This window comes from Monodon monoceros, unplaced genomic scaffold, assembly GCF_005190385.1.
Source record: "Monodon monoceros isolate NGI ecotype Baffin Bay Population unplaced genomic scaffold, NGI_Narwhal_1 Super_Scaffold_3, whole genome shotgun sequence".
Taxonomy (NCBI): domain Eukaryota; kingdom Metazoa; phylum Chordata; class Mammalia; order Artiodactyla; family Monodontidae; genus Monodon; species Monodon monoceros.
Window position 1 is genome coordinate 29,264,732 of NW_021703780.1, and position 72,089 is coordinate 29,336,820.

A 72,089-nucleotide genomic window follows, 5' to 3' on the forward strand; every position below is an offset into this window, starting at 1 on the left:
GACATCACTAACAAGTGTGAGAAAGGAGCTGTAATCCATGCCTTCTTAATCTGGAGTCCTCCAAATAAAAATAAAATAAATTTCATCTACAGTCCTGTCAACCTCGCCAAAAAGCCAAAAATCACTAGTTAAAAACATAAAACATTAACTCCACCCATGAATGTCAAACTACTTTCTCTGAGTCTCTAACTGAAGCTTTAAATGAATATTTTAAAATTAGAAAGTTGGATTGAGGAGAAAGCATTGGAAAATGAAGGAAGGAATTTCAGCGAAACCTCAAAGAACTGGGTTAAGCTGAGCTATCAGATGGCCCCTTTTCACACCATTTCCCCCCAAGTCATAAAAGCTCTTCCTGATTGCCCTTCACTGTATTTCCACGGAGAAATGAAACTAACTCAGTGGCAGGCCTTCCAAGCCGGAGCTGAATGACATAATTTCTAGTTCCAGTGTACTATAAAACGGAAAGCGGACTGCGCAAGGTATTGCGGATTGCAGATGGAAACAGAGTAACCGGGAATTTAGTGAAACGAGCAAGGTCGGCGCGATGGGGGGGGGGGTGAATGGAACTGGGAAAGATCTGATCGGAATCGAGTCTGAGAACAGGAACCGGGGGCGCAGCACCCGCTCTCTGTACGCGTGGGTCGGTCCCGGGGGGGAAGGGGGTTAAGTTAACCCGCGGGTCCAGATTGCAGACCGCCGGCCCTGGGAGGGTGCTGTGTGCGCCGAGCTCGCCCGCGTCCCAGCGCCTCTGCTGGTGGGAGGACGGTGGCCTCAGCTCCACCCCTTCCCTCCTCCTGCGGCGCCGGGGGAGGTCAGAGTCGGGGCGACCAGACGGCGCGGGGCAGAAGGAGCGCGAAGCCAGCGCGCAGCCCCTCGCCCGCCGCCCCGCGGCCACGGTGACCCGGTGACAGCGGGCGAAAGAGCCCGCGGTACTGGCAGCGAGCAAGCAGCAGAAGGGGTCGGCGCGCCCGGTCCCGGTTCCCGCGAGCAGCTCATCGCGGTGCCCGGGTGAGGAGGTACCCCGGGGCGGGTGGGACCCGGGGGTTGCCGCCGGCTGGGGGGCTGGGAGGTTGGGGGCTGAAAGGATGGGGACGGGAGGATGGGGGAGGATGGGGGTTGGAAGGCTGGGACCCCGCCCGCACCCACCTCCAAGCCGGAGCTGGGCTCGCCTTCCCTGCCGCCCTCCGAACAGCTCTGGGATCTTTGCGGGGAGGGTGATGGAATTCGAGCCCAGTTCTCCCAAACCTTTTCCCCGGGGAGCAACCCCAAAGAATTGGGTACTGAGAGGGAATCCTGACAGGGGAACCTGGAGCACAGGGAGTTTTCTTATCTGTTGGTCTACACACACACACACACACACACACACACACACACACACACACACACACACACGAGTGTTGCTTCTTCCGGAGCCCAGTTCTGAGAAGCTGCTGTATGATCTGAATGACAAAGCCGTCCCTCTCTGTTCCGATCACTTACTCCCCATGTCCCAGAGCTCCAGGCTGCAGCCAAGATAAGATCTCGGCTGCGCTACCCTGAGTCTGCGGGAGGCTTGTTTTTAAAAAGCCAAACAGAACCAGAAAGCAGAGAACATTCTCTTCCCCGTCATCACCTGGAGCCTCTCATAGACCTTTCTAGCTCTAAAAACGAAAAGGTCAGGCTTTCATTCAGACCTCTGGCTTCCGGGGTGGCTGCGGAAATGGGAGGAAGGAGGAGGGAGAGGTGTGTGGGCTCATAAGGGGTCTGGGAGCCCTTGAGGGACTTAGGTGTTCGGGTTCGAGAGGGATTTGTGTTAACAAATCAGTCTTGAACAAATTACCTTTGACCCCAATAAGAATGCTGAGCCAGGAGGTTGGTCTATGAGTAGGAGCCGGGAAATGCACCCCTTCAAAGTGTTGACAGTTACAAAGGCCTGGAACCTAATCTTGGGCTAACACTGAACTCAGGGATCCGAGCATTAAGTATTGGCCTGGTCCGTAGGAAGGGGAAGGGGATGGCCTTCTTTTTTTTTTAAATTTAATTTAATTAATTTATTTTTTATACAGCAGGTTCTTCTTAGTTATCTATGTTATACATATTAATGTATATATGTCAATTCCAATCTCCCAATTCATCCCACCCCCACCCCCACTTTCCCCCCTGGGTGTCCATACATTTGTTTTCTACATCTCTGTCTCTATTGCTGCCTTGCAAACCAGTTCATCTGTACCATTTTTCTAGATTCCACATATATGCGTTAATATATGATATTTGTTTTTCTCTTTCTGACTTACTTCACTCTGTATGACAGTCTCTAGGTCCATCCATGTCCCTACAAATGACCCAATTTCGGTCCTTTTTATGGCTGAGTAATATACCATTGTATATACATGTACCACATCTCCTTTGTCCATTCGTCGGTCGATGGGCATTTAGGTGGCTTCCATGTCCTGACTATTGTAAATAGTGCTGCAGTGAACATTGGGGTGCATGTGTCTTTTTGAATTATGGTTTTCTCTGTGTATATGCCCGGTAGTGGGATTGCTGGGTCATATGGTAATTCATTTTGGGTTTTTTAAGGAACCTCCATGCTGTTCTCCATAGTGACTGTATCAATTTACATTCCCACCAACAGTGCAAGAGGGTTCCCTTTTCTCCACACCCTCTCCAGCAACTGTTCTTTGTAGATTTTCTCATGATGCCCATTCTAACTGGTGTGAGGTGATACCTCATTGTAGTTTTGATTTGCATTTCTCTAATGATTAGTGATGTTGAGCAGCTTTTCATGTGCCTCTTGGCCATCTGTATGTCTTCTTTGGAGAAATGTCTATTTAGGACTTCTGCCCATTTTTTGATTGAGTTGTTTGTTTTTTTAATATTGAGCTGCATGAGCTGTTTATATATTTTGGAGATTAAGCCTTTGTCCGTTGATTCGTTTGCAGATATTTTCTCCCATCCTGAGGGTTGTCTTTTTGTCTTGTTTATAGTTTCCTTTGCTGGGCAAAAGCTTTTAAGTTTCATTAGGTCCCGTTTGTTTATTTTTGTTTTTATTTCCATTACTGTAGGAGGTGGGTCAAAAGAGATCTTGCTGTCATTTATGTCAAAGAGTGTTCTATCTATGTTTTCCTCTAAGAGATTTATAGTGTCCGGTCTTAGATTTAGGTCTTTAATCCATTCTGAGTTTATTTTTCTATGTGGTGTTAGGGAGTGTTCTAATTTCATTCTTTTGCGCGTAGCTATCCAGTTTTCCCAGCATCACTTATTGAAGAGACTGTATTTTCTCCATCGTATATGCTTGCTTCCTTTGTCATAGATTAGTTGACCCTAGGTGTGTGGGTTTATCTCTGGCTTTCCATCTTGTTCCATTGATCTATATTTCTGTTTTTGTGCCACACCATATTGCCTTGATTACTGTGACTTTGTAGTATAGTCTGAAGTCAGGGAGTCTGATTCCTCCAGTTCTGCGTTTTCCCCTCAAGACTGCTTTGGCTATTTGGGGTCTTTTGTGTCTCCATACAAATTTTAAGATTTTTTGTTCTACTTCTGTAAAAAATGCCATTGGTAATTTGATAGGGATTGCATTGAATCTGTAGATTGCTTTGGGTAGTATAGTCATTTTGACAAGACTGATTCTTCCAATCCAAGAACATGGTATATCTCTCCATCTGTTTGTGTCATCTTTGATTTCTTTCATCAGTGCCTGATAGTTTTCTGAGTACAGGTCTTTTACCTCCTTAGGTAGGTCTATTCCTAGGTATTTTATTCTTTTTGTTGCAATGGTGAATGGGATTGTTTCCTTAATTTCTCTTTCTGATCTTTCATCGTTAGTGTATAGGAATGCAAGAGATTTCTGTGCATTAATTTTGTATCCTGCTACTTTACCAAATTCATTGATTAGCTCTAGTAGTGTTCTGGTGTCATCTTTAGGATTCTGTATGTTTAGTATCATGTCGTCTGCAAACAGTGGCAGTTTTACTTGTTCTGTTCCAATTTGTATTCCTTTTATTTCTTTGTCGTCTCTGATTGCTGTGGCTAGGACTTCCAAAACTATGTTGAATAATAGTGGTTAGAGTGGACATCCTTGTCTTGTTCCTGATCTTAGAGGAAATGCTTTCAGTTTTTCACCATTGAGAATGATGTTTGCTGTGGGTTTGTCCTATATGGTCTTTATTATGTTGAGGTAGGTTCCCTCTGTGCCCACTTTCTGGAGAGTTTTTATCATAAACAGGTGTTGAATTTTGTCAAAAGCTTTTTCTGCATCTATTGAGGTGATCATATGTCTTTCATTCTTCAGTTTGTTAATATGGTGTATCACATTGATTGATTTGCCTATATTGAAGAATCCTTGCATCCCGGGGTTAATCCTACTTGATCATGGTGTATGATCCTTTTAATGTGTTGTTGGATTCCATTTGCTAGTATTTTGTTGAGGATTTTTGCATCTATATTCATCACTGATATTGGTCTGTAATTTTCTTTTTTTGTGGTATCTTTGTCTGGTTTTGGTATCAGGGTGATGGTGGCCTTGTACAACAAGTTTGAGAGCGCTCCTTCCTCTGCAATTTTTTGGAAGAGTTTGAGAACATGGCTGTTAGCTCTTCTCTAAATGTTTGATAGAATTCACCTGTGAAGCCCTCTGGTCTTGGGCTTTTGTTTGTTGGAAGGTTTTTAATCACAGTTTCAATTTCATTACTTGTGATTGGTCTGTTCATATATTCTATTTCTTCCTGGTTCAGTTTTGGAAGGTTATAGCTTTCTAAGAATTTGTCCGTTTCTTCCAGGTTGTCCATTTTATTGGCATAGAGTTGCTTGTAGTAGTCTCTCAGGATGCTTTGTATTCCTGTGGTGTCTGTTGTAACTTCTTTTTCATTTCTAATTTTATTGATTTGAACCCTCTCCCTCTTTTTCCTGATGAGTCTGACTAAAGGTTTATCAATTTTGTTTATCTTCTCAAAGAACCTTTAGGTGTAAAGTTAGATTGTTTATCTGAGATTTTTCTTGTTTCTTGAGGTAGGCTTGTATTGCTATAAACTTCCCTCTTAGAACTGCTTTTGCTGCATCCCATAGGTTTTGGATTGTTGTGTTTTTATTGTCATTTGTCTTTAGGTATTTTTTGATTTCCTCTTTGATTTCTTCCATGATCTCTTGGTTATTCAGCAACGTATTTTTTACCCTCCATGTGTTTGTCTTTTTTACGTTTTTTTCCCTGTAATTCATTTCTAATCTCATAGCAGTGTGGTCAGAAAAGATGCTTGATATGATTTCAATTTTCTCAAATTTACCGAGGCTTGATTTGTGAACCAGGATGTGATCTATCCTGGAGAATGTTCCGTGCACACTTGAGAAGAAAGTGTAATCTGCTGTTTTCGGACGGAATGCCCTATAAATATCAACTATATCTGGTCTATTGTGTCATTTAAAGCTTGTGTTTCCTTATTAATTTTCTGTCTGGATAATCTGTCCAGTGCTGTAAGTGAAGTGTTAAAGTCCCCCACTATTGTTGTGTTACTGACAATTTCCTCTTTTACAGCTATTAGCATTTGCCTTATGTATTGACGTGCTTCTATGTTGGGTGCATATATATTTATAATTGTTACATCTTCTTCTTGAATTGATCCCCTGATCATTGATCATTATGTAGTGTCCTTCCTTGTCTCATAACATTCTTTGTTCTAAAGCCTATTTTATCTGATATGAGTATTGCTACTCCAGCTTTCTTTTGATTTCCATTTGCATGGAATATCTTTTTCCATCCCCTCACTTTCAGTCTGCATGTGTCCCTAGGTCTGAAGTGGGTCTCTTGTAGACAGCATATATATAAGGGTCTTGTTTTTGTATCCATTCAGCCAGTCTGTGTCTTTTGGTTGGAGCATTTAATCCATTCACATTTAAGGTAATTATCAATATGCATGTTCCTATTCCCATTTTCTTAATTGTTTTGGGTTTGTTTTTGTAGGTCCTCTTCTTCTCTTGTGTTTCCCACTTAGAGAAGTTCCTTTAGCATTTGTTATAGAGCTGGTTTGCTGGTGCTGAATTCTTGTAGCTTTTGCTTGTCTGTAAAGCTTTTGATTTCTCTGTCAAATCTGAATGAGATCCTTGCCCAGTAGAGTAATCTTGATTGTAGGTTCTTCCCTTTCATCACTTTAAATATATCGTGCCACCCCCTTCTGGCTTGTAGAGTTTCTGCTGAGAAATCAGCTGTTAACCTTATGGGAGTTCCCTTGTATGTTATTTGTCGTTTTTCTCCTGTTGCTTTTAATATTTTTTCTTTTTCTTTAATTTTTGTCAATTTAATTACCATGTGTCTTGGCATGTTTCTCCTTGGGTTTATCCTGGGACTCTCTGCACTTCCTGGACTTGGGTGGCTATTTTCTTTCCCATGTTAGGGAAGTTTTCGACTATAATCTCTTCAAATATTTTCTTGGGTCCTTCCTCTCTCACTTCTCTTTCTGGGACCCCTATCATGCGAATGTTGGTGCATTTAATGTTGTCCCAGAGGTCTCTTAGGCTGGCTTCATTTCTTTTCATTCTTTTTTCTTTATTCTGTTCCATGGCATTGAATTCCACTATTCTGTCTTCCAGGTCACTTACCCGTTCTTCTGCCTCAGTTATTCTGCTATTATTCCTCATTATGACCGTTCGACAATCGCTTTCCCTGCTAGGGATTTTAAAGACAAAAATCACATCTATTTTTGAAATCTTTTAATCCGAAACATAGTGACTGACACATAGTCACTCTTAAAATTGAGTAAATGGATTCGTGAGCAAATGCATGAATGAGGCAGCCAGTCATTGAATTATTTGGAGAATTATTACTCTGGGAATGAGGTCAGATATCACATATATAGGGTGATGAAAAAAACTCAGCAAACAGTACTCTTACTGTTCCATTGCAGACATTTCCAAACACTGCCTCCTGGTACTGGCTATACCAGAGCCCATAGGGAGCTAACATATAGATGCCTGGACCTGCCTTCTGAAGATTCTACATCAGAAAGTCTGCGATGGGTCTCAGGAGTCAGCGTGTTCAAAGGTTCCGCAAGAGCCTTGCAGCCTGCCTGAGGTCAGGCAGGGAACTGGCGCGGGCCATTTCACCTGGCCTTAACTCTGCCGGTTCCACTATAAGGACAAAAGGTGATGGCCCTGGCACTGGTCTGGTAGGAATCATGGGGAGGGCAGAGCACCCCAGTCCTGCTTGGAGGACTCGGGGAAGCCCTGCTAGCCATTGGCTGTCTCTAATTCTTCCTGAGGTTATTGACAGGGAAGATGTGATGAATACCCAAGTTGCTACGGGCAAGTGAGCCTTCTTGGGGTTAGTGCAGGGTTCCTAAAAATCACTGTTGATTCCTTATGTGTTTCACTTTGTCTTCTCTTTTTCACCTCTTCATCCCTCGTGATCTTCCAAATGGGCTGAACGACACTCCCCTTATTCAGCCTGGGCTGTAAGCACCAGGAGTGGTAAATACTTTCTGTGGATGATGTTATTTGATGAAAATCCAAGCTGTGACATTGTAACAGAGGGGTAGCAGTGGAGGCTTGTGAGGATCCAGCCTGGCTTCAGTGCAACTTCTTCTATTGCTTATTTGGGAAACTTAGCTATGTCTCGGGATTCATACACAGTACTCTGAAGTTTCCAAGGGTCCTGGCATGTTGCTCCAATATAAATTAGGGCAAGAACAACGAGGCAGAGTCTCATGTCTTTGGAGAACAATTTCTAATTCTTTGTTAAGTCATCTCTCAATCCAGCTCCGACCAGTTTAGCATCATTAAAATAACTGTTCTGTTCATTAACTTTAGAAGATTTTGGTTTTAGAGTGAACAGAATTTGACATTATATCAAGATGCCATGTGGTGGGTAAAAGCAGGCACTCAGGCAATCTGGGCTTAAGCCCTACCTCCAGCACTTGCTAGCTGTGTGATTAGAACAAGTCAGTTAAGCTTTTCTGGCCTCAGTTTCCTCATCAGTAGAATGGGGATAATTAAACTTCCCTGACAGATTGTTTTGGTGATGATTGAGTAAGGGGCCATGTGCCAGAAACTGCAAAATGTTTGGCACTTAGTAAGTGTTCAAATGTTAGCAATATTATCATCTATTTAGTGAGCAAACTTTTTTTAGCAACTCCTAGGTGCCATTTTTAAATAAAAAGACAAATTATAGTGCTATGTACTCATATGAAAAGATATTTACAATATATTTTCAAATTAAAAATGGAAGTTCAATATATTGTATGATGTTTTATAAACAAACTTTAAAACTATATATGTATGTATATTTATATGTATGGGTGTATATGTTTGTCTGTATTGTGTATGTGTACATGTATTTACGCATGGAAATGCATCTGGAAAAACATCTGTTGGCAAGGGATTATTAGTGCAGAGACAGCTCCATTTTTTAATTTACTTTATTGTCATGGTTGAATTTTGAAGTCATGTATTAACGTTATAATAAAATTGAAAATAATAGTGAAATAAGATAAAATGAAGTCAACCAATATTATAAATGATCTAAGGAGTTAAACTGTACATGCTTTTTCTGATTCCCTCCACCCCCCTAAAAATAGATATGGAATATGGAAATGCCAGACTCACTCTACAAATAACCAAGAAGCTTAGAGCTCCAGTGACAGTTTTCCCAGCTACGTATCTGGATTTTTAGCCTGTGTGATAAGAGCTGACCTTTCTATAGCCCTGTCTCCTCTGAAATCTTTCTCTCCGAATTCCTGTTGCCCTGAGAATTTGTACCGTATCATCTAAGAATTTGGAAATGTCCCTGTCATTTGCTTTCTTCCTGTATTATAGATGTGAGTCTTGTTTCTGAATCCTTATTGTAAGCTCTTTTAGAGCAGGGATTATGTCAAATTCTCCGGTATTTACCACAGTTGTTGACATAGCAGAGGGTGTGTAGCATTTGCTTGTAAGTACCCATTGACTGAATGACTGCAGATCTGATGTTACTCAGAATCGGCCCTGTTGCACTGTCATAATGGAAAACAACTTAACCTGGAGATTTCAATGGGTTAACACAACAAAGGTTTATTTCTTGTTCATAAAAGGCCATATGAACTGGCATAGGCTCTTTTCTGCTCAGTGATGAGGGATCCAGACTTCCTTCGTCTGGAGACACACATGTGGCTTCTAAGTTTGCTGAATGAAGGAAAGGAAGGAATGGAGAGACGTACTGACTCATAAATGTCCTAGGCCACTTCCATTCAAATTCCCATTTATCGGAAATCAGTCCCGTCTAGCTACCAGGGAGGCCAGGAAATTCAGGGGAGCACATAGCTACTCAGGAACACTAATTTCTGTGCCACGGATCTACCTCTTCCTGCAGAATAACCATGCCAGCTAGTTAGTACCCCATTCGTATCAGTGGGACAAACACCCACATGGATCATTAAACATGGCTCAGTTTATGTGAGTAACCGATGTGTTAGAAACTACCAGGATTCAGAATTTATCCATGCAGCAGACATTTACTGGTGCCTACTATGTGCCGGGCACTGTTGTAGGTCCTGGGAATACAGCAGGGAAAAAAAACAACAACAAAAAAAGCCCAGTCCCAATTCCCTATGCTCACAGAACTGACTTTCTGGGAGAGGAAGGTAAACAATTAACAAGTAATCCAGAGAATCTCTATTGGTGATAATACTATGCAGAAAAATAAAGCAGTTGGGGAAACAGGGCACGTATTGGTGTATGTGTTGGGGGGTAGATTGTAATTTTAAACTGGTCAGGGAAAACCTCACTGAGAAGGTAACATGGAAGCAAAACCCTAGGAGTGAGGGAGCCGGTTATTTGGGTGTCAGGGCAAAGAGCCTTCCTGGAAGAGGAACACAGGTACAGATCCCAAGGTGGGACAAGGCGGGGCCTGAAATGTTTGCTGGATGGCAAGGAAGACGTGTAGCTGCAGTGAGTATGTGGGTGAGTGTGCGAGAGAGGCTGGGATGTCTGATCAGGGGTCTGTTGAGTACAGGCTGTAGAGCCTTGTATGTTACTTTAAGATCTATGGCTTCTGCTCTGTGTCATGTGAAGCCATTTGGGGGCTTTGAGCACGAGGAATGGCATGATCACTCTGGCTGCTATATTGGGAATTGACCATAGGGTTCGGGGAGACCAGTGACAGGTTATTGCAAAATTCAAGAATGAGATGGTGATGGCTTGGACCATTTCCATCACCCCAAAAAGAGGGGAGAAATTTTCAAGGGGAAAAGTGATTCACCAATACAAGATAGTTTTTGCTGATAAGATGTTAGCAAAGAGCCTCGCTGTAATATAATCTATTATTATCACAAGTCCAGTTGTATTCATCGGTGCTACCGACATTTATCCCACACAAGCTGCATGCCAGGACCCCTGTTAGGCACTTGGGACAGCAAGTAAGATCTGCCCCCTACCTTTGGGAGGCTCTCAGTCGTAGCAGGGTATAGAGATCCCCCCAAATATAACATCATCAGCACCAAAAACACACCCAGCTGCTGCAACACGATTATTTTACAAACATGATGGAAACGTTAGCCAAAACATATTGAGGGTTTACTATGTGCTAGACATGCCCTTGGATATTATTATGATATGATATGTGATAAAATTATTATAGTTTGATGCTCTTCTTTCTAACCAAACTAGACTGCTACAAAGTTAGGGAACTAGTGGCCAAAAACCTAATATTATAACCTAAAAGTGTTATTTCTGGGCTCTGCAATCCAGCATGACCGAGAACTCCGACACCCTAGTGCCTCCCAAAAACCCATTCTAGAAAATGCATGCGCTGTTTTTTTTCCAAATGTCTTCTCCCTTTATAACACATGGAATCATGTTACTAGTCCTTTAATCTCACTGATAGGTTAGCCTATTCAAGTCCTCGTTGTTGCATGTCTTTTCTTTCCTTTTAATCATCGCCTTGAAGGTTAAGCTGAAACGGCTGCTCAGCTTCCAAGATGTTGCCACCCAAACTGCACGCGCTTTTCTGCCTCTGCACCTGCCTCACGCTGGTTCATCCCTTTTACTGGCAAGACCTAAATCCTGTTGCCTATATTGAATCATCAGGTAAGAGGTATATTTGTTCAAGGGCTTGAGCTACTGACCTGTTGCCAGACTCGAAGTGGTCCCAGGGAAGTTGCACGTGTGGACTTCCAAGAAGATTCTGATGAAGATGAGATCCTCAGTTCTCCCGGGGGAGGGGGGAGGGCCTCACTCTTTCCTCTTCTTAATGAAACTAGAGAAGTGCCTTCTTCTTCAACATCAGGACTGCAGGACAGCCTAGGATGAGGCCTTTTCAGACAAGCTGGAACCTCAGCGCGCAGTCACCGTAGAGAAGGTCCACACCACCCCTTCTATACCTCATTGGCCTGACCCATGCCCTCTCCGTGCAGTAACACACTTGCCCTGAAGTGCCTTCAGAGGCAACCCCAAACCTGCCCCTACGAAGGTGAAGGAGAGGCAGGAGTCTTGATCAACAGGTGAAGTCCTGGTTGATGGTGGAGTGTGTGAGAAGATGGCAATTTAGAGTTTGGGATCCAGAGGGGGACAATCTTTTCTATCTAATGACAGGCAGGAGCAGGGACCAGTAGGCACTCGGAGCTCCAGATGAGAATGGATGTGCATCCCTTGCTCTTTCTTACTTTGCAGGGTGGAGGGAAGGAGAAGAGGGGGAGGCTTAGACAAGCCCAGGAGTGGTGGCCAGAATGGGACAGCCATCTCTAGACAGGGACATCTCCTGTCACCTAGAATAAACTTGATTGAAAAGCGATTCCTTCTGGAGCTTTGTGAATTCCTGCTAATCCCAGAGGGTTGGGATGCATGAACTTCTCTATCTAGTCTCCTCAGGTGAGCAGCATCAGTGGCCTCTGCAAGGTAACATACTGTCTGTACCCACAGACGCATGCACCTGGGGAGATATGGTAGCCCTGGATCTAGTTGTGTGGTCTTGATGGGTGACCCCTTACTGTGACATTTACCAAAGAGCTTTCATAACCAGTGTCTTACAAATCTGGCCCTGCTTCATAGTTGGGGAAATGATTGCAACAGCAGAAAAGGGACCAGATCTTCTATCTATGTTTGCATAGGAAATGGCATCATATCTCGCAGGTCCATTCATGCAACAATACTTATCAGAGAACTGAGGTGTACGTAATACACTGGTGACTAAGACAGAGGGTTTGTAGTCAAGCTCAAGGAGGTTAAATTAATTCTCCCATTACCTTATCTGTACATTGAAAACAGATAACATCTTACATGACGAGCAAACTCTTACCTAGGAGACGTTTACATCATGTGCTTTTTATTGGCACAGAGTGGGAATTTCAAAACATGTTCTCTATTCCCTCATGTCTGAAAATCACTGGAAAGCTGTTACTGGACAGTCAGAAACTTGAGGACACGCTTGATTCATCTTTGTCATCCCAGCCTGGAGCCCAAGGCCCCATTCATTTGAAATACTCAAAAATGAATGCATAAATATTTTTTAAATTATGCATAAATAAATTTAAAATTATTAGAAATAGTTTATTCAATAAAAGATGAAAATAATAGATGATTATTTGTATCATTCTTAATAAATGAATACATAGAAAATATGATCATGCAGCCAAAAAGTTTGTAAACATGGCTAGAGATATCCCATTTGCTAATGGAGGACATAAAGCCATATAAGAGAATGTCATTTTCCTAGCACGTGTACATTCCATCTCCAACCCCAGGAATGAACATCAGGACTATTTGATAAATGAACATCACCAAAAATGTATAATAAGATTAACAGCATACCATTGGTTCTAATGCTCCTATTAAAATAGAGTTGAAGAAAAATAGGAAGTGACACTTGTAAGTTCTGAACCACAAAACCATATCATCTACAGAGTGGCCATTCAACCTGGCAAGTCTCTTCCCTGCCTCCTCCTTCGTGATGAGTGCTAATAGTTGGTTAGAGAATGGGAAATCTAGGACCGTAACCAGATTAGCTGCGGGCTGGTGAACCTTTTCTTTCTTTCTCTTTTTCTTTCTTTCTTTCTTTCTTTCTTTCCTTCTTTCCTTCTTTCTTTCTTTCTTTCTTTTTTCTTTCTTTCTTTCTTTCTTTCCTTCTTTCTTTCTTTTTTCTTTTTCTTTCTTTCTTTCCTTCTTTCTTTCTCTTTCTTTTTTCTTTCTTTTCTTTCTTTTTTTCTTTCTTTCTTTCCTTCTTTCTTTCTTTCTTTTTTCTTTCTTTTCTTTCTTTCTTTCTTGTTTATTTTATTGAAGTATAGTTTATTTACAATGTTGTGTTTAATTTCTGCTGTACAGCAAAGTGACTCAGTTATACATATATATATATATTCTTTTTCATATTCTTTTCCATTATGGTTTATCACAGGATATTGAATATAGCTCCCTGTGCTGTACAGTAGGACCTTGTTGTTTGGTGAACCTTTTCTGCAGCCTCCCTGGCACTCACCAGCCACAGGGCCCTGGAGGCCTACACTCAAACCTGGGTCAGCTCGAAGTTTCCTGAGACCTTTTCAGGGGTCAGATGTCCTGGAATACACCTCTCACAGTCCAACAGAAGGAAAGGAGCAGGCAAGCTAAATCTAGAAAACTGAATCCACATACACTGATATATGGACTCACCATCCTGAAATTACATGAGGACTTGATTGGGGGTTAGAAAGGGGAACAGGTGAAACTGCAGGTGTGTTACAGGGTTTTGGCACCAGAGAGAGAAAATGTCTCAAGAGTGGGTGGGTAAAAGAATAGAGGCCATGGGCCTTCCCTGGTGGCGCAGTGGTTAAGAGTCCACTTGCCAATGCAGGGGACACGGGTTCGAGCCCTGGTCCGGGAAGATCCCACATGCTGCGGAGCAACTAAGCCTGTGTGCCACAACTACTGAACCCACATGCCACAACTGCTGAAGCCTGTGCACCTAAAGCCCGTGCTCTGCAATAAGAGAAGCCACTGCAATGAGAAGCCCGCGCACCGTAACAAAGAGTAGCCCCTGCTCGCCGCAACTAGAGAAAGCCCGCGTGCAGCAACAAAGACACAATGCAGCCAAAAAATTAATTAATTATTTAAAAAATATATATATATATATGCCGTCAAGCATTTAGCAGAAACAAAAGAGACCCAGTGACAGTGAAAAGCTTAGTTTAACTCATTTTCACAGATATTTTTTGAGCACCGCTTATGTGCTAGACATTGTGTTAAAGATGTGAGGATACAAAGATATGGATGCAGCTCTTACGAAATAGCCTTGGGAGACAGAGTGTGCAGACACATAATTTTAATCTAATATGATAGGAAGAAAGATAAAAATATATACAGGGAATTGATTTGATACTGAGGATGAAACGATTAAGTCCGGTGGTGGTCAGGGCAGGCTTCAGAGAAGATCAAGATATTAAAGGTCGAATAGGAGTTTGCCATGGGGATTTCAAGCACAGGGAACAGCATTTACTAAGGTGTAGACGCATGGAAGAGCCCAGTGCGTCACTCAGCAGTGCTGGAGCACAGGGAGGGAGATAACAAGGGAAAAAGCAGCAGAAGAGGAGGAGCCAGTGGACCTCCAGATCATGGAGGGTCTTTCTTACAGTGCCTGGGAACTTGGGATTTAACTTGTGTACCTGTGAACCTCTACGAGCTTCAACCCCCAAACACTGGAAAGATAAGCCACCCCACACTGGAAGCCATGTGTAGATTTAAATATAACCTACAAACTGCCTTCCAGAAAGATTCCAGTACATTCCCCCTTCAAGAAAAAATACCTGGTGATAATAGGAAAGCATTGAAGGATTTGAAGAATTGCCTGGTGAGATTCATGCTTTAAATCACTCCAGGAGTTGTGTGAAAGATGCAGTTGAAGGAGTCAGGATCCAAGGTGAACAGGACGCTTGGGAGAGATGGCGACTGTCTGGTCAAGAACCGTTAAGGTGTAACTGAGACAGTTGAGCTAATGGGGTAAGGATACATTGGAGAGAGAATCCTAAGGTAAAAAACAAATGTTAGAGATTGGAGCTTGGTTGGATGTAGGGGATAGAGGAGAAAGGGTTAGGAGAGTAGCATGACTCCCAGGTTTCTGGCTTGGGATCCCCAAGCTAGGGAATTCTGGAGTTGCATGCTGTGTGTTTGGAAGATGAAGAGGGGGAGTTGGGAGATGGTCATTTAGTTTCATTCTGGACCATAGGCTTTGCTGTTCCAATAGGAGGGCTTCCAGTGGGAAGTCATGAGCCCAAATCTGAAAGGTGGATAGAGTTCATGTTTAGGAAAAGCAGATTTGGGAAGTGGTCTCTAATATGCTCTGGATAGGAGTAGAAGGTAAGGGCAAAGCTGGAAGGATTGGGAGCTGATCCTCAACATCTTAGGAAAAGGGCTATGTCGACCGCCATCTTTTTCCCCACACAGTACTTTGCATACAGCAGGCGCTCAATAATTATTTGTGTATTTTACTAATTAGTAAAGAAATGGAGGCAGGAAACTATGGGTAGTCACTTGATTCTCTTGGAGTTTCTTTGTGTAATAAAGTCTGGGGTGTAACGGCTGACAAGTGAAATAATATTGACCTGTTTTCCAGCGTGGGTCAAAAAACTACAAGCTCTGATGGCTGCTGCAATGTTTGGCCAAACTAAAATCCCCAGAGGAAGTGGATCTTATTCCGTCGGTTGTACAGACTTGATGTTTGATTACACGAATAAGGTAGTGATTTGATTAATACCACTTATCCTTATATTCTAATATTGACTGTGGCTATGGCCCATGAGAAGGTTTTGAAACCTGACCTTGCCCTCACCTGAGAAAGACTTATTTTGCTATTTGTATGGTCTCCTGGGAAGCCTTTGGCAGTTTAATTCATTCCCCAATTCATTGCTCTCATCGGATTAACTATAAACTCTTTTTTTCTCCTTCTTTGATGGCGAAACCAGGCTGCTCATACTTTCTTTTCACTCAAAAAGCATACTGTTGTTCTATTTCTCTTCCTTTTGACTGCATTCAATCACTACGGCAACTTAAAAAGCTCTCTGGACCTCTTGCGCAATAGAAGTATTTGGCTCCCCGCTAATTAAGTATGCAAAATAGCTGTTAGAACATGTTTAAGAAGCAACTTGACTAAAAGTACATTAACTTCTTTCCTCTACAGGGCACCTTCTTGCGTTTGTATTATCCATCCCAAGATCATGATCACTGTGACACCCTTTGGATCCCAAACAAAGAATATTTTTTTGGTCTTAGTAGATTTCTTGGAACACACTGGCTTATGGGCAAAATTTTGAGCTTATTTTTTGGTAAGATTTGTGTTGCTTCTGCTTTTAGGCTCTAGAATATAAGAGAAGCTTGAAAATAGCAGGAGTTTCAGGCAGTGAAAGACCAAAGTAGATTGTCTCCAGTCCAGACATCTCCTAAGATGACAAAGTATTTCTTAAAAGGCCAGGTAACTATCAGAGAATCAAGGGTTCTCGTTTTGTCTATTCTGAATACGATGGGGTGCGTGGAGGGACTGAAGGTATCAGACTTTCAGGCTGGCTCTGACATCTCTCTATGGCTGGCCTGATTTTTGCTTCTTACATATTCTTGGAGGCAATCATGTGGTGAGACCAGCAGCTGGGCTGATGTGACTACTACCTTCTACGCTCTGCACTGAAGTGCTTTCTACAGTTGGGCAAAGAGAGAAAGAAAACAGAAGCCTCCATAACTCTCCAGATCCTAAACAAAGGAGTGAAAGCTAATTTCTTACATGTCATAAATGAGGAAACTACTCTCATTCCCATCACCGACCCCCAAGCGGCCAGCCTCTCTCACTAAGACAATCCGATGTGCATTCATCACTTAATATGTCTGTATTTCACTAATATTGAGTTGTCCTTCCTTATCTGTCTGACCAGACACTACTGTTGGGCTGATGCTAACCATGTCTTCAAATTTCCCCCTCAAAAATACCTACAACTTTTGGCATTCATTTTAAACATCTCGTTGGAGTTCTCTTAAGAATCAATTTATAAGAGAAATGATGAAAATATTATCACTACGCATCTTTACGATGCTGAATAACTTATAAGTCACTTCCATAGCAGTCATCACATGCAGTCTTCATGACCACATCTCCATCGTATTGATGAGAAAGTGAAACACAAATAATTGATGATAATGATGACAGTAACAAGTGAGAAGTGAGGGAAGAAGAGACAACATCTTCCATTTTTTTGAGCCCTTTACCATGTGACTGGATAGATGTGCTTTACATTTTCCTACTTAAATACGACTCTGACAAAACCCCCATGACATAGATATCATTTCCCTCATTTTATAGGAGTCTGAGGCTCAGAGAGTTCTCTTGACTTGCCCAAGGTCAGTAGCTAGTAAGTGGCAGAGCTTCCTCCAAAGCTACATCTAAGCGTGCAGTTGAAGGTCTCTCCACCTTCCTCTTGATTTTGATCAAGTTAGAATGAGATGATTCTCCGATCTGAAGATTCTGGATCTCAGTGTAATATTCCTGAGGTTTACTGGTAGTTTAGTTTCAGAACATTCCCTCTGAAGTTTTGCCCAAACCTGGGATTAATCATAAGGAACGGCCTTCCCGAATACACCTCTAAGTAGGAAAATGTCTCACCTCAAGTTCAGAGCTGGCAGTGAGAACCGACAGTTAATGATCCTACGGTCCTAGGAAAAACACATAGTTCAGGCCCTTGGTTGGTGGTATCTAGTAGGAGACTTTTTTAATGAATTTACTATTAATGCATAAAAACATGAATTGCATGGGTCAGAATTTTATACTAAGGAGATATGCTAAATAGCAACACTCAAGTCAGAAAAAACGCTAATTACAGTCTCCCACTGCTGTCTAGGTTCAATGACAACTCCTGCAGCCTGGAATTCCCCTCTGAGGACTGGGGAGAAATATCCACTAATTATTTTTTCTCATGGTCTTGGAGCATTCAGGTAAAGTCTCAGAGGTTGAACGACTTTAGCTTCTAGGGACAAATGACTGAATGCAGTTTTCCCCCAGAAGAGGGACAGCAGATTATGGAGTGTCAGGCTGTCCCCTGTCCTGGAGGACTTGGCGTTCCTCAGGAATTAGCTGGGATCTGTTGATCGGTCCTATAGCCCTGTTTTTTCCTACCTCCAGCCCATGGAGACCAGCTTCACAACAGAGGAGACAGGCTGTCGCATTTTGGGTTGTTGTCTTTCTATATTATAGTATTTACACTCTCAAAATCATTCATCGTATTAGTTCAGGTCCTCCGAGAAACAGCCACCATGACTAGATTAGTGGTGAAAGACATGTATTACAAAATGCCCATGGAGGATAGAAGGGAAAGAGCAGAAGCAGAAAAGATGGGGAGAGCTTTCATGATGCAGGCTGGACACCTGGGAAGGAGACGGGAGACAGAAGGACTGGATATGGAGCATCTCGAGACTGCAGCACAGTTCTAAGAAAGACTGGGCCAGGCTGATGGAGGGAGTGCTTGACCAAGAACTGCTCCTCAGGGCTTCCCTGGTGGCGCAGTGGAAGGCTAAAAAAAAAAAAAAGAACTGCTCTTCAGAGGAGCTCTGCACCTCACAGGAAAGGACCTGCGTTAAACCCACACCATGTCCAGTCGCTGGGACCGACCCACAGGAAGCCTAGCTTTCACTCGGATCCACAGGGGTAGGAGCTGGGAGAGGTCTTTAGTCAACTGTGATCTCTGTGCCATGACGAGTGGCACATTTTCATGGCCACCGCACGCCCTCCACTTTCTTCCTACATCTTCTCAACTGCCTCCCCGTCTCCCCCCTCAGAGGATTATAAGACTTTCAGAAGAGTGGCTTTTAGCTGGTAAGAAATTGTGTAGCATCTGCAATAAGAAATTATCGTAGTCCAGCTAGTTATTTGATTCCTTCTAGACCAGTGGCTGTCATCTCAGAATCTGAGGGCCAGCTCCAGCCTGCTGCCTGCTTCTGTAAATAAGGTTTTATTGCAACTCAGCCACACTCATTCATTTTCCCCATTGTCTCTGCCACTTTTGTGCTATAACAGCAGAGCTGAGTAGTTGTGACAAATAGTGTATGGCCCACAGAGCTGGAAGCAATTACTCTCTGGCTTTTTACCGAAAAGGTTTTGCTGATCCCTGTACTAGATGATTTTCCCTTCCTGAGTTGGTCCTGCATTGTCAGGAGTAGAAGACATGGTGCCTACCTCCTTTTTGTTCCTTATGGCCATTTCCTATTGAATACATGATAGGAGAGAAGATTGTGCAGAGCAAAGATGTGGAAGGGATTCTGAATGCAGTTGCTAATTACCACATGATTCTTTAAGCATCTCACCCTGTCCAGTCATTTACATAACAGCTAACGTGTGTTCGGTATTTCCCCTGGTGCAGACACGGTTATAAGCACTGAAACTGTGTAACTTACTTAATCCTTACAGTAACCCGACCAGGTACCATAATCTTATAACATCACCCTTCTACAGATAAAGCACTAAGGCAGAGAAAAGATAAGTGACTTATCCAAGGTAGAGAGCTAATAAGGGAGGGAACCAGGATACAATCACCTGCAGTGGTCAGAGTGTAGGTCCTGTCCTCTTAAGCATTACATTGTACCGCCTTCCTGCACTATGTATTATCTTATCAAAACCTTATCACTATTCTAAAGCAAAGGCTTTATTATCTGTCCCCATTCTACAGATGAGGACAGAAATGCAGTAATGTAATTACCTAAAGTCATATAGCTGGTAAGTGGCAGACGCAAGATTAAAACCCAGAACTCTCAGTTTGGGATTGACACGTACCCACTGCTCTATTTAAAACGGATAACCAACAAGGATCTACTGTATAGCACAGGGAACTCTGCTCAATATTATATAACAGCCTAAATAGGAAAAGTATTTGAAAAAGGATAGATACATGAATATGTATAACTGAACCACCTTGCTGTACACCTGAAACTCTCACAACATTGTTAATCAACTATACTCCAATATAAAATAAAAAGTTAAAAAAACCCAGAATTCTCAAAGGCAATATTTATAATCACTGCACCAGTGTTTCTCAGCCTTGGTACCACTGATGCTTTGGACTGGATAATTTCTTGTGGAATGTAGTCTTGTGCATCATAGGGTGCTTTTAGCAGCATCCCTCTATCCACTAGATGCCAGTAACACCCTCCCCCTACTCATGATAATGAAAACCCCTCCAGACATTGTCAAATATCCCCTGAGCGGTAAAATCAGCCCCCTTTGAGCACCACAGCTCTCTGCTTTACCCCAGGGCACTGCTACAGGGCATAATTACCTCCATATTCCTACGTTTATTTGTGGACCCCTTGTAATCACGACTGGTAGTTGAATGCTTCCCTCTTTTTGTTTTGAAGGACAATTTATTCTGCTATTGGTATTGACCTGGCATCTCACGGGTTTATAGTTGCTGCCATAGAACACAGGTACGTCACCTGGTATGTGGCTGAGCTCTACCTTTCATACAGGTTTATGAAAAGTGCTGATAGAATTGTCAACTATGGTTACATGATGAACAAAAAAGGAGACTGAGTTAGATTGTCAAGTATATAAAAAAATAGCTAACATTTCTAGAATGTTTATTAAGTGCCGTGTTCACAGACCATCTCATTTAATCTTCATAACAATGCTTTAAGACGGTTATCATAACCACTGTTTCAAGGAGGCAGAGAATGAAGCTGAGGAAGGGTAAGTAATTTGCCCCAAACCACACAGCTAGCAAGTGACAGCACTGGGATTTGATTCCAGGAGAGAGTTTTCAACACCGCAGCCTCCCAGAATTGTGAAGATGGAATGGGTTGTTTATAGGCAACCATGTCTTTTTTCTTAGAACTCCCTTGGGGGCTTCTTTGATTTTAAAAAAAGGTAGAGTGCAAGAAAGGGAGTCAAAAAGAGTCACGGCTGGGGATGAGGAACACAGGTGAGATGAAGGAGAGAAAGAGCAAGCGTAAGTAATTGATTCTGTTTGTATTGTAGAGATGGCTCTGCATCTGCGACTTACTATTTCAAGGACCAGTCTGCTGCAGAAATAGGAAACCAGACTTGGCTTTATCTTAGAACCCTAAAACGAGGGGAGGAGTTTCCTCTACGAAACGAGCAGGTATGTTGCAAGAAGAAGAGAGGTGGCATGGTGACCAAAAAGCATAGGCAAAATGATGACATTTGTTTGTTTAATTTTACATATGGCAGACCGTGCTCCTAGATCTCCTTACTTCCCATCCCCAAAAGATCTGTCAGAGGATTCTCTGAGTAATCAAATTCCCTTAATGAAATATCTGGATCATAGTAAAAACAAAGACCAACATAAAAATCCTAGGAGATGACAGTGAATGTTCAGAATCCCTTTGCATTAGAAGTAAAGACTACTTTTCACAGAGGTGGTATAGAATAGCATTAAGAGTCCAGGCCTTAGAATGCAACTTTCTATGTTTGAATCCTGGCACCATCACTTCGCAGTGATCTTGGACAAGTTACTTATTCTTTTTGCTTTGCTTCCATGTTTTATCTGTTACGAAATAATGAATATTAACAGTATCTTTCACATGGGGCTTTGAGGAAGATCAAGTGACATAAAGCACATTGCTTTCCACCTCATTGCCACGCTTTATAGTGGGTGCTTTTTATATATGTTATTGCATTTAATCCCACCCACATTTCACTGAGGCATTATTATACAATAACTGGAAGTTCAGAGAGGTTAAGTAAATCATCTTAGGTCACACAGTGGGTAAGCAACAGAGTCAGGATTTGGACCAAGCAATAACTACCTGTAAAGCTGGTGCCTGGGTCATCATGCTAGGTTGTGTTCTAATCACTAATCTCAAAGTCATTTCCGGTTTATAAGCAACCACGTATTTTTTCCACCTGCCCCCTCTGCACAAGCTTTAAGCGTTACAGCTTTTTACTTTGCCATTTCCTTCTTCTAATCATCATACTAGGTACTGCAACGAGCAAAGGAGTGTTCTCAAGCTCTCGATTTGATTCTGGACATTGATCGCGGGAGACCAGAGAAGAATGTATTAGATTTAGAGTTTGACGTGGAACAGATGAAGGTGAGCTTAAAAAAAAAAAGCCATTTTCCCCTGGCCTAGACTTCTTTATTGCTCACATTTTTGTCTGTCTTACTGCTGTAATACAAGATACAATATGATAAAGGGCTGCAAAAAAAAGTACCTGCACAATATTCCAACAGTGAGGAACACATCAGGCTGAACTACATACGAAGTTGCCACCAGCCAGCCTTGATCTACAAAAGTGGCAAATTTCATATGCTTCAACTTAATACAACCAGTGGAAGTATTGTAATTTCTTGGGCAGTTCCTGCATGTTTTTGAGCTTGATCTTGAAACGCTGGTGAAAAGTTTTAGACAGAATATTGGGGTGGGGTGGAAGGATATCAGAGTGGACCGCTTGAATGAAGACTCAAACGTGTGTGTAGCGGGGTGGAGTGTAGGAAAGGACAGGGCACTAAGATGATGGTATGTCCTCCAGACACAGTGAAGCGTTTGTGTCTCTCGGCTAGCCACTCTCCTGTCTCCATACCTTTGGACGTGTTGTCCCCTTGGTCTGACACCCCGTCTTCCTGACTCAGTCCTGCTTAATCGTCAACTCAAGTCGGGTATTACCTCGGCCATGAAGCTTTCTTGGGCCTCACTGCCCACCCTGGACTGGGCTAGCTGTCTATCATATGTGCTCCATGGTACGACCCTACTGCATCTGCATCGTGTATCTGCAGCTCCTTCCCTAATAGACTGGGAGCTCATGGAAAATGAACTATAATGCCTGGCACAGAGCAGGTGCTCAATCAATACTCAGGGAATGAAAAAACTAATAAACATGGAGGGGGAATGGGGAGAAATCAGCAATGATGTTGATGTTTGAAGTGTGGGTGAAGAGGAAGGCCATGAAGTTTACCTCTGAACTCTTAGAAATGTTCAACAACTATGTGCGTGTCTTTGTGTATATATAGGTAAGCATGTATGTATATGTACATATATGTGTATATGTTTAAATATGTGTATGTGGGTGTGGGGGTGCTCATGAATGTATGTATGTGTATATATATTTCTTTTCTAAGAAACCAAGGTACTTAACCATGCCTGTGAAAAAATAAGTTTATAATTCACAAAATCACTGCCTATCCTCCGAACAACCTGCAAGATACTGATGAATTTACATCATGCTTTTTCACATAGGACTCTATCGATAGGGATAAAATAGCGGTTATTGGACATTCTTTTGGTGGAGCCACAGTTATTCAGAGTCTTAGTGAAGACCAGAGATTCAGGTAAGAGAATGAGTCTTAGTTTTTGGAAGCGGGGGGAGTGATAACACATGTGAGATAGAATTTATCAAATTCTTAGTGAGGAAGAGATCCTTTGGAATTCACAAGTTTGTTCTTTTGCCTCCATAAAGTCCTCCATATGAATTTTCCTAAAACAGAAACCATCTACTTCTCTTGCTACTGAAAACTCTTCGCATCTCTCAATATTTTTCCTCATTATTCTTCATCTGCTCAAGGGCTTATTATTTTCATTTGGAAGTTTAGCTTTATATATACGTATTATCTGTGACATAATAATTGTAATAAAAATATTGTCATCTTATACTATTTTCTAGACTTCCCCAATAGGTAGGGCATTTTTTAATTATTCTTTTTCATCCTTAAGATGAAGTGTGGGCTAAAATTACATAGTTATGTGGGTGGAAGTCAGGCCCCCAGTCTTCTAACTTGAAGAAATATTTTCTTTCTTGAACCATTTTATCCCAGATTGATGAGATCATGTAGAACCAACCATGTAGAAAAAGGGTAGGATCATTTGTGAAACTTCATCTCACATTTCTTAAAATCTGTTTCAACGTAAGGGGATTCTCTTCTTTCCTCCATTTAGCACATAAAATAGAGTGTCCAAAAGGCTAAGAAACATAGGATAACTTACTTTTAAAAAGAAAATTAATTACATTTCATTTTCAAATGATATACTCCATAGGCTTTTCTTCAACACCCAGACACTCATCCAGGTGAAGTATCTCTAAATATAAAGGAATGGGTCTAACTGTTACTCTGAAAGAAGTATAATGAGTACACAACAGTGTCCAGAAGGACTAGAAACACAGGGGCAATAGTGCATGTACTGTATTTTTTCAGATACCCCCCAATTTTGAAGAATTATAGTACTTATAATATTTTAAAATTTATCTTGAAAGATAACAAAAAATGAGTAAAAAATTTTTAAATATTGTGTCTTTCTAAAGGTTGCAATTCTTAAATGCCTCCTAAAGAAAATGATTGTATAATTACAAGTTTGCTACCTTATAAAGCTAATCATATCCCTTTCCCATAGTGAAGTATAATACCTCTTCAGCTCAGTGAGATAACCCATAATGATCTGGTGTGCTGTGTGTCTCTGAATCCTTGCATTATTAGAAATTCCTGTATCTGGGCCAGTGTGTAACCAGACTTCTTTGATCAGGTGCGGTGTCGCCCTGGATGCATGGATGTTTCCAGTGGGTGATGAAGTATATTCCAGAATTCCTCAGCCCCTCTTTTTTATCAACTCGGAACGATTCCAATACCCTTCTAATATTATAAAAATGAAAAAATGCTACTTACCTGATAGAGAAAGAAAAATGATTACAATCAGGTAAGTATCAGTAAGTGACTTACTACATCATCTGAAACAGAAACTTGAAACTTGGATAAACAAGTAACAGATATCATTTGGTTGCTACTCTAGAATTATTCAATTTGTTGTTTAGACTTGGAATAAGGGAGAATATTAGATAATCTCAGTTTCCAAGTGCATTTAGACTTACTCTTTTTAAAATGCAAATTTTTGAGTAGTGTTAATATACTATTAGTGTTAAATACTATTAACTATGTTAATATACTGTACAGCACGTGCTGGTGAATAAAATTTGCATGATACATGCTACCTTTATCTAAACGTAAGAGCAAGCCTATACATTTTTAGGGCTGGGATAGGGGGAAGTATTCCATCAGTAAGCTAGGCTAAGAACTCTTTAGAAAAAAAGTAAGATCATCTGTTGAGAACTGCAGTGTGTTTATCTGTTTGGTAAGTAGATGAATTTATAAATTCTCAAAAGCTATAATAGAGTCCCTTGAAGGGTCAGCAACATGCTTATATCGTGGATGTGAAAAAGAACTCCCAATAGCGTTTTGAACTCACGATGAGATGCTACAAAGCAAAGACTGAGCTCCTTCCTCTCCTATCTGAAACCTGATTTACTTAGAAGGGCACAGAAGAGGTGGCAAGAAGGAAACACACACAGTAAAGGCAGTAAACACTCCCAGGACAGAAAATGGAGGACTCTTCCAATTAAGGTGGTCAGAAAAGGCTGCTTAGAAGAAATTGGGGTAGAATTGGGTCTTGAAGGATCAAGAGACATTATTATTATTATTATTATTAAGATTTAATTTAATTTTTATTTTTTTTTGGTTGTGCTGGGTCTTTGTTGCTGCGCGCGGGCTTTCTCTAGTTGTGGTGAGCGGGGGCTACTCTTCGTTGCGGTGCGTGCACGGGCTTCTCATTGTGGTGGCTTCTCTTGTTGTGGAGCACAGGCTCTAGGCACGCGGGCTCAGTAGTTGTGCCTCGCGGGCCCTAGAGCGCAGGCTCAGTAGTTGTGGCGCACGGGCTTAGTTGCTCCACAACATGTGGGATCTTCCTGGACCAGGGATTGAACCCGTGTCCCCTGCATTGGCAGGCGGATTCTTATCCACTGCGCCACCAGGGAAGTCCCTCAAGAGACTTTAGATAGATGGTGAGGAAGGATCTAGATATTTAAGGTAAGATGTCAACTTAGCTTATTGGTATGTGCAAGTCTATTTAATTCTAAAGCAGAAATATTACAGAACACCCAACCTTCCTTATTGGCTATCACTCTCTCTGTTTCTTCCCTTCTCTGCTAGAAAGAAGAGCTTGTACTTAATATTCCCTGTCCTTACATACATTTACTCTGACTTCTGCAGTCTGTCTTCCTGAACTGCCACCAGTGAGCTGAAAATGGCCCCACTGAGGACATACAAGTTTCAGTCGCCTATTGGCAGCCTCAGCCTTTCTCTCTGCATCCCTCCCACCTGTTGACTACCCCCATTTCTCCTCCCTTGGGTACACTAACCCCACTCTCTCCTGCTTCTCGCGTCCTGTAGATGGCTTCCTCCCTTTCTCCCCCACCGTCTCCTCCTCTTCAGGCCATCTCTCCACTGTTGGTGGCATCCGGGGTTCTGCTCTCAGCTGTGCTGCGACCCTGCCTCTATTTACCTTCTTTATACTTCTGACTCTCAAGTTTGGATTGGGATGTGGGGAAGAGTGAGCAGTGTCTGGGCCTCGGTTTTGTGTAGAGATACCTAAAAGAATGGTGGTTTGCTTATAAGCAGCAAAGTGAAGAGGAAAAGTGGCATTGGGTGGGGCTGGAAAGGTGTGGTTTAGCCTTGGGTAAAGATGTCTGGCCACAAATTAGCAAAGTATATAATTTGTATATTATTAATGAAATCTATGGAGGAGATGAGACCACAAAGTGCGAAAAGAACTGGTCTAATAGGATCTTGAGGATTTAGGGGAAGAGCCAGTGAAGAACAGAGTAGTTCGGGAAAGGAGGGAAAATGTGATGTCAAGGGAAAAAACAAATGCAAGAAAATCAAGTGTCACATGTCTCAGAGGTAGTAGAAAATGTGCAGTAAAAAATGGCCATTTTGGGGAGAAGCTTCAAGACGGTGGAGGAGTAAGACGCGGAGATCACCCTCCTCCCCACAGATACATCAGAAATACATCTACACGTGGAACAACTCCTACAGAACATCTACTGAATTCTGGCAGAAGATCTCAGACCTCCCAAAAGGCAAGAAACTCTGCACGTACCTGGGTAGGGCAAAAGAAAAAAGAATAAACAGAGACAAAAGGATAGGGACGGGACCGGCACCAGTGGGAGGGAGCTGTGAAGGAGGAAAGGTTTCCACACACTAGAAGCCCCAGAGACGGGGGTTGGAGGGGTTGGAGGGGGGGAAGCTTCGGAGCCGCGGAGGAGAGCACAGCAACAGGGGTGCGGGGGGCAAAGCAGAGAGATTCCCGCACAGAGGATCAGGGCCGACCGGCACTAACCAGCCTGAGAGGCTTGTCTGCTCACCCGCCGGGGCGGGCGGGGGCTGGGAGCTGAGGCTTGGGCTTCGGAGGCCAGATCCCAGGGAGAGGACTGGGGTTGGCGGCGTGAACACAGCCTGAAGGGGTTAGTGTGCCACAGCTAGCGGGGAGGGAGTCCGGGGAAAAGTCTGGAGCTGCTGAAGAGGCAAGAGACCATTGTTTCCGGGTGCCGGAGGAGAGAGGATTCAGAGCGCCACCTAAACGAGCCCCAGAGACGGGCGCGAGCCACGGCTAAAATCGCGGACCCCAGAGATGGGCATGAGACCCAAGGCTGCTGCTGCCGCCACCAAGAAGCCTGTGTGCGAGCACAGGTCACTATCCACAGCCCCCTTCCAGGGAGCCTGTGCAGCCCGCCACTGCCAGGGTCCCGGGATCCAGGGACAACTCCCCCGGAAGAACTCATGGCACGCCTCAGGCTGGTGCAACATTACGCTGGCCTCTTTGGCCGCAGGCTCACCCCGCACTCCACGCCCCTCCCTCCACCCCGGCCTGAGTGAGCCGGACCCACGAATCAGCGGCTCCTTTAACCCCGTCCTATCTGAGCAAAGAACAGACGCCCTCCGGCAACCTACATGCAGAGGCGGGGCCAAATCCAAAGCTGAACCCCGGGAGCTGTGTGAACAAAGAAGAGAAAGGGAAATCTCTCCCAGCAGCCTCAGAAGCAGCGGATTAAATCTCCACAATCAATTTGATGTACCCTGCATCTGTGGAATACCTGAATAGACAACGAATCATCCCAAATTGAGGAGGTGGACTTTGGGAGCAATGATATATATATATTTTTTTCCCTTTTTCTTTTTTTGTGAGTGTGTATGTGTATGCTTCTGTGTGTGATTTTTGTCTGTATAGTTTGCTTTTACCATTTGTCCTGGGGTTCTGTCTGTCCGGTTTTTTCTGTTTTGTTTTGTTTTGTTTAGCATAATTTTTAGCACTTGTTATCATTGGTGGATTTGTTTTTTGGTTTGGTTGCTCTTTCTTTCTTTTTTTTATTACTTAAAAATACTTTTTTAATAACTATTTTTTATTTTAATAACTTTATTTTATTTTATCTTCTTCTTTTTTTTTCCTCACTTTTATTCTGAGCCGTGTGGATGACAGGCTCTTGGTGCTCCAGCCAGGGGTCAGGGCTGTGCCTCTGAGGTGGGAGAGCCAACTTCAGGACACTGGTCCACAAGAGACCTCCCAGCTCCACATAATATCAAACGGTGAAAATCTCCCAGAGATCTCCATCTCAACACCAGCACCCAGCTCCACTCAATGACCAGCAAGCTACAGTGCTGGACACCCTATGCCAAACAACTAACAAGGCAGGAACACAACCCCACCCATTAGCACAGAGGCTGCCTAAAATCATAATGAGGCCACAGACACCCCAAAACACACCACCGGACGTGGACCTGCCCACCAGAAAGACAAGATCCAGCCTCATCCACCAGAAAACAGGCACTAGTCACCTCCACCAGGAAGCGTACACAACCCACTGAACCAACCTTAGCCACTGGGGGCAGACACCAAAAACAACGGGAACTACGAACCTGCAGCCTGTGAAAAGAAGACCCCAAACACAGTAAGTTAAACAAAATAAGAAGACAGAGAAACACACAGCAGATGAAGGAGCAAGGTAAAAACCCACCAGACCTAACAAATGAAGAGGAAATAGGCAGTCTACCTGAAAAAGAATTCAGAATAATGATAGTAAAGATGATCCAAAATCTTGGAAATAGAATGAAGAAAATACAAGAAACGTTTAACAAGGACCTAGAAGAACTAAAGAGCAAACAAACAGTGATGGACAACACAATAAATGAAATTAAAAATTCTCTAGAAGTGATCAACAGCAGAATAACTGAGGCAGAAAAACGGATAAGTGATGTGGAAGATGAAATACTGGAAATAACTACTGCAGAGCAGAATAAAGAAAATAAAATGAAAAGAATTGAGGACAGTCTCAGAGACCTCTGGGACAACATTAAACACACCAACATTCGAATTATAGGGGTCCCAGGAGAAGAAGAGAAAAAGAAAGGGACTGAGAAAATATTTGAAGAGATTATAGTTAAAACTTCCCTATTATGGGAAAGGAAATAGTTGATCAAGTCCAGGAAGCACAGAGAGTCCCATAAAGGATAAATCCAAGGAGAAACACACCAAGACACATATTAATCAAACTATCAAAAATTAAATACAAAGAAAAAATATTAAAAAGCAGCAAGGGAAAAACAACAAATAACATACAAGGGAACCCCCATAAGGTTAACAGCTGATCTTTCAGCAGAAACTCTCCAAGCCAGAAGGGAGTGGCAGGACATATTTAAAGTGATGAAGGGGAAAAACCTATAACCAAGATTACTCAACCCAGCAAGGATCTCATTCAGATCTGACGGAGAAATTAAATCCTTTACAGACAAGCAAAAGCTAAGAGAATTTAGCACCACCAAACGAGCTTTACAACAACTGCTACAGGAACTTCTCTAGGCAGGAAACACAAGAGTAGGAATGGTAACAGAAACATAAGTATCAATAATTACTCTAAATGTAAATGGATTAAATGCTCCAACCAAAAGACACAAGCTTACTGAATGGATACAAAAACAAGACCCACATATATGCTGTCTATAAGAGACCCACTTCAGACCTAGGGAGACATACAGACTGAAAGTGAGGGGATGGAAAAAGATATTCCATGCAAATGGAAACCAAAAGAAAGCTGGAGTAGCAATTCTCGCATCAGAAAAAATAGACTTTAAAACAAAGACTATTACAAAAGACAAAGAAGGACACTACATAATGATCAAGGGATCAATCCAAGAAGAAGATATAACAATTGTAAATATTTATGGACCCAACATAGGCGCACCTCAATACATAAGGCAAATACTAAGAGCCAAAAAAGGGGAAATGGACAGTAACATAATCATAGTAGGGGACTTTAACACCCCACTTTCACCAATGGACACATCATCCAAAATGAAAATAAATAAGGAAACACAAGCTTTAAATGACACATTAAACAAGATGGACTTAATTGATATTTATGGGAAATTCCATCCAAAAACAACAGAATACACTTTCTTCTCAAGTGCTCATGGAACATTCTCCAGGATAGATCATATCTTGGGTCACAAATCAAGCCTTGGTAAATGTAAGAAAATTTAAATTGTATCAATATCTTTTCCGACAACAACACTATGAGACTAGATATCAATTACAGGAAAAAATCTGTAAAAATTACAAACACATGGAGGCTAAACAATACACTACTTAATAACCAAGAGATCACTGAAGAAATCAAAGAGGAAATAAAAAAAATACCTAGAAACAAATGACAGTGAAAACACGATGACCCAAAACCTATGGGATGCAGCAAAAGCAGTTCTAAGAGGGAAGTTTATAGCAATACAATCCTACCTTAAGAAACAAGAAACATCTCAAATAAACAACCTAACATTACACCTAAAGCAATTAGAGAAAGAACAAAAAAACCCCCAAAGTTAGCAGAAGGAAAGAAATCATAAAGATCAGATCAGAAATAAATGAAAAAGAAACGAAGGAAACTATAGCAAAGATCAATAAAACGAAAAGCTACTTCTTTGAGAAGATAAACAAACTTGATAAACCATTAGCCAGACTCATCAAGAAAAAGAGGGAGAAGACTCAAATCAATAGAATTAGAAATGAAAAAGGAGAAGTAACAACTGACACTGCAGAAACACAAAGGATCATGAGAGATTACTACAAGCAACTATATGCCAATAAAATGACAACCTGGAAGAATTGGAGAAATTCTTAGAAATGCAAAACCTTCCAAGACTGAACCAGGAAGAAATAGAAAATATGAACAGACCAATCACAAGCACTGAAACTGAAACTGTGATTAAAAATCTTCCAACAAACAAAAGCCCAGGACCAGATGGCTTCACAGGCGAATTCTATCAAACATTTAGAGAAGAGCGAACACCGATCTTTCTCAAACTCTTCCAAAATATAGAGAGGGAGGAACACTCCCAAACTCATTCTACGAGGCCACCATCACCCTGATACCAAAACCAGACAAAGATGTCACAAAGAAAGAAAACTACAGGCCAATATCACTGATGAACATAGATGCAAAAATCCTCAACAAAATACTGGCAAATAGAATCCAACAGCACATTAAAAGGATCATACACCATGATCAAGTGGGGTTTATCCCAGGAATGCAAGGATTCTTCAATATATGCAAATCAATCAATGTGATACAGCATATTAACAAATTGAGGGAGAAAAACCATATGATCATCTCAATAGATGCAGAGAAAGCTTTCGACAAAATTCAACACTGATTTATGATAAAAATCCTCCAGAAAGTAGGCATAGAGGGAACTTACCTCAACATAATAAAGGCCATATATGACAAACCCACAGCCAACATCGTCCTCAATGGTGAAAAACTAAAACCAATCCCACTAAGATCAGGAACAAGAAAAGGTCGCCCACTCTCACCACTAGTATTCAACATAGTTTTGGAAGTTTTAGCCACAGCAATCAGAGAAGAAAAACAAATAAAAGGAATCCAAATCAGAAAAGAAGAAGTAAAGCTGTCACTGTTTGCAGATGACATGCTGCTATACATAGAGAATCCTAAAGATGCTACCAGAAAACTACTAGAGCTAATCAATGAATTGGGTAAAGTAGCAGGATACCAAATTCATGCACAGAAATCTCTTGCATTCCTATACGCTAATGATGAAAAATCTGAAAGTGAAATTAAGAAAACACTCCCATTTACCATTGCAACAAAAAGAATACAATATCTAGGAATAAACCTACCTAAGGAGACAAAAGACCAGTATGCAGAAAATTATAAGACACTGATGAAAGAAATTAAAGATGATACAAATAGATGGAGAGATATACCATGTTCTTGGATCGGAAGAATCAACACTATGAAAATGACTATACTACCCAAAGCAATCTACAGATTCAATGCAATCGCTATCAAACTACCACTGGCATTTTTCACAGAACTAGAACAAAAAATCTCACAATGTGTATGGAAACACAAAAGACCCCAAATAGCCAAAGCAATCTTGAGAAAGAAAAACAGAGCTGGAGGAATCAGGCTTCCTGACTTCAGACTATATTACAAATCTACAGTAATCAAGACAGTACGGTACTGGCACACAAACAGAAATATAGATCAACGGAACAGGACAGAAAGCCCAGAGATAAACCCACACACATATGGTCACCTTATCTTTGATAAAGGAGGCAAGAATATACAGTGGAGAAAAGGTTGCCTCTTCAATAAGTGGTGCTGGGAAAACTGGACAGCTACATGTAAAAGAATGAAATTAGAACACTCCCTAACACCATACACAAAAATAAACTCAAAATGGATTAAAGACCTAAATGTAAAGCCACACAGTATTAAACTCTGAGAGGAAAACATAGGCAGAACACTCCATGACATAAATCACAGCAAGATCCTTTTTGACCCACCTCCTAGAGAAATGGAAATAAAAACAAAAATAAACAAATGGGACCTAATGAAACTTAAAAGCTTTTGCACAGCAAAGGGAACCATAAACCAGACGAAAAGACAACCCTCAGAATGGGAGAAAATATTTGCAAATGAAGCAACTGACAAAGGATTAATCTCCAAAATTTACAAGCAGCTCATGCAGCTCAGTATCAAAAAAACAAACAACTCAATTCAAAAATGGGCAGAAGACCTAAATAGACATTTCTCCAAAGAAGATATACAGATTGCCAACAAACACAGGAAAGAATGTTCAACATCATTAGTCATTAGAGAAATGCAAATCAAAACTACAATGAGATATCATCTCACACCTGTCAGAATGGCCATCATCAAAAAATCTACAAACAATAAATGCTGGAGAGGGTGTGGAGAAAAGGGAACCCTCTTGCACCGTTGGTGGGAATGTAAATTGATACAGCCACTATGGAGAACAGTATGGATGTTCCTTAAAAAACTACAAATAGAACTACCATACAACCCAGCAATCCCACTACTGGGCATATACCCTGAGAAAACCATAATTCAAAAAGAGTCATGTACCACAATGTCCATTGCAGCTCTGTTTACAATAGCCAGGACATGGAAGCCACCTAAGTGCCCATCAACAAATGAATGGATAAAGAAGATGTGGCACATATATATATATACAATGGAATATTACTCAGCCTTAAAAAGAAACGAAATTGAGTTATTTGTAGTGAGGTGGATGGACCTAAAGTATGTCATACAGAGTGAAGTAAGTCAGAAAGAGAAAAACCAATACTGTATGCTAACACATATATATGGAATCTAAGAAAAAAAAAAAGGTCATGAAGAACCTAGGGGCAAGACGGGAATTAAATATGCAGACCTACTAGAGAATGGACTTGAGGATATGGGGAGGTGGAAGGGTAAGCTGGGACGAAGTGAGAGAGTGGCATGGACATATATACACTACCAAATGTAAAATAGATAGCTAGTGGGAAGCAGCCGCATAGCACAGGGAGATCAGCTCGGTGCTTTGTGACCACCTGGAGGGGTGGGATAGGGAGGGTGGGAGGGAGGGAGACGCAAGAGGGAAGAGATATGGGAACATATGTATATGTATAACTGATTCACTTTGTTATGAAGCAGAAACTACCACACCATTGTAAAGCAATTATACTCCAATAAAGATGTTAAAAAAAAAATGGCCATTCTATTTGATGTTAGGCTGTTGGTGAATTTCAAGTCCATCAATAAGGGATATTTATGAGGTGCTTACAGTTTAAATAATACAAGGCAAAATTTTGTTTGTCTATCTTTTAACCTACTTAATCCAAGGCTTAAATGCAAAGTGTTTTTGCCCAACAGCAAATAGATATCCAGTTAAGTGTGGTGGTAAGGGGGCAGGATTCTGGCTCTGAGTTCAGGGACCCTCAACATATAAAGCATTCCACCTACTCAAATTGAAAGTAATCATGTCCTCTACAAAGCTGGAATCATCTCTTCTATAACCAAGATGCCAAGCAAGACAGCAATCTTTGCCTTATTGATCTAGACGGGAGGAAGAATATATACTCTAGCACCCCTAAATGAACATCTTTGTGACCCTCAAGTACATCTAAGGAGATCAAATCTACAAATTTTGTTTCCTTGGTTTTCGTAAATAGGCCAACCAGACCAGCATCTTCCCTGCACGGTAACTACAGAAATAATTTTGTCCAACAAAGTGATTTGTAAACGTCTCCTTTCTCTTTCAGGGGTTCAGTCCATCAGAATTTTGTTGACTTCACGTTTGCAACTGGCAAAATAATTGGCTACATATTCACACTGAAAGGAGAAATAGATTCAAACGTAGCCATGAGTCTTAGCAACAAAGCTTCGTTAGCATTCTTGCAAAAGCATTTAGGTAAGAAAGGGATCTTCTTTCCTGACATAAACCAGATGATTCTCAGGAAAAAACTGTTTATCTTAACTGTGCATGAGTCCCATTTTGACTGTTCCCAGTTGGTTTACAATGGAACACTGCAGTCAGTCCATTTGAAAACAATTTAATTTTGCTGCTTTGCATACTATGCGTCATAGGCAGCAAGCCTACCTGTTAGAGCTAATAGTCTTTCTGTGAAGGCTGGGGCGGATTTCCATGCAGAGGATTCGGGCAGCATAGTGCCTCAATTCCATCTCTCGTTCTGATGTTGCAGCCGCACAGAGCTCACACAGAGCACCTTGCCTCCATAATGGTGACGCAATGTGGGTCGTTTGTGAGGCTAGGGTGCCACCTAGAGGCACTGAACTGTTTAACACTTTCCAAAGTTGAATATGTTTAGTGACATTTGTATTTTACAGGACTTCAGAAAGATTTTGATCAGTGGGATTCTTTAATTGAAGGGGAAGATGACAATCTTATTCCAGGAACCAACATTGACACAACCAACCACCATGCCACCCTGCAGAACTCTACAGGAATAGAGAAGCCGAATTCAGATTAAAAGAGCTTTTTAAAAAGTCTTGTTTAAAAACTGTCTGTGTGTGTGTGTATGATTTTAATGTATTTTCTCAAATAACTCATATTTGAAAATGTAGGCTGTACCACAATAGTGATTGAAGCTTGGATTAAGATTTTTTTTCCTTTAAATGTAAAGAAAGACTGCTACATATAAAAATCATACCAGCCTAAATTTTAGTTTTACTAAAGTGATCCTTTCTCGGTGTCACAATAAAAAACTGATTTTACATTACTTTAATGGACAAGTATATTAAAACAGGCATCATGCCATTGAAAATGTGTTACAATGACCTAACACTCCCTAAAAACATAATAAAAACAAATTTTCTTGCCTCTTTTTTTTTCTATTATAAGCAGTAGAATTGAGTTTTAGCAACATGGTCTTCTGCGTGGGATTTGGTAGCGCTTCCCTTTGACCTTGGGTCATGGTAAGAGAAATCAGGCCAAGCGGATAATAAAGCCATTGCTTTACTGTGGGATGGGTGCGACTGCACAATTTCAACATAATGACTAAACGGGGAATGGATGGGGGTAAGAATATTGGTGACAAAGCAAAGGCAGCAGATTAAAGCAAGTTGGTGATTTGTTTGCATTCACTTTAATGGTTTACCTCTGAGGCACTCTATTTACTAAAGAAAGGTGCATAAGACAGGCCCACGATTCCAGCCATCACACATTAAATCACTGATTCACCCGAAGGCTGCGACAGATAAGAAAGGACATCATTTTAACTGCTTCATTTTCCACTAGTTTTATTGATATTTAATGAATTTTTAAATTTTATATGTAGTAGTGGGAGGGGAAAAGCACAATAAATGAGGTAAAAAGATAGCTGAGGGCTTCCCTGGTGGCGCAGTGGTTGAGAGTCTGCCTGCCGATGCAGGGGACACGGGTTCGTGCCCAGGTCCGGGAAGATCCCACATGCTGCGGAGCGGCTGGGCCCTTGAGCCATGGCCGCTGAGCCTGCGTGTCCGGAGCCTGTGCTCCGCAACGGGAGAGGCCACAACAGTGAGAGGCCCGCGTACCGCAAAAAAAAAAAAAAGATAGCTAAAAGATTTGTGCACTCATGTTTCTGGGAGTCATGGAAAATGTGTTTTGTTTCCCAAGGGGTATAAACATTTCTGCCACTCATCAGTTATGTATATTTTGGTCTAAGAATGGTCTTGTTCCTATGAATTCTCCATAATTAAGTTTAATTAAAGCCTGTGTGAACAAGGATAATCAGTACTTAGTAAGCAAGCCTGGTTAACTACTCTATCACCATTCCTTTTGCCCAGTTAATAAGTAACTGTGTTTTCTGATTTGGCACTCAGGCCCATCTTAATGTTTTAATGTGCAAAAACACTCATTTTGAGAAATATGATTTCTCCTCTAACTGTTCAGATTAAACATTTTTAAAGAGAGTTAAACTGCTTAGCATGAAACTGATGGCTTTCCGTAATCCGACCCTAATGCATCTTCTCTGACCCTTTCTCCCAGTAATTAACTCACAACTATATCTCCTACAGGAATGAGCCAAATGTGTCTAATCATTATCCCAGGAACAAGGAATATACTCATCTACCTCAATTACGTTTAATGCAGAACACTCTTCTTTTTACTTATTGAAATTATACCCAACTTTTAAGGTTCTTAATTCTCACTATTCCCATCAGGCTTCAGGGTCTCATAATGTTTCATATACATACATCTTTTCCCCCATTCACATGTAGCAAACCTCCTTACTCATTTTAGAAATGGATAACCATTCCAATTGTACTGATGTCCCATTCAATAGCACCTCTTTAAAATCCTTTGTTGGCGGCACATGCTGATGCTGAAAGGAGAAAATAACTGCTGAAAGGATCCAGTGAGTTAAAGTTTAAAAAATACAACCTACCGGGCTTCCCTGGTGACGCAGTGGTTGAGAGTCCGCCTGCCGATGCAGGGGACACGGGTTCGTGCCCCGGTCCGGGAAGATCCCACATGCCGCGGAGCGGCTGGGCCCGTGAGCCATGGCCACTGAGCCTGCGCGTCCGGAGCCTGTGCTCCGCAATGGGAGAGGCCACAACAGTGAGAGACCCACGTACCGCAAAATAAAAAAAATAAAAAATAAAAATACAACCTACCATAGTGCATACTGAGTATCTTTTGGGGGAAAGAAGGAAATATTTATCAAATGCCTACTCCTTTTCTGGCACTTTACATAAATTATTTCTAATCTTAAAACCACTGCAAGAAAGGTTTTATTAACCCCATTTTACAGATGAGGAAGGTCAAGACTCAACAATGTTATAATAACCTACCCAGGTCACATATCTAGTAATCAGCATATAGCTAAGATCTGTTTCCTAAAGCTAGGACCTATACTTTGCATACTACCACTTATGCAAAACCATGTTTCAAAAGCATGGGCTTTGAAGTTAGATGGGTCTAGGTATGATCAAGCCTCCAAGATTTGCTAGCTCTTTGACATTAGGCAAATTATTTATCTTCTCTAAAAAGCTTCAATTGTCTCACCTATAAAATGTGGATAACATTAATATGCACCTCAGAATCAAGGATTAAATGAGAAAATGCATTTAAAGTACCAACTGAGTGATTAACACATAAAAGCTAACATTTTTATTTATATTTTTATAAATATTATAAATATTATATTATTTATAATATATTATTTTATTATATATTTATATATAATATATTAATATATATTTTAAATATATATTTTATAATATATAATATATATTTATATATAATATATTTTATTTATAATATATTTATTATTATAATAATATATTAATATATTATTTATAATATAAAATATTATATTGTTTTTATTTATTATTTATAATATTACTATGTTTCCCCCAATTGTAGAATGGTGGTTCGTTCCATGACTACAGATATTCCAGAACCACAGATATTTCCTTTTTAATGAAATGACACCACTATACTTTTAAGGACAAACGTTATTCAAATCTTGTGTCATATTAGTATACTTCTAAATTCAAACAGAATATTAGTCAAAACTAGACAGAAAGGCAAAGCTTCAGAAAGAAAACAAAAATTTTGAAGGACTTACTGCTAACAAAGCCATCCTCTCAAGTAGCATCATATAATATGCTTGTCATAAACCTATAATTTTCTATTTTAAACACTATATTCAGAAGAAACCCAAATAGGTTTTTTTTGCAGTGTGAGCTATTAGAAAGATAACACATTTAAAGGGAGAGGAAAGACCCCAGCTCCGTATATGCAGAAATAGCACTCTAAAAACACCACACAGGCAGCCTGAGATCTGTTTTGTTTTTGACACATATCAAGCTTTTTGGAAACAACAACTTCTTCTGATTACGTGCCCTCAATTTTCTGAAATATTCTGTTGGTCTGGGCGAGGTAGCACTTGTTTAAGAGCAGCTTCTGACTGACTGGCCGCGTTTATGGACGCAGTTAAATCTCTATCATCTCCAGACCTCTTTTCTGAAACAAGAAGAGAAAAACCTCAAGTTGAGAAAGAAACATAAAAATAAGAAATTGTGTGTGTGTGTGTGGTGGGGGGCCATGCTGCAGCAGGCAGGACCTTAGTTCCCCTGAGCAGGATCGAACCTGTGCCCCCTGCAGTGGAAGCGCCGCGTCCCAACCCCTGGACCGCCGGGGAAGTCCCAAGAAAATTCTTTACATGGGTGCTACCATGACAAAATTAATGTCCTCTAAAAATGGGGAGGGGGAAGAGATGAGCATTCTAATTACTACAGGGAATTATTCCGACTGACGTCATTTTAAAAAATATTTTGGTTCTCACATTGTACCTATTATCATATAAAACTTCTCGAAAAAGGTTATGAAATTGGTATATTTTATATTTTTCTAGGATGATATTTGGCAAGGCTGATAACCAATTAGTTCTTTGTTCTCTTTCATTAGTGCGTATTTTTCACATAATACTAAAGTCACCAAAAGCTGATTTCATTCTCCATGTGCCTCAGTGTGCTACTTACAAACAAGATCATGCAATAACCAGGAACATCCGAAAAACAGAATCATCACATACACTAAAAATCTCAAAAGAAATTCCAAGAGATTATTTAACAAAGATCATTTGAACATCTGAGCTAACACTGAAAAAATCCTTTAAAATATGAATTTATCATACACCTTCAAGATTAATTCAATCAACAAATTCCCTGTATTTCAAGAAATCTTCTTCTTGTTTACTTATCACTATTTTTAGCTGAAGTGGTTTTTATTTTCCTACTGCTAACATCCATGGAAATGGATGAACCATTTTTACTTGAGGGATTCAGGGTAATCGTACCTTAAAGACTTGGCAATTCTGGTTGGTAAAAGTATTTTGTTTTAAAAACACAAGTTACCTTTGACCACAGTATCATCCAATGACAGGCAGTAAAGATCTTTTCCCACTGTCCGGAATACAGCCTAACAAAAGAAACCTTTGGATTACTACCACTTCTTTATTATAAATACAAAATAATTAAAATCAGAAAGGGGACCATAGATACACCAGAAAAATGGTGAACAACAAAAAGTAATCCTATTAAGACTATGCCAATTTGATTTTATAATGAAGAATAATGGCAAGTATATTTTCTATTCTTCAAATACCCATTTATCTGGAATATCTCCACTGTAGCATTCCATGCAGGGACTAAAGTGTCCTTTTCCAATTTTCAGCTTTCAAGAGGTGAAGAAGGTCAATGATTTTTTTATAGTGAACAAATTCACTATATGTCCAACAAGAGGAGAAATGGTTTAATGAATCATTGTCTAGTAATGTCATGTAATATTATGCAGCTATGGCCTTCTGGTTGCAGCCAAGATGGAGTAAGCTGACTTACACTGATTACCATGGAAAATTCTGGAAAGAATACAAAAAGCAACTACCTGAGGCTTCTGAAAAGTAAATGGCATCAGAAATATAGAAGGACTGTAGTAAAAACTTGAATAACGACCCAAAACAGGGGTGAGTTTCATGCCAAATCACAGCTGCCAGGCTGGGGTGGGCAGCAAAACTGAGCGAAATCCCCTCTTTCTAGCCAGTGGAGTGGGGAAAGAGGCCCCGAATACTAAAGGGTGGGGCGTGGGGGGGAAACCCCTTCACTGTTTTACTTTTTCTGCACAGCAGTCACAGTGCAGGCACCTACAAATCTGAGAGAAGACGCTGGCCAGTGGATTGAGGAAAACAGCCCTTTGTTATCTGAAGGGTCGAGAGGCAGGGGGTGGGGTGTGGGGGTTTTCTCTCTCTTTTCTCTATCTGCTTCACACCAGAGGCAGGCCTGTCAAACAGAGCTGCCTGGTCAGCACATGGGGAAACACTGGGAGAAGCATGCTTTCTGGCCAGAGGACCAGGAAACGGGGCCCCTGGGGGCTGAATAAGAGAGGACCCTTGGAGCCTCAAAGTATGGAGGAAATCTCAGAGAGGAAAGGAATTGGAAAATTTGAACCCCTAATATTATATGTGAACCTAAGGTCATCCCGAACGATGCAAATGCAGAACAGAATCAAGAAAAGAAAAGCATAGCTAAGTCTTTAACACCTGAGTGACTGTATAAACCTCTGTCCAAGTTCTAGACTAACCCCTCTGTGGCTTATGCCCTGGGCAGACCCAAACATTACAGCAAAGACGTTGAAGACTAAACTGACACTGGAACCACCAAACACAGAGAGAGAGAGAGAGAGAGAGAACTTGTGGTATGAAACTAATCAGGTTGACCACCTGCTAAAACAAAAGCTTTAACACTTTCCAGAAGATTTAACAGCCTCCAAAGTCTTACAACATCATATTCAAAACATTCAGAATATAATCCAAAATTACTCAACATACAACGAACGAGGAAAGGCTAATCATTTCTTAAGACAATCAGTAGATGAAAACCCTGCCATGACGAGATACTGGAACTACCAGATACAGATTTTGTAGCAAGAAGTTCAACAAACTGCAAACAGGATAAACTCAAATGTCTAGACATATCATAACAGCATGGGAGATTGCCTACCATATAATCTTAAATGAAGAACACAGAATATAAAACTGAATGTACAATGAAATAACCATGTTCAAAATACGTAGATGATATATTTATATTCCATATAAACAGAAAGATTATTTAAGAAAACCAAACTGATCAGTCCGTTTGCCTTTGGAAGGATGTATTACAGGTGATTGATACTTCCTCTTTTTAACTTTGTCATATTCCCAGATTTTCTGCATCAAACGTATTTCATAAAGGTCACAAATGCCAAACAACTTTCCTTTTTTTAAATCCCAAAATGAAAATCAGTGAGTAAAACATTAATAAGAGATACTGGGCATAAAATCTAGAAACACTGCATTATTGCTATTTTCCACTGTTATTATTACAATAGTAGTATTTTTTCCTCTATTATTCCTAAACACAAGGGCTTTGGAAATAGTTCCAGTCACCTTTCAAAATGAAAGAGAACACTCTCATTAATTACTATTTACATAAACCCATACCTCACATGGACTCTTATCCAATTTGTCTATACCATTCCAGACATTCTCAGGGTTCACTACCTCTTCCATGCCATTTGAAAGGTTCAAAACCTACAGGAGAAAAAAAATAGTAAAAACTGGTCATTCCAAAAGCTGTGACTGATGTATGTACCACAGCAACCGTTTTTAAAAGGAAATACTTGGAAAGGTAATTAAATGATTTTATTAAAAATCAATATTACATTTCAACTCAGTGGTACTTCAGTGCAAAAAACGTACATTGAGTATCTGTGCCTAGAGATCAAAGGCATAAAATTTAGATCTCAAGAAGTTCAAAATTTGGTGGAGGAACAGACCACTAAGCAGACAGTTACAATACAGTGTAGGAAGTACAGACTCCTGCAGTAGGAGGTATAGGAATACAACACAGGTATAAAGCTTTTGTTGGCAGGGGACAGAGAGGAGTGAAGAGATGGAGAGATTTAGAAAATAATGCTAGTGAATGCTTCCTGGAAGAGGCAATGGCTAATCTTTTAAAGATAAGTGGAAATTATCCAGTTTGGGAAGGGGACAGAATACAGGCAAATAGGACTGCATTATTAACTATATCAAAGAAGCCAAACACAAGAGTATATATAAGAGAAATCAAGCAGTATGGTGTTCATCTAATATAAGATACAAAACCCAAAGGAGTAAGACCTAAGGCTGGAGAGGTACATGGATGCTCAACCCCAGAGAACCTCCTGTGGCATGTTAATGACTTTTCTAGACTTGAGGGTCTCAAATTTTCATGGTGCAAGAGTATACGTTACTGGTCCTTCCCCCTGGAAATTCTCAATCAGCCAGCCAGGGCAAGGTCCAGGAATCTATCAATACATTTAAGAAATGTGCCAGGTGATTCTGATTAAGGTGGTTTTCAGACCACAGGAAAAACACAATCTACTGGAGGTTTCCAAGAGGTTTTCCACAAGAGAATGATGGAGTCAGATTTGCATTTGACAAACTTCACACTAGCAGTGTGGAGAATCAACTGAATAAAGACTAGAAGTAAACCAATAGAAGGTTATTAGAGGCATCTAGCTGTGAAATGAGAGACTTAATCATGACAGTGGCATCAGGTATAAAAAGTTTTAACTAAGAGATAAGAAGTGGAAAGTGCAGAACTCAGTGACTGACAGGATTTCGGGAGTAAGGGAGATGAAAGAGCCTTGGATGCTTATATAGGAACTTTTTAAATGATTTTTGCACTGCATCAAATTATCACGGGGAATGAGCAGGTAAATAATCTATTCAATTGGATTTTCTAGTCTGATAAAGTCTGGTAAAATTTCCTTAACAATCTGCAAGTACATTTTGAGACAAATTACTTCAGTTTTACATACCCTTGTGCCTTCTTCAGCTAATTCCAAAATCTCACATTTAGACCACGTGTTTCTTAGACTTGACCACACAACACATTTGGATCCCACAGGAAATCCTTTCAGAGTGTAGGTGTTCTCTGGTTGAGCTGCCAAATTGAACAGAGCAAGACTCAATGCATACCTCTTAATTCCTTAAAGATATGCAAGCAAAGCATTTCCCCAACATGCATTTACTATTCTCGCATCATCAATATCACATATGGTACGACATGTTCTAAGTCTCCCTCCCTCGATTTTATTTTTAAATTCTTCCAGTGGCCCTTCCCTGTATAATTCCTTACCGCTCTCCTCAAAAAAACACGACCATGATGTGCTTTTTTTTTAAGGATGTGAATCTGATTTCTAACGTTGTAATGTGGTCTGTGGTTACAACAGCCATTTCTACGGCAAAGCAGCATGGTACATACAAGTGAGCAGACACTTTTATCACAAAGCTGTTACTTATTATTAAAATGTGACAATGAGGACTAAAACTCCAGGGTGGTATTTAAGTAAATTACCATACATCCACAGGATGGCATACTACAAAACTAAAGTATTTTTGAAAGCATATTTAAGGGATTAAAATGCAGGATTCAACACTGTATGACAGTATGACCTCTAGTTAGTTTTTTAAACTGTATGTGAGTAGACACACACAGAAAGGGTGAGAAACGTCAGGAAGGAAGTATATACACCATCATAGCATTCACAGTGGCCATTTCTTGGTGCTGGGATTATGATGATTTTCATTCTCCTTAGTCTATTGTTTTCTCTATTTTGTACAATGGCTCAAATCTAATAATATAAAAATTGACACTTAAAAAGTCTAACATTGATTATTTTTAAAATAAACCTAAAAGATAGCTATTTTGTGTAACTTTCAAATCTCGTTAAGTAGACAAGAAAATAGCAGCAAAAATAATTTATAAAAAAGTTAATGACAATAAATGTTCTCCAATATTTACTCATGGCTGTAAACTTGCTTGATTAATACAGGCTCCCTAACTCCGTTTTTTTAAGGGCTTCTAAACGAATGGCAAGGTATATGATGAAGCAAAACAGTTAATTCTTAAAACTGTGCTGGGGCTTCCCTGGTGCTGCAGTGGTTGAGAGTCCACCTGCCGATGCAGGGCACACGAGTTCGTGCCCCGGTCTGGGAAGATCCCACATGCCGCAGAGCGGCTGGGCCCGTGAGCCATGGCCGCTGAGCCTGTGCGTCCGGAGCCTGTGCTCCGCAACGGGATTGGCCACAACAGTGAGAGGCCCGCGTACCGCAAAAAAAAAACTGTGCTGAAATTATCCCTACTGTAAATTCATGCCTACATTATTATGCTTGGCAAAGGAACACTATATTTTTCAAAACTTACCAAAAAACATAACCTCTTGATTTTAGAGATGATTTGTTTATATTTTAAATGTGATTACTTTTTGGAGACACAGACTTGAAGCATTCTATTTTTAAAAGCAAAATTAATAATTCAGCATTTCACCCAGCATATAAAGAATTATTTTACGTTGATTTTACTACTTAATTACCCACGTTTAAAATACCCTTCGTAAAATCCAAATCTGATTCTCTTCTCAGGTTTTAATCTTCCCTCCCCCAAATTAATATTTTAAAAATTCAAATAAGAATTCTTCCCTTTTCTTTAAAACAAATAAGTACTCTTCACTTAGTTAAGTAAAAGCGAATGGGAAAAAACAACAACAACAACAAAAAAAAACGCACATACCCGAGACATGATCTGGTAAAGCGTGATTGTGTTTCCTTCCGGGTTCTTCTTCAGAAAACACAGAGTTCAACGATGACACGGCATCTCTAAACAGAGATGTATGCTCTGTAAATTCTTCTTTATAGATATTCATTTCAATCTGCATCTTGGCATAGCAGGTCTTTCCGTGCTGGCACAGCCTATGCTCCTCATCAAAGCATTCCACACAACTGGACCTTCTTGCGTCCTCAGCACACAGGGATTCTTGGGCTTTCTGACTAACTCTTAAAGACAAAGGGTTTATTTTGTCCTCTAGACACAGCTGGGCTGTAGGTAATTCTAGTTCAGGCTCTTTCTCGGCTTCACAGTTGAGGGGCAGTAGCCCTGCCAATGGTGGCAGGTTGGCCGCTGGGTCACAGCCTTGGGGAAGAGGCACAGACAGAGGCACCAGGCCCAGCTCTTCTTTCCCCTCCTCTGCAACTAAGGAATGCTGCAATTCAATGAATTCCAGCTCCAGGAATTCTTTGGACTCATCATCAGGAGAAAGCTCCACCTCAAGGGAATTCAGTTCCAGTGCCTCCTCTGTTTCGGTGGCATGTGGTAACAATGTGCTAAATCCTGTAATTAGGTACTTATCATCAAACTTCGCTTTGTCACCCAGATGGCACTCGACTTTACCTTCCAGCATCTCAGTGCCACTTTCATCTTTGCCTGGGTTTTCAAAAGTTTCAAAAATGTTATCAGTTTCGGGGACAAAGAATTTACCTGGTTTGGTTTCAATGATGTTTAAGTCTTTGTCAATTCTTTCCAAGAGCTTACCTGTCTGTGATTCGACACAGAGTGCTTTGTCTTGTCCAGCTTTGCTACTTGGTTTCTGAAGTCCAACTTCGGGACTGGGGGACCCAAGAGCTCCCTTTATGTCTACGCCATTTTTTTCATAGGGCAGGTCACTGTCACTCACACCAATCTTAGAATATTTCTTCATTTTCTCACTAATACTTTCGCCTTTGCTTTTCAAGTCAACGATGGCTAAAAGGATATCACAAACATCCCTTTTGATTTCTAATATTTTTACCTCCAACATACCTTCTGTTACTATTTCATAAAAGTAGTCATTTCCCTCTTGAGGGCATGCACCTTCTGAAATATTAAATCCTGAGAGGCAACATGGAAAGGCTTGCATGGGAACTGCCAACAGTTCAGAAGGGATGTTCCAGAGGGCTTTGGGGTCCACACAGTCTTCAACGTTTCCAAAGTCCACAAGCCTGACGGACACAAGAGAATCTTCACAAATATTGGTGACAAGTGCCCTGTAATAATGCCCATCTTCTCTGTATCTCACTATGCAAGGATCTCCGATATGAGGGCAGGGGATGCAGCTTCTCCAAGCTGTCACCTGCTCTCCAGCAGTTTGTACTTCCACTTCTAAATACTGAAGTTTCTCGGTGTCCGCAAACTGACACCAAAAATATTCAGGTCCATCGATCACCGTGGCATAAGCTCGTATCATCTTCATCTTTGGATTATACCAGTTAAGAAATACAGAAGTGTCTACGTCTGTTTTGTTGACAGACTTTGAACAGGCACCTTTAACTATTTGGGTAGAAAGTCCTATTTGAGATTTTTCACTGAAAGCATATCTGCTCATCATATCTTCTGCTATGATCCCACGTTCATCAGCAAGAATAACTTCCCATTTGTCTCGAAATTGAACAAATTCGCATCTCAGTTGCGCCTCCTCTGTCCTTCGGGAAAAGTAATGCATCATTTCCTTGTGGTTTAAAATCTTAGGAGCCCCAAGTCCCCTTAAGGAACAGTGAATGCACAGTCTGGGTGATAGTGCATTAACAAGGTCAAGTTTGCCTACTGTGTTGGTGTGAACCACAGAAACATTGCCATAATCTATAAACTGCACAGAGAGAAGGTCATTGGGTTGATGTTCCTTGACCACAGCACGATACCATAAATTGTCTTCTGGGAAAACAGCACATATTATATCTCCTCTTTGCAAAGGTGGACCTGCATAATATTCAGACCTTGTTCTAACAGTGTTTAACCTCTCTGAAAGACGATCGATTTCAGCCTCATCTTCTGTTAGTTGAACATAAAAGTCTGAAAGGTCATTTATATGAGAAACATACACAGTTGTTTTAAAGCCAGGCGTTATAGTCTTCTGAGGGAACTCAGAAAATTTTAGAGGCGAACCTTTGTTACATGAATCTCCTATTTTTCTCTCTGGAAGAGTGGCTTCTAGTTTTGTGGCTTTCAAAGGGGGCTCAGCCGAACTTACTAATTTCTTTTCTACTGGTAATGGAGACACTTGATTATTTTTATTTGCCACAGAGTCCGGATACTGAGTGACTAAGTTTGTCTTCATTGAACTGCATAAAAATTTGATTTCCTTACATGCTGAGCTGATCTTAGGTTTGTATGATGCTCCTAAGATCACCAAACTGTCTGATTTGTTCTCTATTGATTTACTTAAATACTGTGTAGGTGACAACTTCACAGCTTCCTTTTTTGCTTCAAGAGTTTCAGGTGTAGAGAGGAGTGATTCACTTTCTTTTTTTCTTGTCCCGCCTTTAGAACCCAGGAGTCCTAACTTCTCATTAATATTAGCCTTAATTTGAATACTGTTGTCATATAGTTCTATAATCAGTCTTCCATCTGGATCTTTTGCTACAACCAAAGCCTTCAATGACTTATCTGAAATAGTCTCCTGAAACCGCGTTGTAACTTCTTCTGGTATATGATCAGGAATATCAGATAATGAACACTTAATGGCTTGCATGGGCAAAAGTAAGACGTCATATGCATCGCTAGGTATTGGAAGCAGATCATCATTTGTTACCACATAACTATTCCCAAAATCAACAAAAAAGACTTTATTTGGTTCTTTTTCTATGATTATCCCCCTATACCAGTTTCCGTCAGTATACCTGGCAAGGCACAATGTGCTGGGGACCAAGGGAGATGTTTTTAAATTCAGCAAAACTTTACTTAATTGTGTAATATGATATGACAACTGTTCTAAAATATTTGCATTTCTTCCCAGCTGGCAATAAAATGTCCAAGGGTCATCGACATGTGTTACATACACTGATTCTTCACTTCCAATTTTCATATCATGTGTAGAATAGTAGTAAGAATGGAGCTGAACAGAGGACTCCAGAGGCTTCTGAAGTTTTACTGGTCTTGCAAGTCTCTGTTCTACCAAAAAATGGCATGCACTCTGGAAAGGTGTTAGCAAATCCACGACATTAAACAGTTCTTCAACATGAATGGAAGCCAGAGCAAATATTGTGCATTTTAATTCTACATTGTCTTCCCATGCCTTACGCACAAATTCACTAAAAGCTTGGATTGCCTTTTCATCCCAAACAAAAGGATTGTGACCCGTTGGTTGGATTAAATTATAAAGGCTGCACCTAAACGCTTGAACCTTAACCTTGAGAAACTCTTCACTGATTGAATAAATATTCTTCACAGATACCGTTTCTTTGTCTCCATAATCTACAAATACGACGTTGACATGCTCTGAAGATTGTGCCCCAGTAATCAGAGCTCTGGACCATTTTCCAGTTGCTGTTCGTTTTGCCAAACAAGCAGGGGTGGTTCCCTGGTAGGGAGTAGCTGTATTCTTGCAATGGTCCTGAATACTACACATCAGCGCTTTAAATCCTTCTATGTTCCTGGTCAGCTGGCACCAGAAACAGCCAGGGTTTTCAACATGAGACACTTTGACTCCTACTGTACTTCCAACTTCTAGCTCCTCTTTACAAGAAGAGCCTGGCTTAATGTCCAAGAAATTCTGTACAAGAGGAGAATAAACAGACCCTCTTTTCTCTTTGTCCTGTACAACTAGTCCAGTTGAAACGTTTGTCACAACGGTTGTGTCATTCACAGTTTCTGGAACAGCTGTAGTTTCACCCTCTCTCTTGACTTTGTGTTCTGCTTCCTTCTTGGCAGAAGATATTTTGTTATTGTCTGCAGTAAAATGGTTTAAAACATACCGTGGAGAGTGGGCACTTTTGCAAATATTTTCCTTTGTTTCAAATTCCTGATACTTGGCAAATCCAGCCTGAGCAATTACCTTACTAATGTTTTCTTCCCCTGTTCTTGATTCATCAAGAATCTCAATAACATACTGACTATCCTGCTTATCAAGGACATGGATAACTAATTCTTTGTGCAGCACAGTCTTTTTAAAAAAGGAAATTGCCTCCTGGCTCCAATTTTTCCCCGAAGGCCAAATATCCGCCAGGGTGCACCTCAGGGCCAGCATTGGTAGCCGCCTAAACTGAGGGAGCAGCATTCTCACATCATACCGGTCCATATTTTCTGAATTGCCCCGGTCAACGAAGAATACATCCACACTCTTGTCGTCTAATCGGGTGACCATAGCCCGATAATAGCCACTTTCTTTCCATTTCACACAGCAAAGGTCATCGGCTTCAGGTTTCAAAATAACACCATCCAGCTTACTGGCAGAGGCATAGAAACTGCACATTCTCCTCATTAATTTGCTGAAGGTGCCATTGTGTTTCCTCAACCTAATCCAAAACTCAGAAGGATTTTTCACAAACTCCACCTGGGCGTCATAGAAGACGTTCGTCTTTAACCTGATGGACCTCAAGGCTGGGAGTGAAATCTCTTCATCCACTTCTTCAGCAGGAGACTGAGACTGAAAAGCTGTTTCCGGTTCCTCCTCCCCGCCCCCCTCCTCCTCCTCCTCTATTCCCTGGCTCTGAAGCAATCGGTCAGCCAAGCAACAGGACTGTACTCCGAACACACAGTTAAGATTAATCCCATCTTCTCCATACAGGGTGACGTAATACACATGCTCAAAGGAAGAGTAAAATTCAATCTTTGCGTTCACTGCCTGGCCCAGAAACAGTGCCTTCAGGTCACCGACCTGTGACCGAGACCAGCCTCTGCCACCATCCCAGAGTCCGTACAAAGCGCAAGGGTATGTCACCACGGGTATTCGAAAATATTCGGGCAGCAAGTAGCGAAGGCTATTACAACTCACTAACTCCTTCCTTCCATAGTCCACATGAAGTACCTGGGCACAGCGCTGGGGCCGGAAAGTCTCAAGCAAGAGCGCTCTGTACCAATGTCCATCCAACCCGCAGGATGCGCACGGAGAGCCCGGCTTGTCCGGGCTCTCCTCCCTCTCCTCCCAGGTGGCACTGGTATAGTTCTCGTCCCCTGTCCCGGGGGAACCCCTATATATCTGGGCCATGCTCTCGGAGAGGCGGTGGACCTCCTGCGAGAAGCTGCGGAGCCTGCAGTGAATGCGGTGGGGATGGCACACCTGGGTGACCACCATGGGCTCCGTCACGCCCAGCTGCAGCTGGGGGTAGAAGTAATCCAGGCCAGCCTGCTCCTGCTTGGGCGGGATTCGCGGGACGACCGGGGCCCCGGGGCCCAGGACAGCCGCGGTGGCCGAGAGGTAGCGCTTGAGCAGGGAGCGGAAAAGGCCGTCGGGCACCTGCCGGGCCAGCCCGAGCTCCTGCATCTGCTGGCACAGCTCGGGCACCTCCAGGAGGACCAGACGGTGGAGCAGCAGCACGTCCAGGACCCGTCCGTGCATCTCCTTGCCCTGCAGGTTGCTAAGGAAGTCCACGGCGCTGGCAGACCAGTGCTGGGGCTCGGCCCCGCCCACGCCGCCGCTGCCGCCCGCAGGCACCAGGCCAGCCAGCACGCAGCCCAGCACCTCCGACGGCAGGTGGAAGAACTCGCCGCGCCCAGGCGCCAGCGAGCCCGCGCCGACCGTGATGGTGCGACCCTCGTCCAGCAGGAAGACGCGGCTCTCCTGCGGCTGCCGGCTGACTACGCGGCCGCGGTGCCACAGCAGACCTGCCTGCACCAGGCACAGCTCGCCCGGCGAGGCCGAGGGGCCGCCCAGCGCCCATGGGCCGTGCGCGGCCGCCGCCGCTTCCTGGATCTCCCGGCTCAGCCTCACGTACTCGTCCCGCCGCTCGCCCACCAGCCCCCAGAGCTGCACGGGGATCACCGCGGGCTGCACGTCCACGAAGGACACCCGCAGCACCAGCGAGGCCCCCGGCGTCGGCAGCCCCGGCGTCGAGCACATCTCTGCCGCGCCGCCCGGCCCGCGAAGCCCCCGCACCGCTGGAAGGAGAGCCCCGCAGACTCGGGCTCGCAGGACACACGGACTGGGAAGGACACCAAGCCGGGCGACCCCGCCGCAACGCCGCCTCCGGGCCTCCCGGACTCGCGCTGACTGGTAAAATCCTGCGGCCCGACCAACCGCCCACGGTTGCGCCGCCGCGCAGGCATTTGTAGCGCGAGGTGGCCCGGCTTCTGGCCGCGGGCGGCGGGCGGGCCTGCTTACCTGTGCTGGGGGGGCGCAGAAGGGGCCTCGAGGGCCGAGACGGGGCGGGATCCGGACGCCACCTGCCTCTTCTCAGAGCGCCTTCGACTCTGGAGCACGCAGGGAGTCGGCCGGGCCTGGGGCGGCGGCGAGGCCCAGACCACGCAGGGACCTCCTTTTCGGCCGTCCGGCTGAGACCGACGAAGCCCGGCGAGCCCGGCGCGTTGCTAGCCATTGAAGAACCGGGGAGGAGAAACGGAGGCGCCCACCGCGCGTTCTGGGTGTTGGGCCGGAATTCTCGGAGGCCCGGGGCTCTCCCGCTGCGGGCCGCGCGGTGGCGCTTGCGCCCCCGGGGCAGGGCGTTGGCTGTGTGCTCTCAGCGTTGTGGCCTCGAGCAGGTCGCTGACCGTCTCTTCTAGGAAGCTGTTTGATCGCCTGGATGGATACAGTTGTGATAAGGGTTAAATTAAAGTATGAGAGTATATGAAGACTGTTAAATGTTTCTTTCCCTACGATTACCCGGTGTGAGTTTCTTTGCTGTATCGTTTGCCCACTTTGCAGGCGTTTAGTCTTCATTTACGCACGGAGCTAGCACAGAACTGGGCTCAGAGAAGGAGGTCAAGAGTTTTGGAAGAAACATGACTTCCAACGCTTGCTGCATCTGCTATGGCGGAGGGCCTCTTGGCTGGACTGTCGTTCTTTTTCCCACCTAAATCTTACCAAGGTAACCCTTAGGAGACTCTGTTTGTCAACGGGAAGGGGAATGGAAAAGTGCAGGCAAACTAGGCGTAACTCCCAGAATTACTACATTTGTGCTGAAATGTTTGTTCATTGGCGAAGTTAGGCACAGTCCTAGGAGTTTCTCATACTTTTCCACTTCACTTTTTCACATTTTGAAATGTCATCAAATTTAATAATAGATGAAATCAAGACAGTGCTTAATATAACCCTGGCCTGACAGTGTAAATCTCAGTGTCTTCAGTCTATCCAGATTAGAGGTTGCCAGGTGCTTCCAAAGCCTCCTGTGCTTGCTATGCAGTTTCACATTGTGTGGCAGTTGTCTTTGATCACTCTGTCATCCCACCAGCTTGAAAGCGCCTTGTGGCAAGAACTGTTTGTTGCATTCCTGGAATCGAGCAGGGGGCTGAGGCCATAAATACTCGCTGAATGAATATATGAAAGAATGATTTTGATTTCTCTAAAATGTTAGACTTTTACCTGATAAACTCATCCTAGAAAACTCAGTTCAATTTTCCAAATTTTCTCTAATGTTTTACAATAATAATGGAAGAAAAATAAACATTTGGTTTAAACACATCTAGCAAGTTCTAGCTCAGATGCCTCTTCCTCATGACTTTACTATTCCCAGGCAGAATTGATTATTCCCCCCTTTTACATGCCTTTATTATATTATCTATCACATCTTGCAATTGTTTCGTTTTGCTCTGTTCTACCAGAGTGTGAACTTCTTGAAAGCAGGAACTCTTCTCATTTATTTTTGTATTCTCAGTGCCCCACACAGTGCTGGACTTTTGATTAGCACACAATAATGTTTAACAACAACAAAAAAGTAGATAATCTGGCACTATATCCTTGATGATGGAAGAAAGGTGTTCATTATAAAATGGTCTGTCATTTGGGATCGTTTGATCCAACATGGAATCGTGATTTCAACTAATCTTCTATTTCAGTTCAAGCTGTATAACCCAGCTCTTACAGAGACCACAGCGTTGTAGACCACAATCTAAGCAAATGACTTCTGTTTCCTGTTTAACTTGCTCCCCACCCTTTTTCTGTAACTCAGAGCCTCTAATCCTCAATGTCAAGGTGTATCATGTAGCTGATGGGCTGATCGGAGCCATTCCTCACATCCTCCCAGATATTTCCAGTGTCCTGCCTCTGCTGCAACTGGGATAGGTAGCTTTACTTTGCTCTGTCTTGCTCTGCTGCTGGACAGGGATCTTTAAAAAATCGGACCCTGGCACTGTGAAGATTAAACTCCTGCTCTATATTTCCCATACGTTATTAAACAAAATATCTTGAGTTCCATAAAAAATAAAAAAACTTCCATCTTCTTTTTTTTTTTAATTAGGGAATTCCCTGGCGGTCCAGTGGTTAGGGCTCCACACTCTCACTGCCGAGGGCCCAGGTTTGATCCCTGGCTGGGGAACTAACATCCCACAAGCCATGTGGTGCGGCGAAAAAAATTTTTTTTAATTAAAAAGAAATTCCTTAATAAGACACCAGGAGTCTGAAGAAGTGGTATCAACTGTTATATATGACTTTTATTTACCACCTCAGTGAAGCTTAATAAATTAATGATGATTTCCTAACATGAAAGCACAAAACTTCCCTCCTCTTAGGCTTTGAGGGCCTTGGCCTCAGAAAAAGTGAGAGGGAGTAATCCGATCCTTTTACAAATATTTAAGGGTTAAAAGAGAAAAGGATAAGGTGAGGGATAGAATGTTTCTGAGAGATATTTGGACACTATATTGTGAGTTATTTCAGCATTTTTTTATGGAAAAAAATGCAGAGAAGTTGGGCAAAACATATGAATCATTTATTCTGTGCTATCATGTCTGTATATGGAGAACTCTAAGCAGAAACACGTACACTTTAGACTCTGTAGTTTCTCACCACTAATTAGCCCGGCTTAAAGATGCTTACTTAGAAAACTACTGTTCAATAAATACTTTTTTAAAATTATTTAAGTGAGAAATACCCCGTTAAGAGAATGAAAGGACAAGCTAAAAGGAAAGACAGGGAAAAAATACTTGCAAACCACATGTTTGACAAAGGACTTGTATCTGCAGTATATAAAGTACTCTCAAAACTTAACAGTAAAACAAAATTGAAAATGGGCAAAAGACATGGAGAGACATTTCACTGAAGAGGATATACAGAAGGCAAGAGCAATATGAAGAGATGTTCAACATCATTAGCCATTAGGGAAAAACATTAAAACCACAAGCATATATCATGACAACCTAGGATAATGACTAAACTAAAGCAACAGTGATAAATATCAACACCGACCAGAATGTGGAGAAACTGGATCATTCTGATTGCTGGTGGGAATGTAAAATGGTAGGCCACTTTTTAAAAACTAAATATGTACTTGCCATATGACCTAGCAATTGCACTCCTGGGCATTTATCCCAGAAAAATGAAAACTATGTCCATGCAAAAACCTCTACATAAATGTTTATAGCAGCTATATTCCTAATAACACCAACCTGGAAACAACCCGGATGTGCACTGGGTAAATGGTTAAACAAACCATAGTACATCCATGCTATGAGATATGACTCAACAATAACAAGGAAGAGTAATGAACTCTTGACACATGGATCAACTTGGAAGGTTCTCAAGGGAATTATGATGAGTGAGAAAAAAATATCCCCAAAGATCACATACTGTATGAATCAATTTATATACTATTCTTGAATTAACAAAAGTAGTGATAGAGGACAAATTAGTGGTTGCCAGGAGTTAGGGATGAGGGGAGAGGGGATGAGTGGCTATAAAGGGATAGCAAGAGGGCACTGTTCTGTGTCTTGAATATGGTGGTTGTTTATATGAATTTAAGAAGATAATAAAATTGCATAGAACCAGACACCCACACACACTTGTAAAACTGGTAAAATCTGAATCTGTGGGTTATACCAATGTCATTTTGCTGGTTTGGATTGTATACTACAGTTACTCAAGATTGGAAGATGTTATCATTGGGGAGTACTGGGTGAAAGGTGCATGGGACTTCCCTGGACACTTTTTGCAACTTTATGTGAATCTAAAATGATTTCAAAATGAAGTTTTAAAAAAATTCTATGAAATTCAGATTTCAGTGTCCATAGCTAAAGTTCTATTAGAATATACACAACCACACAAATAATTCAAGACTGTGCTATTATACGGGGTCAATTAGAGTAGGAGGAGCAAACCAAGGAAAGTTATTTATCTGTCCTCTTCTTTCCACATCTGAAAATGGGTTTAAGACACAGACCTTATGGGAAAGTTCTGAAGCATGATTTAAGTACAGTTAACATGTGTGCATTGAATAAATACTTGAGATGCAAAAAACCCCATAAAAAGTCCCTGGTTCTCATCGCAGGATGACATGGACAATGTACTTTTCTAAGTTAGTTTTCTCATCTATAAAAATGGAATTATACCTAACTTTATTATGAAGATTAAATGACACAATATAGATAAAGGTCCCATCACAGCAGGCATATAACAAACTAGAGTTATTAGTAGTTAAATAAAATAAAAATTTTAAATACTTTCTTAGTTCTACTAAGTTAAAGGTTAAAAAATCTTAAATTAGATTTTTTAAAAATTAGGTTTACTGAGGCATAATTTACATAGAGTAAAACTCATTTTTTAAATTGTGTAGTTTGATGTTTTGACAAATGTACACAATTACATATTTGTATACAGTGTGCATTTGTATATAATATAAATGCACATCACCACAAATGTACAAATATATAAAGTTGTAAAGGTATACCATCACAGATAAAATATAAAACATTTGTATTATCCAAATAGTTTCCTAATGCTTCTTTGCAGATTACCCCCTCCCTCCATCATGGGCTCAGTTCCTGGCAACCACAGTCCCTGGCAACGTCTGTCCCTGGTAACAACTGTCCCTATCATTTTGCCTTTTCCCAAATTCATATAAATGGAACCATACAGTTTGTAGCCTCTTGTGTCTACCTCCATCATTTAGCATAATGCCTTTAAATTCATCCATGTTGTCTGTATCAATAGTTTATTTTTATGATTGCATAGTTTTTCACTGTGTAGACATACATTTATTTGCTAGATAATGGACTTTCAGGTTATTTCCAATTTGGGGTGATTATCCCTATAACTGTGTAAACATTCATGTACATGTTTTTGTGTTGACGTAAGTTTTCATTTCTCTTGGGTAAATACTAGGAGTAGGATTGCTGGGTCATATAGTAAACGTATGTTAACATTCTAAGAAACTGTCAAATTATTTTCCAAAATACCATCATTCTACATTCCCACCAACAGCATGTAAGCTGTTCTGCATCCTCAACAGCACTGGATATGTCAGGCTTTTTCATTTTAGCCATTCTTGTTGTCTGTAGTGGTATCTTATTGTGGTTTTAATTTGTAATTTTTAATGTTGTTGAATATTCTTCATGTGTGTCTCTGCCATCATCTGTCCTCCTTGGTAAAGTATCTGATTAACTCCTTTGCCCATTCTTAAAGGTATTGTCACCTTATTTTTGAGTTGTAACAGTTCTTGTATATTCCAGATACATGTTTTATTATCAGATATGTGTTCTGTGTATATTTTCTCTCAGTGTATGGCCTGTAATTTTCTTTTTTTTAAATTAGGTATCCATCTTATACATATCAGTGTATACATGTCAATCCCAATCTCCCGGTTAGGCACACTCCCCCACCACCGCTCTCCCCACTTGGTGTCCATACGTTTGTTCTCTGCATCTGTGTCTCAGTTTCTGCCCTGCAAACCGGTTCATCTGTACCATTTTTCTAGGTTCCACATATATGCGTTAATATACGATATTTGTTTTTCTCTTTCGGACATACTTCACTCTGTACGACAGTCTCTAGATTCATCCACGTCTCTACAAATGACCCAATTCCATTCCTTTTTATGGCTGAGTAATATTCCATTGTATATATGTACCACATCTTTACCCATTCATCTGTTGATGGGCATTTAGGTTGCGTCCATGACCTGGCTATTGTAAATAGTGCTGCAATGAACATTGGGGTGCATGTGTCTTTTTGAATTATGCTTTTCTCTGGGTATATGCCCAGTAGTGGGATTGCTGGGTCATATGGTAATTCTATTTTTAGTGTTTTAAGAAATATCCGTACTGTTCTCCATAGTGGCTGTATCAGTTTACATTCCCACCAACAGTGCAAGAGGGTTCCCTTTTCTCCACACCCTCTCCAGCGTTTGTTGTTTGTAGATTTTCTGATGCTACCCATTCTAACTGCTGTGAGGTGACACCTCACTGTAGTTTTGATTTGCAGTTCTCTAATAATTAGTGATGTTGAACAGCTTTTCATGTGCCTCTTGGCCATCTGTATGTCTTCTTTGGAGAAATGTCTATTAAGGTCTTTTTTGGATTGGGTTGTTTGTTTTTTTAATATTGAGCTGCATGAGCTGTTTATATATTTTGGAGATTAATCCTTTGTCCGTTGATTCATGTGCAAATATTTTCTCCCATTTTGAGGGTTGTCTTTTCGTCTTGTTTATAGTTTCCTCTGCTACGCAAAAGCTTTTAAGTTTCATTAGGTCCCACTTGTTTATTTTTGTTTTTATTTCCATGACTCTAGGAGGTGGATCAAAAGAGACCTTGCTGTGATTTATGTCAAAGAGTGTTCTTCCTGTTTTCCTCTAAGAGTTTTATAGTGTCTGGTCTTACATTTAGGTCTCTAATCCATTTTGAGTGTGTTTTTGTGTATGGTGTTAGGGAGTATTCTAATTTCATTCTTTTACATGTAGCTGTCCAGTTTTCCCAGCACCACTTACTGAAGAGACTGTCCTTTCTCCATTGTATATCCTTGCCTCCTTTGTCATAGATTAGTTGACCATAGGTGTGTGTGTTTATCTCTGAGCTTTCTATCCTGCTACGTTGATCTACATTTCTGTTTTTGTGCCAGTACCATATTGTTTGATTACTGTAGCTTTGTAGTATCGTCTGAAGTCAGGGAGTCTGATTCCTCCAGCTCCGTTTTTTTCCGTCAAGACTGCTTTGGCTATTCGAGGTCTTTTGTGTCTCCACACAAATTTTAAGATTTTTTGTTCCAGTTCTGTAAAAAATGCCATTGGTAGTTTGATAGGGATTGCGTTGAATCTGTAGATTGCTTTGGGTGGTATAGTCATTTTCACAATGTCGATTCTGCTGTTTCTATGAATTTGATTATTCTAGGTATCTCATATAAGTAGAATCATATAATACATGCTAATTTGTGTCTGGCTTATTTCACTCAGCACAAAGTTTTCAAGATTTATCCATGTCATAGCGTGTCTCAGAATTTCCTTCCTTTTGTTTTTTTTTTTTTTGCGGTACGCGGGCCTCTCACTGTTGTGGCCTCTCCCATTGCAGAGCACAGGCTCCAGACGCGCAGGCTCAGCGGCCATGGCTCACGGGCCCAGCCTCTCCGCGGCATGTGGGATCTTCCCTGACCCGGGCACGAACCCGTGTCCCTGCATCGGCAGGTGGACTCTCAACCACTGCGCCACTAGGAAAGCCCTTCCTTCCTATTTTAAGGATGAATAATATCCCATTGTATGTATATACCACATTTTATTTATCCATTCATACATTCATCTGTCAGTGGACATGTAGATTGTTTCCACCTTTTGTTTATGTGAAAATGCTGCTATGAACATTGGTGTACAAATATCTGTTCAAGTCCCTGCTCTCAATTTTTTGTGTTATATCTAGACATGGAACTGTTGGATCATATGATAATTCTATGTTTAATTTTTTGAGGAAACCACATACCGTCTTGTATAGCAGTTGCGTCATTTTATTTTTTCACCAGCAATGCACAAGGGTTCCAATTTCCCCACATCTTCACCAACACTTGGTGTTTTTTGTGTTTTTAATAATAGCCATCCTAATGGGTGTAAAGTGGTGCTCACTGATTTTTTTTGCATCTATGTTCCTAAGAGATATTGGTCTGTAGTTTTCTTTTTTATAAATGGGTTTAAGTATTTTGGACTGTAAGTAAACAAATGAGAAGTCAAGGATGTCCTGATGTTTCCTGGCTGCAGTACGAGGTGTGTAGCACAAGAGAGACTCCTGGAAGAAGAGTACATTGTAAAGGGCGGTGAGAAAGGATTGGAACAAAAACTACTGATTTAATATTGTGAATTTTGCGCTCACAGGACTGTGGGCCATCCTGGTGGAGAGATAAAGTTGGCAATTGAGAAAACATGAGTAAAGCTGGATAAGTCAGTAAGGACCAGAAACACAGATGATGGTAACATCTACCATCTACTGACTGCCTATTATGTGTTTGGGAATTACCAGCCCAAGTGTAGTAGCTAAAGTCACAGAAATGTGTGGCTCCTCCCAGAGAAAGAGTGAACTTTGAGAAGACAGCCAAGAACAGAACCTTGAAGAACCAAAATTTAAGGACTTGGTAGCAAAGAAACAGCCAATAGAGACTGATAAGGAGAAACAAAAATATAAGTGACAGGAGGGAGTGGTATCATGGTAATCAAAGTAGAATATGATGTCAGAAAAGAAGGGACTAATTTTCCAACGTTTAACTAATTTCAATTTTATTTTCGTCTTTTACCTGTAGCCAGTGAGCATGTCCATCACTGTAACTATTAGTTACCCATCCTTTTTAGTCAGAGCAGAACTGGATTAATAAGGAGAACTGGATTAATAGGGAGTACCCATAAAATAAAATTTATAGCGACAAGGTATAGGTGTTCTTTTTGCTAATGTAAGTATTTCAAGTCTGACATTCTAAATTAAGGTACTTTCTATTTCAATTCTGAAAAGTAAAGATTAAGATTTAAAAACCATCTCTAAAATTTGTTATTATCATGTTAACTCAAAAACACACCAGGACAAAACCACACTAGGACAAAACAAAACCCTTGACAACTCATTAGGCATTTTAAAACATTTATTTTAAAAATCAGAATGATGCACTATATTTACTCACATATATTCCTGTTTGTTACCAGTTATTTTCAGCAAACAGACATCTTTAAGCATCTTCACCTGCTTTTATCAAACCTTCAAAGTGGATCCTGCTGCTGTTGACAATCACAGCAGCCTGTTGGGGGTAAAGTATGGGGAGAGAAAAATAATCACGTATTCCTCAGGATTCGTAAATACTAAAACACTCGAGTGGGTAAAATGTACATACAAGTAGTGATATAATTTTCATATACACTCTAAAATGAATAATATAAACTCATCACATATTTATTAACTGTTAATTGACTAACCAAGTATTTTGTATTATTTAAAACTATCAAATTCTAGATTTTTGTAGAATAGCTATTAAACTGATGAATACTTATTTAAAATTCTAATAATTACATATGTTTAAAGACACAGGTCTTTTGAAAATGCAGTTAAGCACTGCACATGGTAAAGAATCCCTTGAAATTGAGTGTTACTGACCCGACACAATTATTCTGAAGGTAAGAGGAAAACAACATATGGCTTAATCACGGGTACATAAATGTTTCTTTTTCTTTCCACCCCTAAAAATCTCTGAATTTAACAAATACCTTCTAATTGACTTCTGTGTGAAGATTCAAAGAGAAACAGAGATGTATTGCATGACCCTTGCTTGCAAGAGTTCATTTGTATAGGGAGGCAGACACACATCCATGCAGACAGACAGACATCCACAGAAGAAGCAACGGGAGCAGGGAGGTGTTGGAGATGTTCAAGTCTTCAGAGATCATTCTAGATGTTAAAGTAGGACTTCCCCAGTGAAGGTGAAGATGAATGGTGGTAGTGACGGGAGGAGAGCTCGGCGGAGAGCACACAATGAACACTGCCTGGGAAGCAGCCACGTAAAGAGCATCTCCAGAGAAATAAGTGGGGCGATGAATTTGCAAGGTGCAGGTACCGAGCAATATGCAAAGCTTAGAAAAATGGGTTGAAGCCAGGTTGAGAGGGTCTTGTATATAGTGTCAAAGATTTTAATTTTTCTTGTGTGTGTGAAGGAGTAATTGAAGGTGAAAGGCAGGGTGACGTGTCCAGGGTTGCCTGAAGGAAGAGAACTCTGCTACTAGGTGAAGGAAGGATTTCCAGCCACATAAAAAGTTTGTATTCTGCTGTAAGGCCTGAATAAAACTTTCCTCATCCTAAAACACAAGAAATTCATTAAATCCAGGAAACAACAAATCCCAATAATTTTTTTCAATCCTACATTTTTTTCACGACATTCACATAATGGCTCTCTTCAAGTACACGCAAGTTACGATTCTAGAGTTCAGTCACTTCATCTTATAAAGAAATGGACATCAAGAGAAGAGAAGTGAAGGGACTTGATCATAGTTATACTACTTTATCAGGAGGAGAACCCAAAATAGGATAAAGGTCTTGAGAATCCATGTTCAGCCTTTCCTCCGCATTACCTGGCATTCAATAATAATATATATTTGTTTGGTAATCATTTTTAAAGAGGTCTGATTTAATTGGGGAGAAGAGAATCAAATATTTTCACCTTCAATGTTTTTAACCACCAAGTATTAAACATTTTTCCAATGGAGGTCCTGAGGGAATCTGTTTTCATTAACAGAAAAGGACATGTATAACTATTTCAATTGGACATAAATGGTTATACTTAAAAATTTGAAGATGACAGAAAAGTAATTTTTTTTTACACTTAAAACCTCCCTGAATTTGTTTCCTTCCTTCTTTTCTTGGCAAAGTGAAAGAAATTTCAGACTAGTCTTATGATAGGTACAGATCTTAAAATAATGAAGCCAAAATTAATTGATTCACATCATATGTAACTTTTGTTGAGTACCTAATAGCAAAGAAATGCTACTAATGAGAGTAGAGATTTATATAAAAACAAGACATAGTCCTACCTCTAGTGGCTTATAATTAAATAGGATTTGGAGCACTTGATAAAGACACATTATTCTTCACTAAAAGTGAATTTAAGAAATGTTATCTCCTTATTTAGATAGATATGCTAATTCACTTATACATATAAAAACAAAGGACTGTATATAATTAAAAATAAGAATATGTATATTTTTCAGTGAGAAAAAAAAATCATTTGTGAAGAGAAAAAATGGGGAAGCTAAGCAAAGGAAGCTCAGAGGTTAAGTATTATCAATACTGAGCTGAAGATAAATACCACCAACAGTTGTATTATAAGAAAGTGAGGCTGAAATGGCTGTCTTTCAGTATGGACACAAAATTACTGAAATTTTATTTCTTTTTACTTACTGTGGGTTATTTTGGAGAGGAACAAGATGATTTCAAGTTGGTAAAATAAAGCAAAGTTCCAAGATACATTAATGAAAATGATTTCACTGGAAAAGTATAACTGTGATAGGATATATGTGTTGGATCTACAGGATTTGGTCAGATTCTGGAGGGTCTCTATGTTTTAGCCAAAGTATGGTGACTCCATTCTAAAATGTATGCTAAAGGCAATTCAAATTCATTTAAAATGTCTAAGACAAGAAATGCCATAAAGAAAAAAATCTGTTTCTGGAAGATTCAATAACACTGGGCTGGGATGTTGTGAAGATAACACAAGGCATTTACTTGGTACCTTATCAGTGTACAATAACTGTCAGTTGTAATAATAATTAAGAGATCTGTATCTTTATCCTGGCTCTGCTACTAAGTTATGAGCATGAACAACTCTACTTCTCTAGGCCTCAGTTTCCTAACTTAGACAATGGAAGAATTAAACCAGACCATCCTAAGGAGTCATTTCCAGTTAAAAAAAAACCAATTATTCGTGTTGAATCCAGACACCAAGGAATAGTCTCACTATGTAAGCAATGTTTTTACCTCAAGCCCCTCAAAGAATAAAGCTAAATAAATGTTTTCATGGTCCAGTTTGCATATAATTATTTTGATCCAATATTTACTTGATTTAAAAATGTATAAAATACACACAAAAAACAAAGTTTCCTGAAGTGGTTCTAATACAGAACACTTGAGAACCTAAGTACATAATATTATTTTAAATACATTTAACAAGTCAATTCATACAGACTGACAAATGCAATGGGAAAGCAGACCACCGAAAGCTTTTGAGATTAAACTTCACATTCTGTAAATTCTACAAAAACAATAAACCACTGCATATTAGTACATCACATTAAACTATATTTTAAAGCATACTTCCCCTCTTAAATGGCAGTGATTATACATCAGTGCAACCACAGGGTACTTGTAAACTTTTTTCTGTTCCACATCATTCATGCCCATGATAAATCCTGTTTGGTCAGCTCCACGGTCTTTCTTGGGTCTGAGCTTTTGGGGTTTCCCTATTTTGACAGTTACAGCCTCTACCCATAACTGTAGCCATCCATCCAGAAATGCACACTGTCTGAGGTTACGGGGAACAGGTGGTAGAGAGGTGAGTCTGAAGAAATCTCTCACCTTTCTAAGAAAAGGGATGTGATTTAGTGATTGGAGACAAAACTGTACACCATAAGCAGTTTACACTTATCACTTTTTAGGCAGGAGGCTTTGTCAAATTGAATAAGATTCAGGCTAGAGACAGCTTTAGTGTGATTTCTGAGTTCTCTCTCTCTAGGACCCTAAGCGTTAGGGAAGGGGAGATTAAGAAAGGATTTATGTCGACTGACTTCATCTTAGCTTTGCTGTTAACGTGCCACTGAGAGGCTGATGATAACAGATGTTTCTTTATTAAAGATGTTTCTTTAAAGATGTTTCTTTATTAAAAGGACCTGTCCACTCGAGCTTTAATCAAATAAACTGCGTTTTTCATACATTGAGATTCTTGAGAGCTAGTGACAAATTCAAGCTGGAATGGGATATGTCACAAAGCAAAGACTCTTTTCTGTTTTCATCAAGATGCGGTCGGTGGCTGTCAGGAAGTCCTTAGCCTGTGTGCTGGAGAGCTAACCAATGAACACAGATCAACTAACGACAGGGCACTGACGGAAAACGGCTCCTTCCCTCGAGATCCAAACATCATCTCAACTTGATTTTTCTTCATCCTCCTGGCAAGAAAAGGTACATCAACTTCCTTCAACACTAGGGAAATCTCAAAATGTTTATTCATTCACCTCCCTTTAAAGTATGCACACTTTAACGGCAACAGAAAAGTGAATTATCAAATTTCAGTCATAAATACTGACACGACAGGTTAAATATGTTCCGTGGTCATTATGTACGTATGCATTTTTCCACATTATTGTTGTCTGCTTCAGGTCTAAGATGCTGTCTCCCTTCTGGCATTTCCTCCTCTAAGCAAGCTCTTCAGCATAGATAGCATCTCGAAGGTCAAATCTTCTTGCTCAAGGTAAGTGGTCGGGATTTGACTCTTCCTTAGAAAACACTGGGCTGGGTCTCATTGGGAGGCCTTGTGTGATCCAATCAGATTGCTTTTGAACAAAAAGAGGAGTCAAAGAGAACTTGGGTTTCCAGATAAAAATAAAATGCTGCCCCCTATAAATCACAGTCTCTGTGGAATAAGGTGTCTTCCTAAAGAGGTAGAAATAATAGGGGGTGTATGTTGCAGATGCCCGCATTTCAATGACAATGAACACTGTATCTTTAAGGGCTGCATCTTTAAGGGCTTAAAATGGACTGACTCCACTCATCTCTCTGATTTTTTCATAAGTAAGCCAGAACACCAGTGACCAAGGGGTCTGAAAGATTAATCAAAGAAGTTAGTGCATATTTCAAAGCAATTATAAATCTTCTACACATATGCATACACGTCTTTGAATGATGAACTCATTTTGAATCCACTTAGGCTGAAAACAAGTATTTTGGTATTTCACCTTTGTAGAGCACCTTATAATTTACAAAGCATTTTCATGTCTTACTTCTCACAGATTTCTCTGAACCATTTACAATGGAAAGGAAAGGTACTGATATCCCTATTTTACAGATGAGGACACTAAGACTTAGCAATCAGATGCCCGTTAGCACGTTGTGGAGCTAGACCATGGGCTTCTGGCTTCCATTCCAGGGTTCCTCTTACTGACTGTTACTGGATAAAAGGCTAGGGCTCAGCGTGCCTGAATTCTAGGCTGGGCTCCTTGCCTCTACATGTAGTTTACATATGGAGCATGACAAGGAGGCACTTAAGAACTTGAAAGTGAAGATGAAAGATTATCCTTTGAGAGTTAGGTCATAAAACCAACACCTGGTGTATCACCTAATGAATATAAAAATTCACATTAAATGGAGAAAAGGGCTTTTAACTCAGAAAGAACGGACTATGAAGGTGTAACTGTGCCAAAAGGAATTATAAGGGAATGAGGATTATTCAATAACAGAAGATAAAAACGCTAAAGACACAGAGGGAAAATCACAGAGGAAACACTGGAAGTAGCCATCAGAGAAAGTGTGTCTCGGATCCAGTTCTCATCTGGTTTGGTTGATAGGTTATGGGTAATATTGATCAGAGAGGAACTCTGATCACATTAGAGTAGAGAAATAAGCTTAAGCAATTAGAATGTAAAATGTATTTGGCTAGAAAGTTTGTAAAGCAATATTTATATCATTCGTGTTTGGAAATATTGTGCAAGTTATACTGGTAGACTGAGAATATAATAGTGGATTTAGGAGAAGACATCTTAGTGAAATGTACGAAGACACAGACAAAATAAAGAAGTTGTGACGAAACCACAGTCTTGTGACAATAAAAATGAAGTGAGCCAAGCATATGACTGCAATTGGATCTAGAAGCAGAGGTCTTAGTTAAGAATGGACTAGGCAATCATTTCTACTTGCTCTGGTAATCAGACTTCTTCATAGCACCCAAACTATATGCAAATGAAATAAATATTCATCAGGGATTGAGCAAAGCGAGGTCATATTTTCTCTAACTAGTGGAAGGAACTGGGATTGTGTTTAGCTGGGTTTTGAAGAGGAGTTAGAGGAAGATCATATAGCCAAGTAGCACGCATAGTATATAAACGGGATATACTGAGACTCTTCGTAGACGCACGTGTGGCCAGTACATGCTTTTACTTGTTTTTTCCTCACTGGCATAGTTGTACCACCGAAAATAATCCAAGTGTATGTGAACCCATGTTGTCGTAACTGCTGGAAAAAAAAAGTTTTTCTCCATTCTTATTACTGTGGGGCGCAACACATAAGTGCTCTTGGGTGTATCTTTTTCAATATTAAGTTCACAAATAAGCTCTTCCTGTTATTGTTCTGTGTTCAGCAAGCAACCTTCTGATTATAACTTGGCTCCCATATAGCTTGAAGTTAGCTGTCCAGAGGACTTCAGCATCTGGATCACTGGCCAAGTGTATTTCTCAGTGTGGCTGAGCCAATGTTGTGGTCCAGTCATTGGTTTCAACGAGTTGGGCTGAAGGGTATCTGTATGTGCAAGGCCAGTTTACTCGGAAGTGCTCAGGAGTTAGGCTTCTAAGCTCAGGGTTCTGCACTGTGATAGATCAACAAGGCAGTGCCACCCTGGTCATCTTTGGTGGTAATCCAGCCTGTCTCTGGTAACATTTCTCCATCACCATGACCTGTCTCTTTTCTTTTAAAACTTCTATAATGAGCTGTAGGATCTTGAGAAATTCAGTATACTGTCTTAGTTAGGAGCATGGGTTTAGTTAGAGTTGAACAAACTTGCAGTTAATTCCCAGCTCAGCCATATACTAGCTACATGAACTTGAGCGAGTTTCTTATATACTCTGAGCCATGTTTTTCTAATCTGAAAAAGGAGGATAACCCCACCTATTCTACTAGGTTCTTGTAAGACTTAAAAAAATAATTAATGTGTGTAAAGAGCTTAGCACAGAGCTTGTCATGTATTAAGCACTCATTTTTGGGGTCATTTATACTTCCTGAGTCTCATGTATAAAGAGAATGGGTCAGATCAGCTGGTCTCAGTGCTCCTTTGTACGTGATATTCTCCCTGCCCCTCACTTCTCCTGACCGATTTTGTTTTTCATCAGTGGTCTCACCCGTCCTCATAGTCTCTCACACTAGAAACATCAAAGTCCCATTTCCTTCTCTCCCTCCCTCCCTTTCTCCATCTGATCATTTACTAAGTCTTGTGGAGTCAAGCACAAATGTTCCTGGAATCCATCTCCTCTCCATTTCTACAATCATCTCCTGGCTAGACCACTGCCGAAACGCCCTTTCTTGTGTTCTAGCTTTCAGTGTAGCCTTGACATTGCTGCCACAGTAGTCTTGTCCCCAAGCAAATCTTAGCACATGGCTTCCATGTTCAAACAGATGCTTGCTACCTGCAGAGTTTCACCTAAACTATTGAACTTGCCCCCCCAAGATCTTTCTCAGCCTGGTCCCTAAGTGCTCCTCTAGCGTTCCCTCCTACCACCTGCCCGCTGAGGACCTACTGTCCAGCCACACGGAATTTTCTGCAGTTCACCAGACATATCGGGACCATACATGACTTGGTGCCCCTGCTCATGTGGCCCCCTCATGCTTTTCTTGACCTACTGATCAAGAAAACACCTACTGATCCTTCAAAGCTCAGATCAAATATCACCTCTGGGAAGACTTCTGGGACTTCCCAAAGAGTTCAAGCCATTTTACTCCACTACCTGTGTTCTCCTGTTTTGTTCACAGCACTGGTAGCCTCTTTAGTAAGACTATGTCCTCTGGAGTCAGACTGCCTGGGTTTGAGTCCCTGGCTCCACAGTTACTAACCACCCAGACCGGTCAAGTTATTCAGACACTTTGCACTATTGTTTCCTCCTCTATAGAAGAGAGACATGATAGTAACCTACTAAATAGATAGTTGGGAGAATTCAGTGAGTTAATCTGAGAGCATGATTAGCATAGCACTGGCCATATACCAAGTGATTTAGTAATATTAGCTTCATAATTTCTGTAATTTTAACTACTTACGTGTCTATCTTCTCCCATCACATTGTACGCTCCTCTAGCGCAAAAAAAAAAAAAAAAATAAACATCTTATTTCTTGGTGTTACCAGCACTTGTAATAGTGCCTGGTTCATGCAGGCCAAGTCAATATCTTCCTTTCCATTAAATAGCCACAGATTTGAGATAACTTCAAGGTACAATCAAGACAATCAAAATTGTATTTCACAACTTAGGTATGCTTTTGTATCAGATATTGCCAAGGGCTTTGGCTATTAATTTCATGTTAATAGATAGATACCTACTACCCTTGGTGATGTCATTTATCCCCAAAGCTTCAGTTATTATCTGTGTGTAGACAGTGCTCAAATCTCAATCTCCATCCTCATGATTCTAAGATCCAGGCCAATATATTAAGCTAGTCATCTAGACGTCTCTTCTTAGATGACCTATGAGTATCCCAAACTTACCATATCCAAACTAAACTTGTTATCCTACCACAAAATCTTCTTCCCTGCAAATGGTCCCCATTTTAGGAAATTATAGCACTGTTTGCTCAGGGCAGGAATCTGGGAATGAAGCCCGACTTTTCCTTGCCTTCTCCAACCATTTCCCCATCCAGTCATGTTCTTTTTTAGCTCCTTTCTAAATATTTTAAAATTCTATCTTCTTCTGTCCCCACTGCTATATTCCAGTCCAAGTTATCATTATCTGTCATCTATCACTACTCCTGGTCTTTCCTCAACCCACATGGCAGCCAGAATGGTCTTGCTAAAAGTGCACACGTCATCAAGCCAATGCCCCTCACTCTCATGGGTCCTGTGGCCCTTCCTGATCTGGCCCCTGCCTGTCTCTGGTCTCACCCTGTGCTGCTCTCCTCCACGTCTCCGTGCCTTGGACAGCTGGGTTTTCTTCAGTTCTCTGAACATGTCATATTCTTTGTCCACTCCATCTAGTTCCTCCATCTAGAATGTTCTTTTCTGCCCTTTTGACCTGGCAAAGTCCTACTCATTCTTCACATCTCAATTCAGAAGTCCATTCTCCAAGGAGGTTTTCTTAATCTCCCAGGCTAGGCTGTCCTTACTTGCTATATCTATTCTGATAGCACCAGGGATCCCCACCCCATGCCCCCGACTCTTCCACTCATTGCTGCTGGTTTCTTACTCAGTGTTTGTCCTGACCTAGACTGGAAGCTCCTGACCTAGACTGGAAGCTCCAGCACTGGAACAGGGGCTGAGACCCTTAGGTTCATCCCAAAGTCAGGCATTGAGTACAGGGCTTTGCATGGAGTAGGTGCTCAGTTAATATTATTATATCATGTTGTGTAAAGTATTGATTGTTTGAATTTCTAAACCCATAACTCATCCATTCTTTCAAATATGTTCAAACTTACCAAATACTTGAGTACCTTGTTTTTATTATATTTGTTATGTTACTTCCATAAGTCTATCTAATTCTGCATCTTAGTTCACTTCAATAAAAAACAGCATCTAGACCAAATAAAAATTATATAATGTTTTCTTCCTAAGCAGAGCTTTGTGGTGATAAGTATTAATGGGTAATGCAACATTTATCATCAAAGTAACTAATTTTGTTTGAAACAGTAACATTTTGATAGGAATGGTCTCTAGTAATGAAATCTGTACACCTGTCTCAAAGTATAATATTTTGGCTAAATAGCAAAAGGCTTTACATTTCAGAACAATCTATCCACTGGCTTTCTAACAACATAATATCAACCTATCATTTCTGATGTAACTGAATTATTTTACCTTAATCTACCAAGGGACTTGGAGGTAAAAGAAAATGAAAAGAGATGTAGAAAAGAAAGAAAGAACCATGATTGGGGGCAGAACCATGCCAAAAGCCAGAAGAGGAAAGGAAAATATTTAGAAAGGAAAAGTGATTTAAGAATCAATATAAAGAAAACAAAAACAAAGGCAGGAAAAGCCTAACTTTACCATTCGCAGCCAAGAGGGTAAAAAGCCTTTATAGAGACTCATGAATCCTTCTCCTTGAACAGCCTGAATCAAGCAGTCAGTTGATGATTTATACAGAAGGCCCCTAAAAAGGAAAGAAGACCATTTTGTTAAATTTCTTATGTGTAAATAGATGTATAAATAGAATGTTTAAATGGTCTAAGAAAAGTTACTTAACTATTTTCTGCTAGCTTAGAAAAAATAATATTTGTGGTTCTGTATATAGAGAGCACCTCTTTTGGGTTTAAAGGTATTTTCAAGGTTGCGTTTCCTGATTCACCCCATCCTTGGTCTGATAACTTAGAGTTCACTCCACCTGATCTCTTCCAGAGAGAACATACTGTTTTATATCAGGTCAAATTACCCATGTTACCTCTAAGTCATAAGCTTCTGAAGGAAGTGCTCTGGAAATTCTCAGCAGAGTATATTTTCAAAAACTCCTTGAAAACAACCAAGTCATAATAAACACCTTGTGTCTAAATAATACGATGGGTAAATTAGCTTATTTCCCCAAAGGCACAGTACTTTTCCATCAGACACAAAGCAGGTAACTGCGTAAAAACAACTTCCTGGTTGAACACATGTAAACACAAAAATACATTTCCATCAAGAATAAATACAGGGAAGGGTCTTTAAAGAACAATATTATTACAGACATTCAGATCCATGGATACTGAAGACTTTCTGTCTACCTTCCTTGTTTATCTCGCGGTTGGTTCATTATCCGGCTTTTGATGACATCAGCGGGTGTTCCCAGAATAGAAGCTACCAGTCCAGAACATAAACTATAGATACAAATAAATGAAATCGAAAGATAATATGTAGCAGTTTCTAAATTTTAAGGAAAGGGGATTTGATATTTAGAAAGAATGGAATAATAAATCTAGTACTATAATATTCTTCGTAATAATGCTGTTTTAGCTTAAAATCAATGATAAATTAATTCATTAAAGAGGTAGAAAAAAAGAAGAATCTCCAGTCAACAAATATACATTGAACATCTGCTGTAGGCAGGCACTCTTGTAGGCAGTAAACAGGACAGATAAGATCCTGTCCTCAAGGCACTTACTTGGGAGAGGCAGAGGAGAAATGAATAATTTCAGATGTGGTTAGTGCTATGAAAAAAATAAAATGAGATCATGTGATAGGGAGTAACTGGGTGACAGGCAGTCATGGAAAGGCTCATGGGTGACGGCAGGTCTCGACATAGATGCTTCCTTCTCACCAGCTAGATGAGAGACTAAAGAAACAGGCAGAGAAGGCTAATTCAAGGAGTTTGATTTATTCTCGATGCGAAGGGAAGTCATTGAAAGGATCGTAAGTGGGGGAATCACATAATTTGGTTCATAATTACCCCCTCTTGAGAAAGGCTTCTGGTCAGTTACTCAAGACAGACAAAATGGATGTGGCCAACCCACTACAGAGTAAATCAAGATTCTGTAAATGAGTGACTAAACAGTTCAGAGACCACCATCAGTTCATTATGAATGTGGGCATGAGCGAGGCAATACAGGAACATTATCGACATCTCATAACCCGAGAACCCGTTAACTGCTGTAAACTTTTCCAGGAGAAACACAGATGACGAGAAGGGGGCTGGATATCCTGAATCACAGGAAATGGAAGGCCCAGGACCCAGGAGGTGGCAGCTAAGTCCACAGACTGGGATCAGGGGGGTCAGACTGGGCTAGTGGAAAGCTGGAAAGAAAAACTGTGGAAAACTTTTATGTCCTTCTGGAACATCAAGTACCTCCCAGAGATAAGGATCACTGAGTTCCATGCCACGCAAGGCCTTTGAAGTTTCTGAAGGCTCTGTGGCAGGGAGGCTGAAGCTGCATTAGGAATCTTCACACTCTATTACTCTGAACTGCTGCAGCAGGAAGTCCCCAAGCTCTTTATGACTCTTTCAGGTCAGGATTGATTGTTCAAAGTAGAAACTCACTTTAGGAATTCTTGAATTCAAGAGAAGGAGCCCATATGACCTATTTACATCTTCCAGCAAATGACCCGACCGTGCACGTAACTTTTCTTGGGCCTTTGTCCACATGACAGGCATTGCCTATGTGGAAAGAACTTACTGTTTCACCATATATATCCCAGGAGGTGTAGACTGCTGCTCTTTTAACATTCTTTCCTATTTGTTCAGATACTTTGCAAGTCCAAGTTTAATACCATTTATTTTAATATACCTTCACGTTTTTACATAGAAATGTCTCAACTAACACAAAATTCACCTACGCTCTAAAACTTACGTCTACTAGAAACAGCATACAAGATCAATCAAGAGGTAAGGAAGAACAAAGAAATAGGATAGAAAAAGGTACACAATTTCCCCTTCTTGGCTCAAAAGATTGGAGGGAAACACTACATTTTTCGTCGTCCATTTGCTTCAGAGAGGCTGGGTGCCAGCTCCGCTTCACACATAAGTGCCAAGAGTAGAAACGACTTCTACCAGAGTGTTAATATTATTAATAAATTCTATTTTTAAAATGTAGGTAGCCCTCATTACTTAGTAGTCATTAACTAATTAATTTACTATTAAAGGATTTATTTTTACCTGTATAATAACTACA

The 72,089-nt window shown here is 40.8% G+C and overlaps 3 protein-coding genes across 8 annotated transcripts in view; 1 reads left to right on the forward strand and 2 right to left on the reverse strand.

The window, feature by feature from the left end:
• The first annotated feature begins 709 nt into the window (after positions 1-709).
• PLA2G7 (phospholipase A2 group VII) lies at positions 710-35,365 on the forward strand. Of its 3 annotated transcripts, none has more exons than XM_029244042.1 (11): positions 710-1,008; positions 15,518-15,639; positions 16,082-16,226; positions 17,784-17,877; positions 20,290-20,358; positions 20,909-21,032; positions 21,871-21,984; positions 23,128-23,219; positions 24,406-24,576; positions 34,336-34,484; positions 34,922-35,365. In XM_029244042.1, exons 2-11 carry the CDS (start codon positions 15,544-15,546, stop codon positions 35,062-35,064), a joined length of 1,197 nt encoding a protein of 398 aa, XP_029099875.1. In that variant the 5' UTR covers positions 710-1,008; positions 15,518-15,543; the 3' UTR covers positions 35,065-35,365. The 3 variants fall into 3 exon arrangements, with proteins under 3 accessions (XP_029099875.1, XP_029099874.1, XP_029099876.1); XM_029244041.1 differs by lacking the exon at positions 710-1,008 and adding an exon at positions 10,747-11,028 and having other exon boundaries at positions 34,922-35,075; XM_029244043.1 differs by lacking the exon at positions 710-1,008 and adding an exon at positions 13,991-14,904.
• Positions 35,366-38,513: 3,148 nt separating this feature from the next.
• TDRD6 (tudor domain containing 6) lies at positions 38,514-50,750 on the reverse strand. 2 transcript variants are annotated; one of them, XM_029241606.1, is made up of 4 exons: positions 44,675-50,750; positions 42,921-43,045; positions 41,560-41,649; positions 38,514-38,543 (listed from the first exon to the last, which is right to left on the reverse strand). In XM_029241606.1, the coding sequence occupies exons 1-4, from the start codon at positions 50,748-50,750 to the stop codon at positions 38,514-38,516; spliced, it is 6,321 nt and encodes a 2,106-aa protein (XP_029097439.1). The 2 variants fall into 2 exon arrangements, with proteins under 2 accessions (XP_029097439.1, XP_029097440.1); XM_029241607.1 differs by lacking the exon at positions 41,560-41,649.
• An 8,896-nt stretch (positions 50,751-59,646) lies between these two features.
• SLC25A27 (solute carrier family 25 member 27) overlaps positions 59,647-72,089 on the reverse strand; it is a 29,674-nt gene continuing 17,231 nt past the window's right edge. The window contains exons 7-10 of one of the 3 annotated variants that reach the window (XM_029242741.1): positions 70,209-70,301; positions 69,499-69,601; positions 67,565-67,598; positions 64,325-64,368 (exon numbers count right to left, since the gene is read on the reverse strand). In XM_029242741.1, the coding sequence (XP_029098574.1) occupies positions 67,569-67,598; positions 69,499-69,601; positions 70,209-70,301 (226 nt within the window). In that variant the 3' untranslated portion in view covers positions 64,325-64,368; positions 67,565-67,568. Of the gene's footprint in view, positions 67,599-69,498; positions 69,602-70,208; positions 70,302-72,089 lie in introns of all 3 variants that reach the window. The other 2 variants (XM_029242739.1, XM_029242740.1) reach the window with 2 other exon arrangements.

Coding starts and splice junctions, on each gene's coding strand:
- TDRD6 (XM_029241606.1), bottom strand. CDS start 50,750: ATGTGCTCGACGCCGGGGCTGCCGACGCCGGGGGCCTCGCTGGTGCTG. Junction 43,046..44,674: donor TTTACCAGATCATGTCTCGG/GTATGTGCGTTT, acceptor TCAATTTGGCAG/CTCAACCAGAGAACACCTAC. Junction 38,544..41,559: donor TGGATAAGAGTCCATGTGAG/GTATGGGTTTAT, acceptor TTCTTGTTTCAG/AAAAGAGGTCTGGAGATGAT.
- PLA2G7 (XM_029244041.1), top strand. CDS start 10,920: ATGTTGCCACCCAAACTGCACGCGCTTTTCTGCCTCTGCACCTGCCTC. Junction 17,878..20,289: donor CATGGTCTTGGAGCATTCAG/GTAAAGTCTCAG, acceptor TTTGTTTTGAAG/GACAATTTATTCTGCTATTG. Junction 21,033..21,870: donor TTCCTCTACGAAACGAGCAG/GTATGTTGCAAG, acceptor TCATCATACTAG/GTACTGCAACGAGCAAAGGA.